Below are 70,806 nucleotides of genomic sequence, written 5' to 3'. Positions count from 1 at the left end.
ACAGTTAGTTATCAGATATGAGCTGGTATTCAGCAAAAACCCAGCATATTACAACATTTCAGCATAATCTAAACACTGTCAATTTGAAATCTTCACCACAAAATTCAGTGTGTAAGAACAATGTTATCTAGGCCTTTCACACATTCTTCAACTGTATGAAGTAAAACTCAATACAAAACATGGAAATTAAAGGCTTTTTGTTTTTTTAACTAAGTACTCACACATGGAGCCACAAACATTAATGAATGACAAACTGCACACTGAAATGAAATCGCATCAACCTACCGACTGAGAAGACAGTGCTTTCTGTGTGAATGCAGGCCTCATTAGTGCTGTTCACAGTGGCAAAATGGAGATAGGATTTGCTCAAACAAGATTATTACTGGTGTTACCAAACTGGCCCTGTATGCTTTAAACAAACTCCAGTTAAGTCTCGAATGGCTGACAGTTGTCATATTCCATACAAATGCAGCTTAGCCCATATGGCAATAAGCAACAGCAGAAAGAAAGATATACTAGTCAACACAAATGCCGTAGACATGTTGAACAATAAAGACCTGGACTTGCAGGATGCTTTCATTAAGCAATTAAGACAATAACCTTAGGAATTTTTATCAGTTCCTTAATGAAAATGTTTTTCAGTGAAATAAAATAATAAATGAAGGAAAAGTCAAAATGTTAAACAAGCAAATTCTTTTTAATATTTATTTATTATTTTTTATTTATTTATTATGTGTTGAGAATCTACAACTTGAAACAACTTATTTCTTATTTTCTCAGTCCTACACTACTGGTTACACTACACAATTTGTTCTAATTCTACTTTTTTAATAAACAAATCCAGGAAATCCCTCCCATGCTGCAAATGTGTGTCAATTCAGTGCTAATCACAGGTAGGGGTGGTGTTTCTTGGCTCCAATTGTATGTGTAACATTAGCCATGTTAGAGGATACATGAAAAAAAGAGGGGGAGCAGGATACGGAAGGCACCATTGCGGTCTTGGGAATGATCCTGAATACAGAATGTCAGTGGAATGTTGTCACAGGAAAAGGGAGTCATGCGGCCATTAACTGTTTAACGGCTCGATTCACTGGCTCTTACCTACTCTACTCCAATCTTACAAATTATTCTTACAGACTACCCCACTCTTCTTAACCCTTACAGGTTACTGTATTCCTCTTATAGACTACCTCACTCTACTCCACCTTTAGATTACTCCAATCTTACAAAGTACCGCACACTTCTCCACCTTCAGAGATTACTTCAGTTTTACACACTACCGCAGCCTTACAGAATACTCCACCCTTCTAGAGGACTCTACTCTTACACACTACAAGGCCTCAGAGATTACCCCACTAACACTGCCACACACTACTTCATCCTTAGATTACCCTATTCACAGACTACTCCACTTTACTTCACCCGTTGATTACTCTCACATACTACCCCATTCTACTGCACCCTTACAAACTCCAGAACTCTGCTGCACTCTTAAAACAAGAGAACTAAGAAATTTCTGGCTCCTTGACAGAGAAACACTTCCTCATTTGGTAAACCAAAGTGGTCTGTGGTGAGGCACTGAGTGAGCTGCATGACTTTGATCACATCACAAACAGTCACAAGGACTGTAAGAGCATACAAAACACAATACAAGTATGAATCTTATCTTTTTCCATCCCAAAACTTACACCTACTTAATTTTTAACCACTTAGGTCCCAAAACGTTTTGCGCTAAAAAAATCTAACTACTGAGCACATTTTGCCAGTGGCAGACAGGATATTGCAATGATATAAATTGTTAGTATACTCCTGATAGTTGATAGACATAAAACATATCCTATACTATTTCACAAGCACTACTGATCAGAAGTAGAGACAGTACAATACCACTTTTTGGTTTTCAGTAACGATACTGAAACATTAAGGATCAGCTGGTGCTGAACAGATATGCATTTCCTTTAAAAATAGCCTACTAATTTCTAAAATTAGTTGTTATCAGATTGGAAAGCTACCTGTCTGTAGTTCACATAAAACAACAATTCCACTAACTACCTGTGTCAGGGAAAGCACCACCTCCATAGAAAAAAAAAGGATGCCAGGATACCTTTAAACAACTGGACACAACTTTTCCTCTGTTAAAAGTTCTCGAGAAAAACAAGGCCATTTTAAAGAATGAAAACAGAGCCCCAAAGACATGATGAAATGAAATGTGTATTAATCATGTTAACTTTAAAGTAAGTCAGTTTGGCTGTGATACCCAGTGCTGAGAGGGATGAAGCAATTGATGCAGCCCTTTTTTGATAAGCAGACCAAGCAAGCCAAACGTCAAATTCATCAACACCCCCCAAGCACATTAACACATCCAGACAGCCGCTGATTTTCTGATCTCAACACTCCTCAGTACACTGTGAACAAAATGAGCAAAATCAAGCAGTCCATGGGCTTCTGGTCTAACAAAAAGACAACAGACACATCTACACAGCAGAGCCATCCCATTAATACATTTGCAGCCACCATGAAGTAAGAATCGCAGTAATGCTACCCTAAAGACAAAGCACAGTCACTCAGAACATATGGCCAATCAGAATTGAACCGCAATTTGTGCCCGTGCAGACTCGTGGCACTGGGATCCAACATAGACAAAGGTGATGAAGGAGCTCGACTGTGGAAACGCACTGATAGACGGTTAACATGTCATGAAAGATATGATGGCCAGGCCACGCAGGCCAGTACACAGCTTGCAGAACCTATGCCGATTCCAGCACGTGTGAGGTGCAGACAGTTAGAAGCGGTGAAGATGAGGCCAGCTCTGCGGCATATGGTGAACACAGCTGCTCGTGTCAAAGCACAGACATCATTAATGAGCACAACTCTTCCAGGAATTCAGCAATTCACAGGCGGCTGCTGAGAAACACATCACTGAAACCACACAGAAAAATAGGAGAGAATCTGAACCACCCAGTGGCCTGACTTAAAGGACTTATTACTAATGAATGTCCAGCTTCTAAATTAAGATGGGAAGGAAAGAAAAATGAATGTCGAATACGTTCAAAGATTAGTCCTTACTCACATTACTCAGGTATAGGAGATGCATCTTGAGCTGTTTACGGTTATTGCTATGGTTAGGGTGAAGGATACAGCCTTAGGGCTCCACTTTGTGTTCCAATGACTAGTATTTTTTGCACAGGGTCAAAGGCCATGGCAGAGGGTTGATAAGGGAAGCCATGTCGCACTGTCTGTGAAACAAAACAGGAGTTGCATGGGGAAATTTTTCATTACCAGTAAGGGACAATTTACATTGTACAAACAAATACTCAATACAGTATTAATGAAATACCCACATCACTCTGACTAAGGAGCAGCCATCCTTATGATGCACCAAAACTTTCACCAAACTAACTGTTGACATAATATCTCTGTTAAGTTAAGAATTGCCTTATGCACAAAGCAAAAAAGGGATACAAACAATAAGTCATACCTAGTTATAAAAAAAAAAAGGTTTAATACATAAAACATAACAGCAAAACAACAACAACCACACAAAAACCAGAAAGGTACTGTTTAATTGTACACGCATTATACAGAAGACCTGCTGTAGTGTTAAAAGGCTAGTTTTAAATAATCAATATTTAGCTAGTGGTCTAAACAAATTCAGGTGCCTTGGGTGTGTTTTGGCAACAAAACCGTGGACACAACTGTCAGTTGTGGCGGACACAACTGGTTAGTTCATAACAGCAGCAAATCTAGCTAGCGTTAGCCAACACAGTACCAGGTCCGTAAAAAGAAACTTCACGAGTTAACCATACTAAGGTTACTTTGACAACTGTAGACAGCCTTTGGCATTTAAGACATTACTAAGATAGAGGGCAATATCTGAAATATTCCAGATATCGTTTAAACTAGCTAGGTAATTTACTAAATAGCACTGAGAAGTCGCAAATAACAACGGCAGTAAGTTAACATAGAAAACTTGTAACAAATAACACAACGGTAGAAAGAAATGTTGATACACAACTGCAGCTACATGTATAGTAAAGAAATCCATGTCTACAAAGGTAACTAGCTAGATAAATAGGGAAATACAACTGAAATTCTATCACATCAACTGAAAGGCATTAAGCAAGCCAACACCATGCACACTTAATTTGGATAGTTAGTTAAGTATAAAGTTAACGTGATCATTTAGAGAATTACCAAAGCCATATCTATCTGGTTATCGATCTACCTCATGGGTCTCATGACAGTAGTCTCTGGGACCTCGGCTTGCTGCATCACCGATTACAACTAATTCGTTCAAAACAAACGAGGGTATCTAGTTCTTAACAAGCCAGCCTAACTAACGCTAGCGTTAGCCAAGTTATCAAGAAATCTGATCGATCACGTTTTGTAGTTGCCAAATGTCTTCTTACACAAAAGATATGTCCAAGATATAACATCCGCACCAAACTGCCTAAGACGCTCCAATAATAATAATAATAATAATAATAATAATAATAATAATAATACCCTGGCTGTCCAGCTAGCTAGATTAACCCACTGAAGCGCTTGTACTACGAAACACTGCTAACAAGCGTATTTTTGTCACAGCTATTCCGAGGTTTACTAAAAAGCATTACTGTTGACAAACATGGATCTGGTTTTCTATATAGAAGCGAATTACAGATTGGATGGCAGCCTGGTGCTGTTATTGCGCTGGCTAAGAGGGCGCTAGCTAGTGTGTGGGATCGAAAGGTGACCAATATTAGCTAGATAATATAACCTAGCTAGGTAGCAACCGTCTGCGACACTCCACAAAGCCTATTTTTTATTGAACCTACCTTACACAGCTGAAAATGTTCTGACTGCAAAGTCTCCTGAATAATGTCATTTTCCCTGTTACTCGGCTGAGGTGATGCGGATGAGGAAGAGGAGGAAACCGCAGTCAAGCCATCAAACACCTTTCTGATATTAAACTTCTTCATGCTTCCTCCCGTAGACGTGGATTTTACCTAATGCATTAACAGAGAAACCGTAAAAACGTATAACCTAATTAAACGTATAACCTAGGGTTAGCTAAGGGAGATACAGCCGCTCTCCTACAGTTTTGTTGGACGTTTCACATGACAGGCAGTGTTACTAAGCTGTCCCTCCTGCTGAAGTTAACAGGTATACTTCGGTACACATTATACAGATCTTAACGCGTTGTCTAACAGTAGCTACTTTTTTCCATTTGTAGCTCTGCACTGGATAAATCAGCCGAAATCAGTCAAACGCTACTATTTCCTTCCCTCGGTGCCCGACACGGAAACGCAGGCAACTGCAACCTAAAAGGAGTCGGCGGGTCGGAGCGACACCCGGATGTGTGGCAGAGACAGTACAGTACAGTTCAGCGTGTCACATTTCAAATTACGGGTTTTTGCATCGTTCAAGCATGAGTCTGTCGAGATTTTCAAAATGTGTTTTCTTGTTATTGTTTAGATTATTTTTTTTTAAATTAGCTTTGTGTTGGAAAGCTAGCAATGACACTTCGATGGTTCCGTTATGTGTTTTGTCAGTAATATAACGTTTTACGTGTTGTTCCTGGTGCATACAAACAAGTGAATAAACATATGTATTTGTTTGTTTATACATCAAACATCAACCATAACACAGTGTACAGTCAAGGTTCTGTTACAGACTGATCTGTTGGAATATAAACTCATTAGTCTTCTTCTACTCTGTGTCACTGGTCACGTTTTTCTACATAGTCTCTGCTGACTGGTCTTCATTTGGGTGGCACTTTGGGTCAGGGAAAACTCTGACCGGTAGTGGTATGGTTCTGGGTGTGAGCTGGTACAAGTTTATCAGGCTCAGCAGTGGTGCTGGGATTTGGCTGTATATCCAAAGTGGCTGATGGGTGTATATCTCTGTCAATAAGCATATTTCATGGAAATGTATATAGAAAAGCCACATGCCTGATTATGTCATATTAATTTCCTACCCAAGTACTGGCACAAAAACAAGTTAGTTGGATGCTCTGAGGAAAATCTGTTCCCACAGGAATGACTGGTTTTTCTGGCTGTTTTGGGGCTTAGTATTACATCAATCCCTAGGGTCACATTTTACGGCATCATTAAGGGCTGGATTCACACTTGCTTTTCTGTTTTGTTGACTGCATTAACATATCTCTTTCTGTGAACTCAGCTGTTTGATTAAGACAATGGCAGAGGTACAATCGAAACCATTAGCATGGGAATAATCACTTTTTTGTGCACGGCACAATGTCTCCTAAGTTATTAGAGACATATATGCATGTTTGACCAAACGCATAATTTTGTGACAAAGAAGAGAAGCTTAAAGCAACTGGCAAAATGTACACGTGTACTATTGTTATACTGTGCTTTGGTAGCTTCTGCTTTGAGTTACGTATGACAGATTTAAATAATGCACGCGTTTGGTTTAACCACTAGATGGTGCCATATTCCTTGTTAGAGTTTAAATATATGGTGGGAAAACTGGTGTAAAACCTAAGGAATGTTACTAAAGCTAGTAAAGTTTTCATTTTTTTAACACCTCGGCATATATGATAAAGTAAAATTAACACACACTCAACATCCACATTATTAGAAATACTGCTTCACCAAAAACACCTTGTAGAAATACAGTTGGAGTCTATAGCCCATCTGTTTCAATGCATCCTGTTAGGCACATCATCCAGTCAGTTTCTGAACAAAGGAACAATGCTGGCTGTATATTTTTGAGTTACTCTAAACCTCTTAGCAACACTGCTGTGCTTATTGAACGTGGACCAGCTCAGCATCCAATAACATGTCACAGTGGTCCTCTGGTCAGAAACTGACCAGTGATGTTTGGTAAACAGGATGGCTAGTGAACTGGGCCAAAAGGTGGGCTATAGTCTATATCTATACACCTATAAAAATGTTCCTACAGTATAAGATAAATGTATCATTAGATTGATCAATGACAGCAGGTACAATGTAGGTCATCCTAATGAAGTGGATATTAAGTACAGCATACCAGTTATTCAGGCTCATGTTACAAATTTGGATATCAATCACTGTGTTAATTTGGAATTTAGAGCTGTTTTTGTCTCAAATATTAATAATTTTAATTTCTCTTTGATTATATAAATGTGCCAGAGCATATACATTTTTACCCATTTGTTAGTCTTATTGTTTCACACAGCTTTTTTTCCATTTAGAACAGCATAAAAGGGTTTAAGTAAATAAGACAATCACGTAATAGTTACAAGAAAAAGCATGATTGTCTTCTGTCAAATACAGAATCACTGCCATCAATCACTGTCTTTGTGTACTTCCAGAATGGGCAAATACTCAAATAAAATACATCAGAACTAAATGTCCTCAGTCCTTGCCTGTTTTCCTCAGGCTCCCCATGCCTACAGAATCATGATCCACTTCTCCACGAGAGCCATCTGCTCTCAAGCATGGGACTGCTGCCATGTCTCACTGGATGAGCTCTGACCACTCAGGATCATCCTCAGCCCTCTCTCCTCAGCTACCTCTCATACTGACTCCCACAGCCCTAGAGCTTCTGCCCACTGACACTGACACCTCAGCTTTAGGCTAATATAGTGATCAGGGCAATGGCATTTTCATCAGATTTCATATTTAAAAGCCAGTTACAGGTTTAAATTTGGCAAAGAAGGCAGTGTCACACACTGATTTTGAATATTAAGAACAAGACTATTTTTTTAAAAATGTGAACAAAAACATTGCACTAAAGCTCTATAAGATAACATTTTTGCTTTAAAGCAATTAGTCAATACAATTATAATGAAATCGTTAAAGATATATACCTACTAATTCAGTGAGAATGCATATCTGGAGTAATTGGAGTATACCACCAGGCAATTGTTCTGTTCATCTAAAAAACAGCATCTTTTTTTATTCAGTACCATCTTTCACTGGTATGAGTCTTCAAACCAGGTGGCAGTGCTGCACTTCACACTGTAAAGACAATCCCAATTAGACCGCTTACCTACAGCCAATACCACATCTAAATCAAACCAAACCAAGATTACACATTTTACACATTTGATTACCTCTGTATTTTAATGATGACACTGTTGCACATGATTTTATTAGCATTATTAGAATGATTTAACTGTTGCATCTTATCACTCAAGACATATATGCAAACATCCTTTCAAGTGGCCTCTGAAACTGGGTCTGATGTATCTAGGGCATGAGCTCTTATTTAGAAATGATGCCTCTCTAATACATCTTTTTTCCCAGTACAAGATGCACTTAATTTAACAGTCACTCTACTTGAACTGCACTGCTGCATTACTAATGCCAGTAAGATTAGGCATATGGGACTCTGGGAATATGGGAATGCCCTTAAGTTATCTTAATTTATAGTAAATGTGACTGATCAAAATCGTCAACATATTTTCCAAGGATATTCACCAAGAGAACCTGTTAATTGAGTGTAAATGTTTGTAAATGGGATAAAGACACTGGAATAAGTGGTATGTAGAACAGATCCCCAGACACAGAGCAAGGACACTGGAAAGTAAAATTGCCGGACAATGCAGAACAGATGGGTTGAGTAAAAATATCTTCCTTCCAAATACACTCCATGTCAGCAAAACCCAGACCTAAGGTATGGCTTTTACAGACAAACATAAGTCTGGCACGAGACCACCTCAGTGCTCTGTAATCGAGAAAACAGTCGGAAGAGCGTCAGCTAAAATTCACTAACAGGTGAGATTTGGTTGGCATGTTTCTGTAGATGTGAGGATTTGTCCTAATAAGTATCAGTTAAAAACATAACTAAAGTTATTTTAGCAGTTGCTGCTAGCTAGTGCTAAGAACTAGAACACTTCTCCATGTGCATTAATTACATTTCCTTAAAATAATTGTATCATTTACTGTCTCCAGCAATTAATTACCTTAATTAATTCACCCTATTTGATTTACTTAATAATGAGTCATGAAAATGATGTTGTTGTTCATCTGATGACTCTATGAATGCACAGATTCCATTTTTGATTAGTATAATTTTGCTATTAAAGGTATAATTTCCATCATAACCTCCTCATAAAGGCTCAAGAGTGAAGCAGTAATATAGACATATTCATTTATTCACTATATTTGTTTCCAGCATTTTCATCTTCTCACCATGATTCTGAATTTCTCTGAACACAGAACAAGTGCAGAAAAAAACAAGTGCAGAACAAAATTATACTTTGTCGGAGACTCCACTGAGCAAAATAATGTGAAATGTGAATTTATCACCTGCAAACATGTTTAGGCAGGTGCAGTATGTGCCAAGCAAATCAGAGCAAACATAATTTTGGAAAAGGCTGTGATAACTTTAGATGTGTGATTTTAATTTTATCTCAGAGAAGTCTTGTTTTTTTTTTGTCTATTTACATACCAAACAGATGGTAGGTATTTCTTTGGGCCTCTAGGGAAACACTATAAAAGGTATGCATGGTAAAACATAATCATCACACACTTGCGACACTGTTTTCACTATGCCTGAGAAAATCCCATATAAAACGCATAATATCCTAAAACTAACCTACAGATCTCATCACAGTACAGTACAGTGCTGGTCAAGACCAATTGAAATCATTAATCCAATGTAGTTCACTGAATATAGCACAGGTCTCTAGGGACTACAACAGTATGTTGCAATTCCAAACACTTCCTCAAGCAAACATCGGAGAACTGGGTCAAGATGGTAGTTACCACCTGTACCTGCATAATCCAGTAGTGTGTCTGAAATCTCATCACTTCTAGTGGCTTCTCATGTCCTGGATACTTTTGCTTGTTGTTAATGCTTGAGGAATAGCTTGCTCTCTGTTTCTGTCTTCTCTGAATTTTTGAGAGTATTTGACTAAGAAATTACAAAGCACCCTGTACCACCCTGTATTACATAAGGGAACTATATGATAAAAAAAAAAGGTTCCCTGCAGCAGCAAACTATTAGAACAGTGCCAAAGAACTCCAGCCATGCTGATCTGTTAATTAGCCTGTGAGCTGCTGCCAGATTAACAAAGGAAATAAAATGAGACACCAGGGAGGTGTTTATTAGACACTCTGCATGTGCACCACACTCCAGGTATCATCGCTACCTCAGCTGAATATTACTCTCATCGTTTATGAAGGAACTTAAGTGCACACAAAACTTTGATCAGACCAAACAACTGGTTGATGCACACTGAATTTTCATTGCTTTTGTCTGTTATTGTTGCAGTGCAAAATCTTTGTTTGGTAAATCTTTTTTGTTTGCATTTTTTGGGATTTTTATATTTTATTGTTTACTTAATTTTAAGGCAAGTATTTGATAAGTACCATAAATTGTTAATTACAATGAAACGTTTGCAATTTTTGAGAGCGGGGGGTGTAACTCATAAAATGGCAGTCATTTATATGAATAAGTTTTTATCAAAATGCTTATATTTCTAATTTGCTCCAATCCTAATTTTTGTTTTAAAAACATGTTATCTCTCTTATTGTTTGCAATAAACATGTCCTTATATTCCATAAATACAGCAGGAGACTGTCTTAGGCAGGCTGCTCTTCTCTGTGGTCTTTGACTGCATTTGCAACTGAATCCTGGCTCCTAGATGGTGGAATGAACTTCCACTTGCTGCCCGGACAGCATTTGCAGTCTTCAAACGCAGACTGAAGATACAGCTATTTGTGGAATATTTAAATGACCACTGACCCTGCTCTTATGTTGACTAACTTAAACTAGTACTTATTGTAGGGTATTGTTTATTACACTGATGTAGACTATCAAACTAGTTCTTATTGTTTATTGCACTTATCATTCTCTAAGATAGAGCTTATATATTTTATACTAATGGGCATTAGCACTAACCCCTGTATTTGTACAGTATTCTAGTTCATTGGTATACTGGATTCTAACCTACTCTGCTGGCAAGGATATATTCTATGAGCAAATGACAAAGCACTTTTGTAAGTCGCTCTGGATAAGAGCGTAAATGTAAATGAATCCTCTCCCAGGAGAATGTTTCTCAAGAGCGTCACCAGCTCCATACACATTATCACTCTCCCAAAGTCAAATCCTCGGTTTCCACTTAAAAAAAGGAAAAGAAAATAACAGGTTGCTGCATTTTTTACAAAAAGGGACTACATCAAAACTATCGCCAAGTATATCATTACTTTTTTACCTCCCATATTTACTTCAGTATTTCAACAGCTTCTAGATGTGGGTGTTTTATGCATGTGTCATTTGATGTCTATTTAATGTATTGTTTATGTAGCAAATCTTTACACACTATACTAAATGCGTAGATAAAAATGGTGTTTGCACGCCTTTTCACCTTGTATTTGTCACGCAGCCCTCCTCAACTCACTCGTCCAGGTGACGGACTTTCCTCCTGGCGTTTGTTTTGTTTATAAGTGCGTCCGTGAGTCTTCATGTTAATGTTTCGTTATTTTTGACTTAGTGTTTTCGTTGTCTAGTCTTTGCGTGTTGAGCGTCTCTTTTTACTTTCGTTTTCATTAAACGGTTTTTAAAATCACATAAAACAACCCATGAGTTGAGTTAACTCACCTTTGCAGAGTTCTCATACCATTGTTTTCCTGCAGAGTTTAATCATTAGGCAGCAACCATACCTGTATTTATGTAAATTACTTAAGCAGGATAGAAGACTTTGCAATCAAGGTCAAGTTTCCAGTTCCAGCCCCCTTCATCAATAACTCCTCTGCCATGCCATATGACTTAAAACATTTTTTTCCTAAGGTCAGGAGAATTAACATTAATAGTAAACAGTTACTAGTATCTGGAGTAGGAAGGTTTTGGATTAAGGTTAAAATTCTGACTAAAGGTATAAATTGAAAAAAATTAATGTGACATCTTCAAGGAAGGATTAAAATGTGATTGTGAAGAGAGAGCAACTTTACTGAGATTTGGTCAAACAAATAAAAAGAAGAGGAAATGTCAAGCAAAAGGCACTGAGAACTCCTCTCAGTAGCATGAGCCACACTCCTTCTGGGTGTACAGCAACAGGCAAAGTGCAGGAGGAACCTTGCTGTGAGCCTACAGTCGTGGCCAAACGTTTTGAGAGTGACGCAAATTTTGGTTTTCACAAAGTTTACTGCCTCAGTTTTTTTTTTAGATCCTTTTGTCAGATATTTATATAATATAGTGAAGTAGAATTATAAGCATTTCATAAGTTTTTTAACTTTTTATTGACAAATGCATCCAGTTTAAGCAAAGACTTAATATTTACAGTGTGGACTCTTCTTTTTTAAGACTTCTGCAATTCGCCTTGGCATGCTGGATATCAGCTTCTGGGCAAAATCTTGACTGATGGCAGCCTATTCTTGTCTAATCAGTCCTTGGAGTTGATCACAGTTTCTGTGTTTTTGTTTGTCCACGCTCTTTTTGAGTATTGACCACAGGTTCTCAATAGAATTGAGATCTGGGGAGTTTCCTGGCCATGGACCCAAAATTTCAATGTTTTGGTCACCAAGCCACTTGGTTATCACTTTTACCTTGTGACATCATGCTCCATCATGCTGGAAAAATCATTGTTCATCACCAAATTGCTAGTGGATTGTTGGGAGAAGTTGCTCTTGGAGGATGTTTTGATAGCATTCCTTATTCATCGCAGTGTTCTTAGGCAAAATTTTGAGCAAACCCACTCCCTTGGATGAGAAGCAACCCTACACATGAATGGTCACAGGATTCCTCACTGTTGACATGGCACAGGACTCATAGTAGTGCTCACCTTTTCTTCTCTGGACAATAATTTGTCCAGATGTCCCAAACAGTCTGAAGGGGGCGTCATCAGAGAATATAACTTTACCCCAGTCCTCTGCAGTCCAATCCCTATACTTCCTGCAGAATGTCAGTCTGTCCTTGATGTTTTTTCTTGGAGAGAAGTGGCTTCTTTGCTGCCCTTCTTGACACTAAGCCATCCTCCATCCTTCACCTCACTGTGTGTGCAGATGCATTCGCACCTGCCTTCTGCCATTCCTGAGCAAGCTCTCATCCAAAGGAGTGGGTAGGCAGTTAACCGTGTGAAAAACAAAATTTGTGTCAGTCTGAAATCTTTTGATTAATACTGTAAATAGAGCACAGTGCCGATGACAGATGTGTGCAGTATAGGTTAATAAGATTGTGATTGGGGTCAGGGGAGGCGTGGTGAAGTGGGAGTGAGGGGTGTCTATGTCTGTGTGTGTGTGGGCATGTTGCTCTGTCTGGATGCCAACTGAACTGTGACCGGCACTAGAACAACTGTGTAAGGCTGACCATTAACCAAATGAGGCCTTGCCTGAACAGCCAGGCTGAAGTACATAAATCACTAAACCTCTACCTAGCAGGGTCAGTGCGCAGAGCAGTATGGCTGGTTTATAATATATGGAAGGCTTAAAATACACAGACACTCCACCTTCCATCTTTATTATTTGATCTTTAAAAAATGTAGTTAAGTTGAAATTAATACTTCTAGAGCTGATGGCTATAAAACATCAGTCAGCTTTCCTTTTCACTCATTGAAGGAATTCAATTACATTACAATACAATGACTGTTTATACAAAAAATCCACTTCCATATAAAGCTGATGTTCAAGATGAGGATTAAGTCACTTTAAATTATAATGATCCAAATAATATCAGGCTGAACACAGTGATTCTAAAACAGGTGGAGCTGAAAGCAGCCACTCAAGCTTGTGTGCTATCTTCATGACTAATCTATGAAAGCAACAAGAAATTCTGGTATGAATTACTAAGCAAAGAGGAGACTAATCAGTCTTAATGAGCTGCAGGCATGAGTGACTGATCACAGTGAGCATTGGAAAGTACCACCAAACCCTGGTCATTGTGTCAAGTTGGAAAATAAAGTCAAGAAGGGGGAAGGGGGAACATTTAGAGGGGGAGGGGGGGAACATTTAGAACATTCTATGCTTCTTTAAAGGTTTGTTTTAATTTAGTGTGGGTCATGGGTTAAATATTCCTGGGAATTAACATATTGCTGGTTCATTAGGTTATTAACTTATTATTATAACTTATTACTGGAGATATATCTTTCAATTAAAGCTATTGTAATCTGATATATGGAAATTGGATGTAAGTTAAGACAATGTATTTAAGGCTTAATAATAAAAATATTTTAGAAATGGCATAAGCATATGTATTAAGAGCCTTGTAGCTAATGATGCTGCCTAGCTCATTACAGCTCATTACTCACTAGCACATTACAAAGAAATTTTAGACAGTGAAAACACTCAACTATTTTCAGCAAAAACAGTTTATTTCCTGTTATGAATAAACAATACTGCTATACCAAGAAGAAATTGTAGAGAACTTAGGTGATATGATTATATAATAACTGTCTGAAAAAATGTAATGAAATGTAATCGTATGTCATAATTTGCCAAATAGAATAAATCAATTATTTTCCAGGGGAAGGCAGGTCCAAAGAGTAAAATCGTGTCCAATTGCTATGTTAGAGATCATTTCTCAGGCCAATTCAACTTTATAACTATGGTAAATTTCCCTATGGTCACTGACTGAGAGATTAAGTTCACTGTTCCAGAATATATCTATGAAATTTAGCGGGTATCGAGATATAGCAACACTTTACCTACATTTACATTTACATTTACAGCATTTAATCGTTCCACTGTTGTGTACACCTACTTACTAGAAGTGGTGTTTCTTTAATCCTGACTAATGTACCTTTAAATACTGCAGCACTAATAAAAATAGAATATGCTGGTTGACACTAACCCAATGACATTCAGTACTTGTGTTGTTTCATATTGTTTACCTAGTCTATTACACTGTTACTAATGGTATATTAACACTGTAACACAAGTTATTTAATGTAACGTTTTTGTATGCAATACCTGTAGCCCAAGGATACTCTTATATAATAAGCACTGTGTTAGTTTGCTTTTTATAAAACACTGCTGCATATCAGTCAGGAAGCGTCTATGGGCCAACTTTACCTACATTTACATTTAGATTTATACGCTCTTATCCAGAGTGACTTACAAAATTGAGTCGCTCTGGATAAGAATGTCTGCTAAATGCCATAAATGCAAATGTAAACGTAGGTAAAGTGCTGCTATATCTCGATACCTGCTATATCTCATAGCTATATTCTGTAACAGTGATCTTAGTCTCAGTCAGTGGCCATATGAATGATCATTTGTAAACATATTGTCCTGTGTCCTGTTTCTTTTGATAGCAATGTGATTTCCGTAATACATACTTTTCAGTATGTAGGCTATGCTTTCTATTAATTACAAGTGAGAAAATAAAGAAAGTATGAGAATGATATAGGTGCTTTATATATCTAGAGTCCATTATTAGTGCAAATGAATTTTTATCATTTCAATTGTTTCCATTATTGGCAATCTGCTACAGGTATGGCTCTTGCACCAGTAAAACAGAGCAAATGTGATCAAATGTACTCAAATTAAATCAAATGTAATCAAATGATCTTTCTGCACACAGGTTCTGTGCTATATTGCTGTAATCAATCAGTAACATTTATCACCTTTTTTGTGAAAACATTGTAAATTTTATACAATAACAACCCTGAGAACACATTTACAAAAACATATAGTATTTAATTTAACATGACTAAGAAAACATAATTGTATGTTTTAAACTAATTAGTGGTCAAACATACAGTGCATATTTTATCTATCTGAAGAAACACAAAGCTTATCATAGGCTTAATATACATCTACATACAGACTATTAGGAAGCAAGGATTTTAAGACAACAGGGATATGCTATGCTACAAAGATGTATTTATGGGTTAGAGAGCTAACTTAGGGTTACATTTAAGTAGATCTAAGATCAGTCAGAATTACCTTAAATGCAAGCTTAAGTTAGCTTGCTATCTTTTGACTCCTGCGTAATAGTACAGTATGCGCAGAGTATTATAACAGCATCACACTGATCTTACTACTGCTGTGCTAATCAAGCCTATTTGATGCTGCTAAGTCTAGCAGGGAACAGTATTGCAGTGAACCAGAAAAAAAAAAAACTTTATACTATACAACAATAATAATAATAAATAATTATCTAAAATTTTGCAAAATACAAGACAATATTCTATGTTCACTTAACACTTTAGAACAATTTTTAATAAATATGGATGTGACTTAAATGGTCATAACTCGAAAGATGATGCTGTCTATGCTCTGAAACCATCAGCATGCAGAGAACGTCTGCCACACAATTGATTAAAGCTACATTCTGGAGAAACTGCCGTCGGTGGCCCTGTAGAGCAAAAGTGCTTCTCTAAATATTATAACACACTGACTGTATGAAGATCTCATGGCATAGAAAATGGAGAGAACATGTTTCATTTGGAAATTATATAGTAGACAGAACAGTCTACACAACATTGTATGTAAAAGGACAAAAAGAAAAAATCAGGTAAAAGCTTTAAAGTGCAAAGGAACATTTGATATTACGGTGTATTCTACTGGGGTTATGACCATTTAAATTGCGCAGTCTATAATTTGCTACATATAGAGTTTAGACTAAATTTATTGATCAATTTTTTTTAAATAAATTTTATAAATAAACGGCAACATCCAAGTTATTATTCTGTACAGGATAGTAATGTTATAAACACTCACAGATCTCACAAAAAATATATATAAAAAACAAACTACAAAAATGCTTTGACAAATAAAAGCATCATAACATTGACATGGCATTTAACACACATCTGCTACATTTTAACACGCATCTGATATTTATCTATCTATCTATATATGTATTTTTATTAATTTATGCCTAGATTACTGCATATGTTTATGATAAAGTATTCTTACAAGAGTGCTTGTGCTGTTTTAAGAGTATGATGATGTTTAATACTGGTATGTTACCTAACTAAAGATTTAAACTTCAATTTAGAAAAGTTGCATTGACTGTAGAAATCAGATTCAGATGACATATTCTACTTGCTACAGTTTTGGCATTTAATGAATAATACTTAAATCATCATTTATCACTACATACACACTCATACATATTTATGAGAGTCCATTTGAACATTTGATAAAATCCGACATAAACTGTGTAGCCTGGTAGGAAGTGATAATGTATTTGTTGTCAGCATGTCCAAGAATACGCTGAAAAAAAAGACTTAATTCACAAGCACTTATTCCAAATGCATTCAATGTACTTATTCAAATGCTGAAGTTATTTTTTTCTTTGAACATACTTGAAAAAAACAAAAATAAAAAACTATCCCTTAAAGGATGGCTTGGATTTTGCATATTTGATTATTACATTACAATCCAGAGACACACCAGATAATCTGGTACTTTGATGAGGCTAGTATTTTTGTGTTTCCTTGTTTGTTTGTTTTTTAATGTATTTTTTGTCAAGCTCACTCACAGGGTAGAGGAGCTCTGTTTGTAGTCTCTGAGGATGACGGAAGCGTATGTGACACTCGGCGGGGTGCACAGGATGGACTCAGACACAGGGGAGTTGGGAATGGGGCTGCCTGCACCCACAGAGTCCCGAAAAGGGGAGGGAGGCATGAGGGCCACAGAGTCCCCCATCACATGCTTAATCTGCGCCAGGTCCTCCTCGTCATGAATTTGAGCATTGTCATACATGTAGCCGTGGAGGAGACCAAACTGCTCACCTTCAACCTCCTCCTCTTCCTCCTCCTCCTCCAGTGGGGAGACAAGCTCCTTCGAGTAAGGGCCATGCTGGTTTGGGAGGATGAGGGGCGGGTACGCAGGCCTCATCCCTGTGTCTGGCTCAGGCATGTTAATAATGTCATCCAGATCGGACATGCTGGAGCCGAGCTCGCCCACCACCTCCTGAAGGTGGTCTACAGTAGCATGCTGGGGGAGGATGCATTTGTGTGGCAGGTGCTGCTCAGGGGTGTAAAACTGCTGCTCCACAGCCCCTTCGTTCATGGGCTTGCTGTCAGGCGCCTGCCTGTGAGCGATCATCGCAGTGCTGACTGGGGGCTTGTATCTGACTGGGTCACCCTCATCCTCCTCAGCTACATTGTACAGAGTCTTGGTGCTTAGGTCTGAGAACTCCAGGCCTGTGTTATGGTAGGTATTAGTTAGAGGTTTGATGACAGCCATCTGATTGGAGCCGGCCTCCTGTCTCTTCACATGCACAGACAGTCTGTGCCACATGTGATCTCCTTTCGGAGGATGTCTTGAACCTGGTTCAGACCATGACACAGACTTTCCATTAGAACTATGAACAAAATAAAGATGGCAGTTATTTCACAGGAACCAAGAAAGGTGGACACAAGAACAACATTTCTGGTTCATGTAAAAATTGCTGTCAATTTGTTTGATCACGCATTATAATTTGAATATATAAACAAATATTTACTAAATATTTGTTTTCTGTTATTTTATATTGCATTGAATAATTTAATTTCAATCATTTCTTTGTACAAAGTTCTAGTTTAGCAATGATTCATGTAATGGTGATTAAACGGTTCTATAGAAGCTTATATGGAGCAGAGCCTCTCTCGGCCCTGTTGCTGAGACCCCCTTGGGTGTTCCTGTTTTAATTGCAGTAGACCTGCAAGTTGGAGATGTCTACAGAAACTGTTAATTGAAGGTTGCCCCCAAAATGGCATGACCCGCAGGTCTCGGGCGACACGTGAATTAAGAGACTGGGCCCGTGGGTACTGGTACTCATGCAACAGGATGGAGAGAGGCTATCCTACACTGCAGCTGAGTGTCACTTACTTTGCACTTCCGGGACCATTCTTCTTGCGCTTAAACATGTTGATGAGACTGTTGCTCCTGCAGGCGATCTTTCCATCGCCTACGTGCATGCGTACGACGTCTGACGTGGTGAAAGCACTGCGAACATTGCGCTCTGGCTTGGCAATGATGATGTACATCTTGGGTGTGAACATGCAGCCCAGTGCCACGGTGACACTCAGGCTCACCGAGAACGACGTGGTGATGATCTTGTAGTTGGAGCCGAAGTAGATGGGCACGAAAGCTAACCAGATGATGCAGGTGGTGTACATGGTGAAGGCGATGTACTTGGCCTCGTTGAAGTTGGCTGGAACATTGCGTGTCTTGAAGGCATAGTAGGTGCAGCTGAGGATCAGCAGGCCATTGTAGCCCAGCGGCGCCACCATGCCCATGTTGCTGGTATTGCAGATGAGATAGACCTCCCGGATGCTGGGGTAAGACTTTATTGGCTCCGGGGGCTCTAGTATGATGAGTGTCACCTCCAGTGTGAGCTGCACACTGATGAGGATGAAGGCAATGATCACCTGGGCCCAGGCACTCATGAATCGTGGCTTCCGCGTGCAGATCTTCTTCTTGCTGCCGGCCAGGATGCGTGCGATGCGGTTGGTCTTGGTGACCAGTGCTGAGTAGCACATGGAGGCCGATAAGCCCACCAGAAGGCGCTGCAGGTAACAGGAAGCCACAGAAGGCCGGGCTATGAGAGTAAAGGGGCATATGTAGCCCAGGAAGATCCCAGCCAAGATGATGTAGCAGAGCTCACGGCTGGAGGACTTTACCACAGGCGTGTCTCTGTACAGGATGAAGACGAAGGTAACGAAACTGGTCACCAGGATGCCCAGGCACGAGAAGACCACTGCTACAATGGACTCAGCATGGCTCCACTCCAGATAGCGCAGGGGAATGGGCTCACAGCCTGTGAAGACAAGGAAAAAACAAAAATCTGTTTTTAAACTGTAAAATCTACTGATTTGAATATGTTAATAAATAAATGTGATGTGTTTGGCCCAGCACTGAAGGAACGGCCAAAACTGAAGCAAGCAAGCTGCTGGATATTTTTCTGATACTAAAAATCGCTCACAAGGGTTCAAGAAGCAGGTCATTTCCTTATGTATGTCTGTATGAGCAAACAGTTTTAATGGCAAATTTGAAAATGCATTAAAATAATATGGGAGAGCTCACAATCTGTACTTGGTCAGTCACATAAACCATCCAAATGTCACCATCCAGAAACATTTGGAAATCATGGCACAAATGGACCAACTAATAATTTATAACAATTTATAAACATATAAACATACTTGATGGTCCCATTAGAGGGCAGAGGGCAGAGATTTAGAGTCAGGCACATAAATGCATATAAAAGGATGTAAATGAAAAATAGCAAAGGCATTTGCTGTAATATTGGCCATCTGCGTGTGACCAGTTCTCCAATGTACCAAGTGCTAAAGTAGGTTTCCAGTTCAACTAAAAATAAACAGACTCTCCACTAAGGGAGTGGCCATAAGACAAAGCCAGGCCAGGGGAGGGAAGAAGGACTGCGGCAAGAGAGAGGCTACAGCATGCACCCGCTGCTCCAGAGGTGTGGACATTCATCATTCTAATGGCACTTAGTGTATGCTTAACTAATTTATTATGAGTTATTGAATTAATTATCTAATGATCTAATCAGCTAATTATGGAAACAGCTATGACATAAAAGAGACAACAAATGTATACATATATAACATATAATGCATCTGACCCTTATTAGCATGTCCTCACACATATTATATATAGCATGTCCTCACACATATTATAAATATATATATATATGTCACAATGTTTTATATATATATATATCTGGAATATCTGGAAAGAGCTATAAGCTATTATATATATATATATATATATATATATATATATATATATATATATATATATATATATATATATATATATATATATATATATAAAACATTGTGACAGTGACAATACAAAATATCTTTTTTCAGTGTTAGTGCATTATGTACCCAGATCTAAAGGAGCAGCCTTGAAAATATGTATCATGCATTAAATTAACATATACGGTACATAGATAGGTAGGGCAATCTATAAGAGGGTAGATTTGACATTGAACATCACTGAAGACCTTTGAAAACAGGCCAGAAAAGCAAGAAGTAGGTCTGTTATAAGTGCACCGAGAGAGCAATCTGTAAAATGATAAATGGCCTTCAAGTGTCAGGAGAAACCTTTTGAAAATAGGATAAAGCAGAATTCTTAAACAACAAAATCACAATATGAATCTTTGGTATGGATCTTTGGATGAATAATCATTAATGTTATTTTTAGGTCCAAAGACCAAAAAGGTTCACATAATACCCTGCACCCTGAACATCAGCGTGCTAAACCTGACTGGACTCTGCAACTCATCCAGTAAATCTTAAGGAGCAATTGGCCCTATTGCCATAAATTTCATTATGTGAAATAAATACAATGTCTCCAACTACCCATGCAAGTTTACTTGTTACAGAGCACTGGCTATTGCTATGCAACAGTTCATGCAGTAATACATTCAGAGATATACTGTATTGCTCATTTATTCAAGCTAATACAGTATGCAGTAAGTTGCTATGGGCCTCCAGTGTGAGAGCCGTGTTGAGTGAGACTGAAATGTTGGTCTACCTTGCAGCTCTTCATCAGGCCACCAGCCCAGCTCACACGCCTTGCAGGTAAATTCATCCTGGACATACTCGTTATCCTTGCAGGCTGTGCAGATCCAGCAGCAGCTCACCTCTCCTTTCCTGATCACCTGGAGGGGGAACATAAGAGGAGCAACACACACCTGCTAATTACACTGCTCCACTGCATCAAAACCATTTTACTGTTGTTGTGCTGAAGCATATCAAATGACAAAGACACAGTTCTTCAAACCTGACAATGCATTTTCATCTACATCGAATGCATTCCTATTGATTCCTGACAGTTTTAGGAACTTCATTTTTAAACCTCAATTGTTCTATGTCTTTGTATATCAAAATAAAGAGCTTTTTAAATTCAGTGTGGTTTCCCTCTCCATCAGTTTTAGAAAACAGGTCTACAGGTCTGTATTTTCATTCAGTATTTAGAAAGTCCAGGGCTACATCTGTCACTGCTGACTGGTTCTCGCTGTAAAGGTCCAATTAGGAAACAATAATAACCAAGCACATTTTACTTATGTTCTTACACCTTAAAAACTTTCTGGACTACTGGACATAGAGCCTTGTATGTATGCATTAGTCATCCTCTTAGAATGGTACTTGTTACTTATTATTCACACTAGTCATGTTTCACCAAATAACTTCTTGTGACATCAGAACAGAAAGGAATTCTGATGTCTGAGCCTCTGTAGGAAGCAAATCCATTTTCTTTTTTTACACACCACCCAGTGCCCTCACCTACAGTTACCACAGTTTACTCCATTCACTTTCTATGACCATTTTCCTACTTCCTCAAGTTTCAGCAGATAAAATGCATACTTATTAACTTCAAGTCCATAATAATCAAAACCAGTCTCACCTTGATCTCTCCTTTGGAGCAGGGCTCACTGCAGACTGAGCGCACCATCTCACTCCGGTTCATCTGGATCATGAAGTCATCAATACTCAGGATGCCCTCGTGCCAGGAACCCACGTTGATGTAGTCATACACACCAGGAGCCACATGCTGCAGGTTCATTATGTCATACCTGAGAGGGAAGGATAGGATGCTGCACTTCTTTCTAAAGAAAATGTACAGTATGCACTTCTTCCTAAAAACTAAAATTGTACAACTTTTTCCCAAGTCACCATAGTCATGAATCTCAAAAAAAAAAAAAGAAAATTATTTTAAAAGATTAAATGTGTGATATAAAAGTAACACATTGGATAAATTTGATCTACATTTATTTCAAATTTATATATTTTTGATTAAATACCTGCCAGGTGAATCTCCATTCTCATCGAACCACACGTCCTCCCCGGACACTCCAGTAAAGGAAGTCTTAAGCAGGAATTCCAGCAGTTTGCTGCCGTCGATAGTCTCCATGGCGTCACACAGGCCCATGTAGCCAGGACACAGATACTCGTGCATGTCATGGAGACCATGAGCCATAGCGTTGATCGCATTGATGACAAAACCCATCTTACTGTCCTGCACATAGTTCTCTTCAAGGTTCTCATAACCTGCCAATACAATCAAATGAGACCGACACAAAATTACCTTTTCTGACATGTATTCAGACTTTGGCTTTTGATTCATGTGTAAATCATATAATTGTTCATTGAACTATCATGTTTTATTAAAGGCTTTTACTTTATTAACAGGTGCTTAAAAGCATCCACATGGCCACACAATTCAGCAATGGTAAATCACACTAGAGTTTCAGACACAGTGTAGTGGAGAGAAAACAGAATGATAGGGTGTCCAGAGACCCATGATTCTCCCAAAGCTAAGGGGGCAGGACACATTGTTTGCTCTTTCAAATCAAAGGATCAGCAGCATTAAACCAGACTATAGAAAGCATGCTTGTTTCCATGAAGACACAATTCTTTTCTGCACAAATCTTTTCTGCAATGTTATTACTATTAACTGGGTGAAGAAATTAATAATTTACTCATGTTGTTATAATGTTCTCATTCTGCCCGTTTGCCATCACAAATCAGAATAGAGATGCCACACTACTATTCTAAAAATTGTTATGGGTTGGGAACCATCATGAAATTAAAAGAAACAGAGAATGTCAAAGGACACCCTATCAGTGCACAGTGCCTTGTGATCTGGACCAAGCTGGCAGGAAAAGCAGCATCAGGCATTACAGTTGATGATTTAATAGAAAAACCGAGTAAAATGAAGTAGGATACATCTCATTATGAGGGGGCTTTCATTTCAACTTATCCATTTAAGTGGGATGCAGCAAGCTGGATGTATCAGACTAAACCAAGACATGCTTATGAGAACTGCTGCCTCCATGAGATAAAATATGTTCAAACTGCCTTCAAGATATTATGCAGAAGGTTCAGACTACTGCAAAAAATAGCAGAGAGTAAATTACATATATTGTGAAGTATGATGTTTATTGCAATTATCAGGACTCTATGGACAATAATATATTTCATCCATAGCCATAATACAGGACAACATATTTCATCCATTCTTCATAGCTAAAGGGAAAGGAAAGCAGGCTTGTTGCTTCTTCTGTCATCTTATGAATTGCAGGCCAATCAGAGTTAGTCAATCTCAAAACCTCGTCCTGCGACTATTTTGTGTCTTTGAGCCAATTAAAAGTGCAATGTAATTGGCTATATAAGCATTAACAGGGGCATGTGCTAGTCCCCATCTTTCCAGCCTGTGAGCTACCAGTGACACTTTTTATGAGAACGTGAACTGTCCTTTGGCTCTAACTAAACTAGGACAAAAAATGCTATAGCGGAAACCGGCTACTGAGGAAGAAAAGAAAAAAGAAAAAAAAAATGTCATTAAAGTTTTAAAAACGACATGCAGAGTAGAAGAGCAGGTATTGTGGTCCTACTGTGATTCTGTAAACATATGATACTGTGTCTGATTTATCCCATTGTCTGCCAAAGTGCATTAAAAGTAACATATCTGTGATTCTAAGATGCAAAGCCATGATATTTGTATATCCTCACAGTATCACAAATTGGGTTTTAGGGAGAGCATTATCTGTAGATATTAGAAAAGCATTCACAGCTGCTGTCTTTATTCTAAAATTTATGATTCAGATCTCATTGTGTGCATAAGCAACCAAAGGGTGCATGGTGGCCCATAAAGTTCCCACTCTGGAACATGCAGCAAAGCCAGTTGGCACGTGATAGCTAAAATCAATGTTATTGGGATCTAAAGTCACATACAACGAAGTGTCCACTGTTGTTACTGCAGTTCACAAAATATCCCAATAACTTCGTATATATTAGAGGTCTACCGATACACAATGTTTGTTCTGTATTGTGTTGTAGTATTATTACTATGATGATCAGCATCAACAATCAACAATTATGACAAGCACATAGTTGCACACTTTAATGACCATGATGATATAATGATTTGAAGATACAGTACATGATTGTGTGATATCAGTTGACCTCTATCTATATTGCTGAAGTAAAGAGCCTCCAAGATATCCATTCAGAAATATTTACTTACCGTCTCGTAACTCTAGATAGAAAAATAATAGAGGTAACAAAACAGCAAACTATGACTATTTCTTGGTGTCAGCATTTATAAAAGGTATTTGTTACTGTGCCTTAGGTTAGAAGGCTTTAGAAGGCTTAAAACCACAAGTGTATGGCATATATTACTTCAGTCTGATGAAAAAGTAAGTGAAATGTAAACAAGATGACATGAAATGTGTGCTTACACAACAGGATGGAAAATAAACACATAAAAAGTGCATGTAAAAAAGACACAAACAAAAAAAATTAAATCAGATCAGACAGTAATAGTTGCATGTTTCTCTATATTTACGTTTGTCTTCAAAATAACTTAAAAAATAATTTGTTTTATTTAGCAACATTTAGCAAAGTTCAAATGGAAACGTAAATATATTACACAATTTATGAAGGTGGAACAAAGTATTTGTGACTTTGAAAACATGCTTGTTGAGCATTGTTTTACACAGTCTAATGCTTATGTCTATGGGACATATTAATAATCTAATTGCTTATGCTAAGCAAAAAACAAAACAAAAATTTACCTAGGTCACCTTCTTAGTCAGCAGAGAAAATTATTAAAAATACAAAAAGAGCAAAGAAGGAAAAAAGTTTGTAATACAAACATCAAATCAAGAGGACAGCGCTTCATTGATTTTCTCTCCATCAGCCCACTATTCTGTTAATAATGCATTTTACGTGCTGTCTTCGATTCACAACTCTCCCCTTTCCCTGGCTACCTGCAGCAGAACCTCTCTGTGAGCTCACTGCACTCACCTGAGCAGTTTTTCATGTAGTTCCTGTTCTCCTGGGGGTGTCCAGGGATGCGACATTGGAAGCGATGTTGCCAGAACTCAGCGAACCATGGGTTCCTGGTGTTCGTATTAAGGCGCAGCTTCAGGTAGTAGTCATTAAAGGATGTGACCTCCTCAGACTGAAGCTTCATGGTGATGCCACCTGCTGCTTCCTGCTCATAGCCTTCCACCACCTCGTCTCGATCCGCCCAGCCATCACTAATAGAAGTAGGTCATACAGTTGAATTAATCTACTAATTATGGCTAGCTTCCTTTACAGACTCACACCTACAGTGCCTGAACAACAGGACTGAAAAACACTGATACACGTGAGTGAACTGACCTAGTTAAGCACAAGCTTCTGAAACTTGGCACATCCTCCTGTCCCTTCCTTTGAAGCCATGGTATGTTACTTAAGAAATGCTTGTGTTTTGTCTCAGGCTCTTCATTCGGCTGAGACCATAGAAATAAGACCTTATGAAATTTTCAATCTGACTTTATAACATTTTTAAATGTGGGAATAGAAGTGAACTGAATAATGTTTTAACATCATTTTCAATGCATGGATGTTCTTGCATATAAACATTATGGTCAGATTGCTGTAGAAAGGTTTCAGTGAAGAGGAGGTGATGGCTAAAAAGGTTATGCATATAGCCATTTTACAAAACCTTTAAAGCCCATCTACTCTAGTATATCATAGACAACATTAGACAGATTGTGCATTTTACACTTTAAACTATGCATAAATTCTCAGACAGGATTTATTTTACGTATTGAATTTTCGCAAGACTTTGATAATAACAAAAGTTCTCATGAGCCTGATAACATTATTAAAAACAGCTCATTACAATGCCATTGGGGTGCTTTTCTGAGCATGCGTTCAGTGGTCTTTCTCTCTCAGGCATCAGCAGGACTCAACTATGGTGGTACATTTCATTAATCCAGATGAAAAAAGTCACAAAGTGAGTTGATGGGAAGCAGGTACCTTTGCAGGTATTTGTGTACAGTACTGAGACACTTTCAGAGGTGACATCAGAATTCTCCAGTGATCATACATCAGACACTAATAAGTCAGTATAACATAGTAGTATTTTGTTTTTCCTCTTGAAAAAGGTGTATTTTCTATCACTGCACAGTGCTAACACAGCCATCTGTCTCCCAGCACCCTCTCTATAATGTGTGCCAAGAATGGTCTATTCTTAGGGTGCATGATCATAATATGCAGGCAAATCACCTCTTGCAGCTAAAGGATACTAGTGTTTCCTGAATTACATTTATAGCATTTAGCTGACACTTTTATCTAAAGCAACTTAGAATTATGACTTAATACAACTTGAGCAACTGAGGATTAAGGGCCTTGTTCAGAAGCCCAACAGTGGCAACTTTATGGTGGTGGGGTTTGAACTGGAAAACTTCTGATTACTAGTCAAGTACCTTAACAACAAAGCTACCACCAGGGATATATATATACTCTTGTAGAAGAAATTTCCCAGTCATGAATGAGACTCTGTGAATCTCAACAGTCATTTTGGGAACGTCTGACTACCTGACTATCTCAGGGTCTCTGGCACTGTTTTCCTAAGTTACTGCAAAGCTTTGAATAAGCCCCTTTTGAAACTCTCCTTGACCCAGAATAGAACAGCCTTGGCCAATTCATGTTCTCTTTTTCAGTCCTCTGAGACTTCCCTGGTGGCAGGAGAGAAGAAAAAAATATTACATCTTAACAAAAAGGAGTATCCAACTGCTCAGGGAGAGCACAGAGTCTGTCAAAGAACAACATCTCACAGTCAATCACTTTGATATCTTTTACAGTACTGTTTCAAAATGAGCTATTTCATGATCATTTTATTTCTGTCTCTACTAGTCCATAATTATAATATCAGGGTTTTAAATTGATGTCCTTTGAAGAGCGTTTATCTGTATCCCTAAACAGTGATACTAAACAAAGGAGGAGGCTCCATACAGAGCATTTCCATGTCTAGCGCACAGGCTGTTGACCTCCACAAGCATCTTTCAGTCTGATCTGACACAGTAGGACAGGCCAGTGTGGATGAATTATGCATGAGGCAACATTTGAAAGGGGATGCAGATGTAGGGATGTCCTCCCTGACCTGAGGAGATATAATACCTTCTAGGCTTCTGCATGGTCACGTTAGAATCAAACAAACACTAACTCCAGTTTCCAGAACATATGAACTCGCAAACATTCCAAAGTATTTTCAAAGTAAAGCATGATTCTTAATGGAGAAAAGAAAGTGAGGTCTATAATTGATTGGTGACTTGTGCTGTGCCTGTTAGTAGAATGTAAATCACCTTCCAATGAGGAGAAACTCTCCAGCTACACCAAGGCGTCTCATGGCCATGAGGAGGCCGCGGACAGTCATGCCTTCACAAAAACACACCACCACTCGTGCCTTGGGCAGCCGCTCTCGAAGTTTCCGCAGCAGGCGGTCGAAGTGCTTCTCCCCAGCATTGCTGTAGATCTTGTCAGAGTGAGCAATGCACAAGCCCTCCTGGGAAGCCAGCTCCTTAAAAGCCTCCATCCCGCTCTCACCATAGTTCCCTAGGAGAAATAGATGGACACAGTAAGCTCTGCTTCACAGAATCTGTTAGGTCTGTGCTCTTATTGGATTCATCACCACTGGCCTGAAACGCTTGGATTGGGGAAACAGGGCCCCCTCTTTGGACCCTTCTTTGGGCCCTTCATCTTAGTCCTGCAAACTAGTTATTCTCTCTAACTGCTTGACAACAGCCATGCACCATTAGCTCCATTTATGATTGTGATGAACCTGGAGCAAAGCTGCTATGACCCACATCACTCTGCAATCCATCAGTAAATCCACAGGCTGATGATGTGGTTAGTATTGCTGATGGTCATAACTAGAAAAGCATCACAAGCCTCACAAATATCAGCCACTATAAACTGAAAGAGTTTGTATCCTTAAAATTGTTTTCCCTGCACCGGTTTTCTCATAAACTAAAACAACTGAATTCAAGACATTGTTTAGCTTCTACAATCAGAATATACGAAGCTCAGAATTTAATATATAAATAAAAGTGATTTCAGCTTTGAATTTCAGGAAGAATTTTCAGACAGAAGACATGAATATATTTTGCATAGCACTGGAATTGTGTGAAGAAGAGAGAGTAGGTTTTTTTTATCTGACCCCCTAAATGCAGTAATTTACATAAAGAGCCTCTCTTGGCAAGTTTGACAAGCCGAAGCATCACCTGCCAAGCTGCCTTCACTGCCATGTAGGACACTTTTGGAATGACTAGAACAAATCGGTTTGTTCACCACTCTGAGAAAGTAATCTCGTGAAATTAGACATGGTAAACCTATGACTAATGAATAAAAACAACTACCCAGGTCTTTACAATCATTCCGTCTTCCAATGTTTAGCACAGCAGCTACCAGGTGCTTTCAAAATATTTTTGATGTACAGACACTGCAACTAAGCTACACAGTATTCTAAGCAAATTGATAAAGTCACGATGCACAGTTACTGTGCAAATATTTTTTAAACATGCAAATTGTTCTACTGATCAGAATGATTATATGTTCTAGCGGTGAACGATCAGCAAGAGGACTACAGAAATATGAATTATGCAGTTGCTCGCTCACCTTCAGTGTGCACAGCCGATACATAAGTCCAGTTATAGCGTTTAACAATGTCCAGAAGGGCCCTGGCCTGTAGTGTGTCAGAGGGTACCACTCTGAGGAAATACTTATAGAGGGTTTTATCACTCAGATCAATGCTAGTGGCAGAGTAGGCAATCTGGGGGATGTTGAACAGTTGCAATAGATTTTGAACCTGAATGGCCACTGAGCTGGAGCCTGGTCCGATCACACCAGCTATGGGCTTCTTAGTGGCAGGTGGTTGACTGGATGGAGGCCCGTCAAAGCACCACTTTGTTCCCTCCCTGTCATCACGGATTGAAATTAGAGAGTCCCTTATAAATTCAATACTTTGTTCCAAAGCCACTGACGAGTGCCAGCAAGAGTCCCTGATTTCACAGCCCAGAGTAATGTTCGGTAGAAGATCCGGATCAGCGTTGATTCTGTCCAGTGTGTGGAACATCGCCTCGACCCGTTGAATTCCATACTGCTCCCTGACTTCTCCGCACGTCCTCTCAGCGACGTTTTCCGCCGACGGTTGGTGATGTACAGAAAAAAGAGCTCCAATTATTATATCACCGTCCATTCGGGCCACGGAGCGGGTTGCAGCTCTGGGTACCAATGACCTCTCATAGATGTTACTTGCCAGTGCGCAAAACAACAAAAGTGACAGAAATAAAATGGTAATGAAATTCATTCTCTTTATTCTCCACATGGTCTTAAAGACTTCGGTTGCTGATTGATATATGTATGTAAGCTTGGTGGTGCGAAGAAGCGACGTAGGCATCCGTTTTCTCCATGTTTACCGTATCAACCATTGTCCAATTGCAACTAACTCAAGGAAATCATCATCAAATATCCTGCGAACAAAAGTGAAATCTCCATCATGCAACAGTACTAGAAACTTTTAATTAATGTCTTAACTTATTACAATTAGTCACGAGGGTATGTGCTTGGCGTAAATCAGCACCATGGACAGAAACATTAATGCAATAGAAATCTCTAACTTTATCCTAACGTGTAGTCATGTAAATTAGTAGATTTTCATAACCTTAAAAAAAACACCGCTGAAACCTTTTCGTTGTAAAAATTTCCAGAAGACCAAACACCAAAAATCCGAATAGGCTACAAGTTGCAAAAAATCTACGCCAGTATCATATCAATCAAAATCGTCAGACAGCGAAGGTGTTTGGTAGAACATGCACCGAATCCTCTAACTATTAAAACAATGCATGCTTACCCGAAATCCGATAACAAGTCATCCCGTATCCTCTACTGGACCATTCAATCTTATACTGCAGTTCACTTTCTACTGCACGTGTAGTTTTTTTCTTCATCCCCGAAAACGAGCGCGGATGCCCCCTCCTTTTCATGCTATCACTGCGCCTAAAATCGGGTCACATCAACCGCAGTGTAGGTACGATGCAGTGAAAAGACTAATTATAAAGATTTAAAGTATTTTAAAACTACTGTATTCACCAATTATAATTTAAGTGTGTTTAATGTTTCATTGGCGTTTTTAGGAACCTAATTTCCACTAAGATATTAACCCATTTTTCCATCCCGTCTTTTTTTCGGAGACAAACAAGTGTTCAAAATGTGAGGGAGGATGCGCAATTATTTTCCTTGACGATCAGTAACATGACTCGGGGGCGGGGGGGGGTTCCTGAGAAAATATAAAAACAGGCTCATATCTATATATAGAATTTAAACTAACAAATAATACACTTTCTAACAACTACGATATTGAGGTGACCGAAAAAGTAATCGCGGCACTTTAAAGACTGGGAGTTACTATAAAAACGGATCTATAGTGCCATCTACTGATTCGGATGTGAATATCATTGCGCTTTGTTTGGGTCGAAAATACGTCACATCCTGTATTTTAAACATGGCGGATTGTTGTAGGGTATTAGACAACAATACTGGACGTGAAGTTAAAATAAAGTAATTTTCTGACAGTTATTTTGTTTCTGCAAGGAGGACAGTTGTTCCACAATTGAGTAAATATTGCACGAGGCTTATTTAACATTTCATTGTAATACGTAGGTTAACTAACACGGTGATGGCGATTCGCTTCTCGGATTCCTTGCACAATTACACTGATCTTACGCTTAGAATTAGGCTCATTATGCTTTTCTTGTTTATGCAAAATGTGTCTCCAGAAAAGTCATGTGCATTGCACATCACCTGCGATGTATTACATTGTACGTGCTAGAACGTTAGATCGTGTTGATTCTTGTATAAATCGGACTACTGATTTTGCAAAAGTCTCAGTGTAGATAGAATGGAGAGCTTCTTTCACAGATGGGGGCATTGACATTGGATGTAATGCTTAGACAGGTATAGCAATCTTTGGATGTTAAAGTATAAAAATAATTTTAACTCAACTCTGTAAGCTAACAAAATGAGCAGCAGAAGAAAACGCGCGCCACCCGTCCGCATGGATGAGGAGTCTAAGAAGAAACTGAACTGGAATATGCTCGAGGACCGGAAGAACGAGGGTGATTTGGAAGTCGGTGAGACCATTTCTCCGGCTTCTGTGAGCTGTCAGCTGGTTCTTGAGGACAATGGGAAAAATGTAACCTGCAATTTTTTTCAACCACTTGCTGAGAAAGAAGAAGAACCAGAGTGCTCTTTCCAGGACTCCTCTTCTGAAACCACTGAGCTTTATGTGGTGCCCTTGTCTTCTGTGGACCTTGGGTGGAACGCACTCATTGGAGAGTTAAACCTCTGTCTGAAAGGTCCAAATGTTCCCATTGAGGTTTCAGACATTACTTTATGTCTGCAGCAAATTGGTGATGCTTTGTTGCTGAATTATGCCAGCTCAGCGCTGGATGAACCCAGGAATTTTCCTGTTGAGTTCTCCCTTGGTGGACTTTCACTGGAGGATTTGGACTGGCTGCAGAAGAGGAAGGTGATCCAGTTGGGCCACTTGTCTGTAGAGGGAGTACTGAAGGTATGTGCTTATCTGTTGAGTGTCTTGTGCACAGTCCAGACACACAGCTCGGCGCTATATATCAGTGTATAATGTGTTCATGAGTTTATGCTTCACAGATCTTTCAGGGTTTGGTAGGTTATGAATCTGTTTCTTAATTTAATGTGGTCTTCGGAGAAACCTACTTAATTTAATATTGCTTCTATTTTAGGATGAGTCTATATGGAAAGATCTGTATGGAAAGAATTGCATGTTTTGGACTGCATGAAAATTTCAAATTTAATTTTATGTTAAAATAATAAAACAAGAAAATATATTTTTTTTTAAATTTCTTTTACAGCTGAAAATGTTTCTTTTGGAGGCAGGATTGGGGCGACCAGAATTTCTCAGTGAAGGAAATGGACGTATAAGAAGAACCAGTCAGCTGCTGCAGAAGCTGATGGAGTTGTTTTATGGCTTCATCATCCCTGGTAGCCCTTCTGTTTATGCTCAACTGGATTCTCATTTACAGAGTGTACTTTATTTTGAAAATACAGTGTCCGTTTGTGCTCCAGCATTGTGAGGTCACATAAAACCTTAATGTGTAACATTTTCTTGTGGCAGAGATCATGGAGAATGAGGAAGAAGAGTGTGACACGGACCTGGAGCGGCAGAATGTGGAGGAGCTGTATGACTATGTTAGGCACCTCCACCAACGGGAGGAGCAGGAGGAGAGCTTTGATGTGCAGCATTCTGCCCTTGTCCCAGTGCTGCGACTGTACCAGAGCCAGGCTGTCAACTGGATGCTGAGGAGGGAAAGGTATAAGAGAGAAAGTCCTCAAGGTACCATTATCACACTTCTACACTTGTTCTCTCACAGCACTAAGTCTTATTAGGAAGAGACGACTTTATGTTTTCATTACACATAAATATATTAAAATTTAATCAGATATGATTTTACATACTGACATTTTTCATCAACAGAACAAACACTACATTTCCTTTGGAGGGAAGTGGTTACAATGTGTGGAAAGAAGCTGTTTTATAACCCCTACACTGGCTGGTAAGACAGTTGTGTCAGTGATCCAGCAAGTGTTTGGCTTGCTGATATATGTGCATTTCTTGCAAGAAACTGTGCAGAAATCAATGAGTGTAGCAATTATCTGAAAGGGAGGCTAAAAGCATTTTTATATCCTGCCTGATCCTTTTCAACTTGTGTAGTCTGATCCAGGAGTTTCCTCTGGCTGGTCTGGACTGGCCTGGTGGGATCCTTGCTGATGAGATGGGTCTGGGGAAGACTGTGGAGGTGCTGGCCCTTATCCTGTGCAACACCCGGCAAGGTGTGAAGCAGGGTGCTCTCACTTTGCCTGTGGTGAGTGGGGCCAAAAGTCAAAAGTTAATATCCACATTTCTCAGTACACGTTTTACTAAGATTTAAAGAGCTACAAACCGAGCCGCTTATTTGCCTTCACAGTATGGTTTCCTGAGATTTTGTAGGAGAGTAACATAATGCATGGGTCATGATGTGTGCACTGGTGTGAAAGGGTATGGTTGAGTAGTCCTTGTGTTCTCAGGGGAAGTCAGTGAACTATTACGTCCCTCCACCACCGTTAGAGCGACAGAGGAAGCGGACTGAGGTGAAGCCCAGAGAGAAAATTACCTATCCTGGTACGATGGCCAAACATAAAATATCCTACCATGGCAAGGGTTCATGTTTGTAATGCAGGAGTGCATTTATTGTAGTGTGTACACATATTTAAAAATGTAATTATCTGTATTCTTGTTATAGCTGTACGTGTGATGCTTCTAACTGCTATTAAGGAAGTGAAGGTTGGAAAAGGATCTTCGGTCAATGCTGTTTTCACATACCTCCGGGATATGTACAAATATGACCCACTGAAGAACCGCAGCCACATTAAGAAGGCATTGACCAAACTCCTAACTGAAAGATTAGTGGAGCAGATCAAAGGTCGAGGTCTAGCCGGGTCGTTCAAACTGGGAAAGAACTACAAAGAAAAGAAGATGAAACCTGTGGTACCTGTGTGTATTTTTGGCATTGTTGAGTACAGGTGGTGGAAGAAACAATGGAAATACCTTTTGTTTTTATGTACATTAGTAATATAGCACGCAACTGCATTTTGTCTTGAGATCAACTTCAGGGTTTCTTGGAACACTGTTATACAGTTTTGATCCTGGTTTTTCTGTTTTTCTTTTTTCTCTTTCTTTTGGTAGATCCAGTGGAAGTTTTCATGTTTCTGTCACTGCTTGTCTTTTGGGCATGTGCTGTTCCATTGTTTTGTCCACCTCCAGTGTATTTGCAAATATTTATTTACATAATGTATGTGGTTTAGAATGAAGGTTTTAGTTAATTGCATTTAATGTTCTACCATTTATTTTTCTGTTCTTTTAGAAGAAGTCACCTAGAGAGGTTGTCCCCAGAAGAATCTCTCATCGATGTGCAGGACAGGAGCGAGAGGCAATAACGACCTTATGCAGCACAGCCTCTGACTCCATGGACACTCTAATCAGCACGGCTCCTTCTACCCTTACAGAAGAACCAGAGGAAGGGTGTGGATCTCTGTCAGAGTCAGAAGCACTTGGTGACAAACCCAGTAGCCATTCTCAGCCAGATAACTGCACCACATCCCAGGCACCTTTACATGACCACGAGAAACAGAGAGCAGACACTCCTGCAGTTAAATCAGAGCCAGTGGACATGGGTGAAAGTGTGCAGCAGGAATCACATGGTAGTCCAGGTTTTCAGTCAGTTCCTCCAACTCCCACTCGAGCATCTGTGGTCCCCTTCAATACACCCGATTATCGCTTTGAGTGCATCTGTGGCGAGCTGGGTCTGGTGGACTACAAGGCTCGGGTACAGTGTATAAACTGCTTGCTGTGGCAGCATGCAGAGTGTGTGAACTATAAGGAAGAAGATCTGGAGACAACACCATTCTACTGCCCACACTGCCTGGTGGCCATGACTCCTGTTCCCACTGGGGCCACACTCATCATCTCCCCCAGCTCCATCTGCCAGCAGTGGGTGGAGGAGATCAACCGACACATCCGCTCCTCCTCTCTCCGAGTATTGGTAAACATCCAAGATGACAAAAGAATTTGACAGAGATGACACATTCACTCTGGGATAGATGGATGGAAGGATGAAAGGATGGAGGAATGGATGATTGGAGGGAGGGAGGGAAAAAGTTCTTTATTAATCCTTGAGGGAAATTGTTGTCACAGCAATACACAAAGTACGTTAAGCACTATTAACACAAAATTCATAAACAACACAGTTTCCAGACAATGGTAATGAGGTAATTTGAAAGTTGTATGATGATAAAGTATCAAGTTATTATACTAAAGTGTCATTGTTTAGAGTATTATAAAGTACTAATCAATAGTGGCCAGAAGAAAGTTGAAACAAATAAATAATAAATACAGTGCATGTAAGGAATGCAGAAATGTCTGGTGGCTATACACTGTCCTGAGTGTTGTTCAAGAAGCTCAGCTGACTCCTGATATGTTATCCAGCATGGTTGCACCAACCAAGCAGGAACAAAATTCCAGTTTGGATGCAAATTTGGACACTGTCAAAGCAAGTGATTAATTCTCATTTTTATGGAGAACGCTTCATGTGCATTAGGTTTCTGTATTTGCATTATTGGTAAATTATTATATATTTGGACATTTACCATATAGTAGCACTTTTGGGCTTTCAGAGAAAGTAGAGCCTAGCTGGGTTTGTCTTGTAGGTGTACCAGGGTGTGAAGAGGCACGGTTTCCTTCAGCCTCATATCCTAGCTGAGCAGGATGTGGTCATCACCACCTATGATGTCTTGCGCAGTGAGCTTAACTACGTAGACCTCCCTCACAGTAACAGCAAAGATGGGCGACGCTTCCGCAACCAGAAGCGTTACATGGCTGTGCCGAGTCCCCTGGTGGCCGTGGAGTGGTGGCGCATTTGTCTAGACGAGGCTCAAATGGTTGAGTGCACCACAGCTAAGGTGAGCTCATATTATGACGTTCCCAGCCACAGAATGGGGGCTGTTTATGGGACATATCTGGGTACAAATGGAGGAGATTTGGTTGAATGGAAAACTTGTTTTATGCACTCTCTACTCTGCAGGCTGCAGAAATGGCTCTGAGACTCACATCCATAAATCGCTGGTGTGTAAGTGGAACACCTGTACAGAGAGGTCTAGAAGGTGAGTTGGAATTGGACAAGTCTTTTAAGTTTCTGTACAGAATTAAGCTCAGTGGTGCACTTTCTTTTCATTTACCAATTTGTAACTGATGTGATAATGCTCTGCAGATTTGTATGGTCTTGTTCTGTTTCTGGGAGTTGACCCATACTGGGTGAAATACTGGTGGGAACAGCTGCTCTATAGACCATACCGGCGTGGCAACCCAGGCCCACTCTACAACATCATTGGCCAGTTGTTATGGCGATCTGCCAAAAAAGATGTCATTGATCAGGTTGTTCATCAACAAATTTTCAAGCTCCCTGACGAACAGGAGCTTTAAAAAGCACTTTGCTCACTGATACACATTATCATTAATGCACACTGTGGATTTATTTGCCTGATGATGCACATTATTGTTACCCCCAAAAATTCAGGTGATGCTGTCCAATTAGAAAATAAGTGTTTTGAATTTTGGTGTGAATTTCAGATCCAAATTCCCCCTCAGACAGAGGAGATCCATTGGCTGAACTTCTCACCGGTGGAGAGCCACTTCTACCACCGGCAGCATGAGGTGTGCTCACAGGATGCATTGGTCAAGCTGCGCAGGATCTCAGACTGGTCCCTGAGGCTGGGCACCCTGGACCGCCGCACAGTCACCACCATTCTGTACCCGCTCCTGCGTCTGCGCCAGGCATGCTGCCACCCCCAGGCCGTCAGGGGAGAGTTCCTACCCTTCCAGAAGAGGTCAGTGACATGCTGCTTGCCAGCAGTCTCCTCTAATTGTCAGTAATACCCTTCAGTGTGGGCCTCAATTAGCTGAGATATCTGGAAACAATGAGAGTTGAGCAAGGATTAAAACCACAACTGTGCTAACATGGTCAAAAGGAGCAATCCGTGCATAGAGCTTCAACCTTTTCCACCATTTAATCATTTTTGATATCACCACCGATTCCCACTCTACTTGCTGCTTGACTCAGTACAATGACGATGGAGGAGTTGCTGAAGTCCCTGCAGAAGAAGTGTCGCGTGGAGTGTGAGGAGGCACACAGGCAGCTTGTGTGTGCACTCAATGGCCTGGCAGGAATCCACATCATCAGAGGTACTCTGGTCTAAAACACCACCATACCTCTCTCTGCTCACGTGGACAAAAGTGCAACAGAGGCCTGGTTAAAACTCTTTTTTTTTGTGCATGTGTGTCTGGTAGGTGAGTTTGTTGAGGCAGCGGAGATGTACAGAGAAGTTCTTCGTTCGTCGGAGGAACACAAAGACCGGCTTAAGACAGATTCACTGCAGGTGCAGCTCTCCTCACCTTCTCTACAGGGATAATCCAGTTCCACAGGGATTTGAGGGAAGGTTATGACTTTAAATGAATGTTCATGTTAACTTCAGAGAATCTTTTATCCTAAATATAGAGACTTCATGCTACACACAATCTGATGGAGCTGTTAAGTGCAAAGCATCCTGGGATACCTCCTACTCTTCGAGATGACCGTTTGAAAGAGGAGGTTAGTAGTTTATACTTCCAATGGAGGTTTAATGAAAGGGGCTTATTTTTCATGCCTTCAGAAAAAAGGCTTCTCCCCTGCACCACCTGGAACAAGTGGAAGCACTGACGTAGTAGTACACAGCTTTAAAGAAGACTGTAACTGTCACATAACGATGCCCCCCCCCCCCCTTATTCCTAAACCTGCTCACTCCACTCTATCCTCCCCCTCTTCAATCCTAAACCTGCTCACTCCACTCTATCCTCCCCCTTTTCAATCCTAAACCTGCTCACTCCACTCTGTCCTCCTCCCCCAGGTTGCCGGCATTTTTTTTTCTGTGCTCTGTGAGTGGAAGTTGGAGGGAAAATAAAGAAATAAGAAGCGTGAAAGGAAGAAATGTAACAAAGTCCTTCTATTAGCTTCAGCATTTAGTGAAGGTGTTGTGGATAGCCTGTGGGAGACCAAGCAGGCTTAGTTGGAGTGGCTGTCCTTAAGTGTGCCCTATTCCCTGATCTAGATTGCTAACTTCGTTCCAAACAGAGACATTGTCTTGCTGGGGACTCCTCTTGAAAGGAACACCATACAGGCGAAGGAAAGAATGAATTCAAACCCCTTGTGCTGTCATTTTCTTGAGCATGTTCAGTTATTCAGACTGTGCTGTTGCTAGGCGGAGCAGCTGAAACAACACTACATGACCAAGGTTAGCTCTGAGGTGTCAGAAGCCCAGCAGAACCTGCTGCCTGTTCTGCAGAATATTAGAGAGCTCAAACGCAAGGTAGGACCCTCCCAGGAACCTCACACTGTTCCTCTACACCATGTGTGCAGAAATCAACCAGGTTTCTCTCTGACCTGTTTTAGGTGAACCTACGCTCCCCTTGGTGGTTGGATGTCATCCAGCAGGCTATTCAATACTCCATGGATGATGACTTGGTTAGCCGCATCCAAAATGAGCTCACTTGCAGTTACAAACAGCAAGACAACAAACTCTCGATGGCAGAAAAGTAATATAGCTGAAGTTTTAGTACAGTTGAACTGTTAAGTTTGTGTGATACTTTATTCATCCTGATCTTTCTTCTCAGGTTCCGGGATGCCCGAGGTCTCCAGTTTTTGCTCAGTACTCAGATGGACGAGCTGATGAAATCCCAGAAAACTGTTCAGGATGCTGTCAAAAAGCTTGAGGCTCCACCATCTCAGGAAGTCATTGAAGAGGCAACTGCTTGTCACTTGAGACCAGTGCGTCTTCCACTCAACAAGTAAGAACCCATCAGTTGAGATGATTTCATTTTGTAGCTGTACCTAAGAGCTTACAAATCAGAGTATTTCAAAGTTAGACTTGGGTAAAGACTTTGGTCTAGTAAAACTATTGTATTCCTCAAAATTTGGCACATTTAATAGGCTTGGATAATTTGTTTCCAGCTGTGTGTTTTGCAAAGCTGATGAACTCTTCACAGATTATGAGTCAAAACTGTTCTCTCACACGTAAGTAAAAAACAAAACCTTTTTGAATATTTTAAAGTGAAACTTACACTTCAGATTTCTTAATAAGTCATTAATTTATAAAAGGGACCTTTTGAAAGAATTTTGCCTGTATCATCTGCATCAGAGTTAAAGGCCAGACAGCCATTTTTGAAGAGATGATCGAAGATGAGGATGGCCTGGTGGATGACAGGCTCCCCACTACAAGCCGCGGTCTGTGGGCTGCTAGTGAGACAGAGCGTACCCTCAAAGCCATCCTGTCCTTTGCTAAGATCCGCCGCATTGAGCCTGAGCTCATCGAGGAGGGCGGTGCTTTCATGGAGCTCTTCGAGGCCTGGAAAAAGGAGTATAAGGTGCTGCATGAGTACTGGATGACTCTGCGGGATCGCGTGTCTGCCATAGATGAGCTGGGCATGGCGACTGAGCGCCTGCGGGTCCGCCTCCCTGACGAGCCCCGTCCCAAAGTCCTGCACATCATTGAGCCACACGAGGTGGGTGTCAACGTGCCAATCCGCGCTATCCTAAGACGGAACCAGCCGACTGCTAACACTGCCTGGGCCTGTGTGTGTGGTGTTTGTCCACCTGTTTCCGTGGGTCCAGGTGGAGCAGAATAGAGTGAAGCTGTTGAACGACAAGGCTGTGGCTAAATCGCAGGTGCAGAAGAAACTCGGGCAGTTTCTTTATCTCACTAATTTAGAGAAGGTAAGAGCTGAATGTGCATTGTATGTTCTATACATTTTTTATATATATATATATATATATATATATATATAAGTGGAATTTGGAATTTGCAGTACTTGTTAATGGTCTGCTGTGTTGGATTTCTACATTTGCTGAAATATTAAGGGAAAGATTATATCGTTTAATGATAGGAGTTATTGGACTGGACTATTGTAAAGAGACATGCAGCCTAACAGCATTCCCTGAGTTGGCAAAGTGCCACAAAAGTTCACGTTCCACCATTGTGCCAAGCCATGTGACCAACCAAGTTAGCATGAGTTAATATGCAGTCAGATATATCCACCTGTTCCAGTAGTTGGACATTTAGAGTTGTGTTTGGATTATTTCTGAAGTTAAATATTCAAATTCCTATTTATTGAACAATAATACTCTTATCTTCACTGCTCCATTGTTCCAGTCTCAGGATAAATCCACAGGAGGTTTGAATCCAGAGCCATGCCCCATTTGTGCCCGCCCTCTGGGCCAGGAGGTGAGAAGAAATAAAAAATGTACACAGCACACAGCAGGATCGTACATTTGACCTAACACATGCATGAAGGTGTGACATCAGATTACACTCTATAATAGCACTTTGTGTGTAAAGCAGTGTTGGAAAGCTTGTTGTGTCTGCCAGTTTGGCTGAGAGTGTTTATTTTGTGTTTTGCAGTGGGCAGTGCTCACCTGTGGACACTGTTTCTGCAATGAGTGCATTTCCATCATCGTGGAGCAGTACAGCATCGGCAATCGAAAGCGAGCGATAAAGTGCGCTATCTGCAGGCAGACCACCTCCCACAGTGAAATATCCTACGTCTTTACCACGCAGGCGGCCGACCAGGGCCAGGAAATCCCTGTCAAAGTCAGTGCATTTCTGAGTGTTTCTGCCATGACAGGGATAAGCCTAATCTGTTATTACTGAAGAGTGTGATCACTTTACTGTCTACTTTGTTTGGTGTTTTGTTTTGTTTTTTTGGGGGGGGGGGGGGGGGGTGATAGAAACATAAATTCCACTATTGAGGTGTCATTTTAAGAGGAAGTTTGCAGAATCAGTTTTATTTACCAGGTGCATTACACATAATGAAGAATTTGTTGGGTGAGTAAACACTAAGGTTATTGATACACCTACCTACAGTAAAAAGCACAAAATAGAGAATATCCTTAAATAAACTAAGCTAAAGCAAAAAAAATCTTTGAAATTATAACAGATTTTAAAAGGAGTTTAGAATATGTTTATATGGGCATAGTCTGGGGAGACATATGATACAAAGACATATACAGTATAAACAGTTAAATCTGGTAGATGGAGCATTTGTGTATATTTGTGTCTGACTAGAGGTGAAAAGATGACTCTGGGGAGAGGGGTCAGGGGTTGTCGGGTTGGTAGGGCTGGGGGCTGTCCTTTGCTCTTTTAAATCTACAGAAGTTATTCAGGTGGTTAGTGAGCTGGTGATTGTTGAGTTCGGGGGGCTTCTTTCAGTCTGAACTCCTGGAGGCCTTTTCAGACTTGTGGTGTTAGCAGAAAACTAACTTCTTTTTTTCGCTTTTCTGAATATTCTCTCATTGCTGCTTTAATCTCCTGTATTTGGCCTCTTTGTAACCTTCTTTGTTATCCCCATTCCTGAGTGCTACCTTCTTTTCTTAGCTCAGAGGCATGGGTTGCCATTATTGTTCCTCACCCATCTTGTAGAATACAGCTTTCTTCACAGAAACTAATGTTTGACATCACAGTGTCTGTGTACTCTAGCAGCCCCTTTGTCATATCTTTGTGGATGCTGCAGTTTGTCTTGCAGCTTTACAGTGGCTTCAGTGTTCCACCCCTTCGCTGAGGTAATAGGCTTATCGGTTTGGATGAAGTGAATTAGATTGTGTTCAGAATGCCTAAGAGCTGCTGCATTATGCAAGATTAAGCTCGATATGCATCTTTAATAGTGGTGTAGCAGTGGTCCTGATTTTTTTTCTTCCCTTGTGGCACAAGTGACATGTTGTCGATACTTGGACATGTCCTTCATTAGGTTAGCACTGTTCAAGTATTTTTCTACTTTTGGTCTATTAGCTGTTTTAGTACCCCACAGGTTTGGGGTAGGATGTACACACCAATGAAAATGAAAGAGGTGAACTCTCTAGGAGAGTAAAATAGTTTAAATTTTATGAAATAGATTCTAGAACATGAACTGCGATCAGGTCAGAAAACCAGGTTTCGGTAAACGAAAGAGCACATGTTGAAAATATTCATGGTTTTGTTGAGAAGAATATTTTTCATGTTGTTATGCAGGGAACATAATTTGTTGGAATGTAAAGAGGTACTCATACTTTGCCCAAGACATGAGGGCATCGGTGTGCTTACCTATCAGTTTCTCATAAAGTTAAGATGTGTGAGGGCTCACTGATTCACTCATGATTCAGTCTTGATGACATTAACAAACAGAAACACGCACAGCCAGCAGGAGTCATCCTGCATCTAGCACTTTGTTTTGAAGCATGTTCAATTGGAATTCTGGAACCTTGTGCCCCATAGGGAAGTCACTCCACTAAAGTAGAGGCTGTGGTTCGAGCTCTCAAGAAAATCCAGATGACTGACCCAGGAGCGAAATCCCTTGTTTTCTCCACGGTAATATTTTCTTGCAAAATTTTCAGAGCATCTTTATAAGATTGCAACAATGTATATTGAACTTTACCATCCATGTTGCAAATTAAAAGTATGTGTCATGCTGAATCCAGAAATATATTCTTTACCAATAAATAATAAGCAATTATATGAGTGCTGTCCATATTTTTCATGTAATGCATCTTTATAAGATTGCAAGGAGGAAAATTACCATGCCAGGCTAGACAAAATGACATCATCTTATATATCTCCCAGTGGCAAGGAGTGCTGGACATCATTGCCAAAGCACTTTTTGACAACAACATGGAGTTCTCACAGATCAATGGAATTCATAAGTTTCAGGTTTGTGCTTCTATTTATTTCTGTGTGGTCTATGTGACTTCTCTGTTTGGCTGTGGATTTGACTTTGATTGTGTTTTCATGCACATATTGAAACTTCATTTCTTAAACTAAGCCAGCGATAACAGTAGAACAGTTGCCACTTGATAATACATGTGCAATTTCCTTTTCAGGAGAACTTGAGTTCTTTCAAATACGAGGAGAAGATCAACATCCTGCTGTTGCCCCTACACACTGGCTCAAACGGTCTGAACATCATTGAGGCTACACACGTGCTGTTGGTGGAGCCCATCCTGAATCCTGCCCATGAGCTGCAGGCCATTGGCAGAGTGCACCGCATCGGCCAGACCAAGTACACCGCTATCCAGTCACCTCATAGGACACAGGAGGATGCTGGATATTCTACAGGGAATATTTTGCCCATTCATGCCTCATCCACTGTTTTTCTCCTTCTTAGACCCACTTTTGTGCACCGGTTCCTGATTAAGTCAACTATTGAGGAGCGCATGCAGGCCATGCTAAAAACAGCAGAGAAAAGGTGAGAGAATGCGCTACTGCTGTGAGGCAAGAGGAGGATAGTTTTCACATTGTTCCTCTCCGTAAGTGTGTACAAACCCCCTATCCCCTGGTCCTTTCTGTTCATTTCCAGTCATGGAGCCACGGCCATGAAGCATTCGGAAGCCTCTGTGTTCACCGTGGCTGACCTTGCTGAACTGTTCACTGAGGATAGTGACACACTGGAGTGATTCTCTGATCCCAGCCACACAGTTTGGCTGGTGAGCATCAGTGTCAACAAGGGAGAGTGAAGAGGACCAATCTGCACCAACCAGCACATAGGCCCACCATGACTCCCAAATATTATGGTTTGCACTTTGTGCATTTCATACGGCAATTCCAGTGGTGTGGTTGATTTTTAAATATTTTATTTTCTTGGTGTCGTGCTCATATCATACTGATTATGTTGAAAAACATGACATGCCGCAGAAAAACAGAAGAACAGTAAGCCTATTTGCAAAGCAGCAACAGTAGGACATGTTTTTGAAAAGTAGCAGGGAGGAAGTACCCAGGGGGAACAAATAGCATATAGAGAAAATAAAATTTAGTCCTAAAACGTAGACAAAAGGTAATGGTTGCTGAGTAGAAAAAAATCCAGAGTGTGTTGTGGCAACTAGGCAAGAGGCAAACCACCCAAAACCATAATTTCTTGAAATTATTAAGATACTGGAAAACATTTTAAATATGTGAATCACACGGTTTATTGCAACAGCTGATGCCACTTGAAAATTCAGGCTGAATCACCCTTGCTAATATTTGAGAATATAAATAAACACTGCCTGGTAGGTCGTTGTTGATTGTAGATTCCATGCACAGTCACATTCCATTCCATTACTTTTTCAAACTGGTAAGATTTATCCACACTCCGCCATCATTGCAGAACCCAAGCATGGTTAATTAATTTTGGATCAGTTTTCTTCTGGTTAATGCTACAGTCCACATTTTGATTTGCACTTTTTTGCATTATATTAAAAAGATTCCATGCTTGACACTTCTCAGCAGCTTCTAAGGATGACCAAATTTTTCCTTGTAAGTTTCTAAATTCTCATTATAATGGTGATCAGAAGGACTGCAAGACCAAAATCTAAGAAAAAAAAAAAATTGTTCCTTTTTTTAATGTAATTTTTATTTGTAGCAAATTTCTCATTTGTTCATAAATTGTCTTTCTGCTAAATAAAAAGTAATGTATTTTGATGTAAAGGTGTTACATGTTTAATAAGAAAACCACTGGTCTTACCCATCTTGACCTTTCCAGAGTCTCCTTCTGTTGTTTGCAATGGGTCATCCAAAATAATGTGAAGAACCCATGAAAATGTTTTACCTATTTGCAAGACAAGACACATTATTCAATGTATATAAAACTTTATCCATTTATCACTGGCTAAAGATAAAAGTTAAATAAATGTTTTCTTTCTTTTGGGCTGTATTGTACACAGTTATGTTATTATTTATAATATTAGAATTGTTTTTAATCTGTAACTCATTTATAAATGATGATGTGAAAATGCTGCTATTTTTACATGGTCTATTCCCATTACATCTTATACTGGGATAAACTTGGCTAGGTCCCAGATTTCTGCCAATTTTCTGTTCTAAAATTCTCCATATTTTAAATTTCAGAAATGCCTAAAAGAAATACAATCTACCAAGTACTACCATCAGTTTAAGCAAGACGAAAGTGATTAATATTATGTACAACACTAAAATCCTTGCTCTAAGGTACATGTGTACAGATTTGTTACACAATGTAATGAAATGATGTCATGTACATGACAAGTTTGATGTAGTTTCTAGTAGGGCTCTGTTTGTTTTGACTTTAACTAGATTACTGGCATCTCCACACTCTCCGTCCACAAAAATTTATGGTCAGCTTCTCACCCACTGTCAGTGAACTGCCCTTGACTCAATGGTAAACCTTCTTTATATGCAAGTGACTTGGGGTTTCCGCAACAGTAAAGCTAACGCAAGTTCCTTTTAAAAAAATGTACAGACAAAAGAGTCTCACAAAACAGGATACCACCCTGTAATTCTCCACACCCTTTACACGATGAACAGACTCCTTATTGGCTAGTACATTCGAATATCGTTGTAAGGCGTCTGTTAAGTGGACTGTCAGCAGTATTTTTAGTCTTATTACTCCAAATCTACTTGGTCTGTGTTACCTCGGACTCCCCCGAGTTTGCTCTATTCATGTGTGGAATCTCATTGTTGGTGCAGGCATCATTCAAGCCGGTGTTTTAAGGCCAGAGGGAGGCTCCTACTTCAATACAGCCAGGTTTGAAGAGCTAGGGCAACTGCTACTACGACTTCCAGGGCTGGCGGCCAGTCGACGTGAATGGTAGGAAGGATTGAAAGATTTTAGACTGAAAAATGGCCAAAATGGTACTGAGGAGCAAAACTTCAGCTGTGGGGAAGCCAGAGCAAGCGAAACCCTCAAAGATGACACCTGCCGCACTGCCAATGGCTTGGTGCCTTCTCACGTTATGGACACTTACCTCAGCTGCACATTTTGAGGAGCAGGGTGAGTCCGCTTTCTGGGAGCTAAAATCACTTAAGGGCTCATAATAGCCTACATCCCTATTATATACGAATAGTTCTCTAAGATTATAAAAGTAAGGATTATTTCACACATTGATCCTCAAGGTTTTCCATTGACAATACTTTTTTAATCCCAAAATAGGCTTTATTTGTGCAGAAATCTGGTAATTTGGATTTTATTTATTCTTACATCATTGTTTTTACCTCTAAAACAATTACATAAATATTTAACACTAGGATTCTCTTAGTGTTAAGGTGTTATTTTTATAATGATACAAATGTGTGGAACATCTGGAAATGTATTACTTAATTAAACTTTTTTTTTTTTTTGCCCTAGAGCACTGGTTCTGACTAATAATGACAAATGCCAAGAAATCTTTAAATATATATTTTGAGAGCAATGCATTTAGTTACAATTGTACAACATGCAAGCAGATAATGTAACACCAAAGGGTAAGATTTTCCAGTATGGTAGAATAGCCAGACTGTACTGAAATGTCTTTCAATAACATTATTCCTGCTTTAAAACTTTGAAAAAAAAAACCATCCAAAAACATGCATTTTTCCACTCCTTTTTTCCTACAGAGCTCAATGAAACTGTTATTTGTAATAATGACCAGATACAAGTTCTCATTCCCAGTGTCTTCTTTCTCAGCAAGGACCCTCCTGTTTACGTACGTTTGTGTTGACTCATATAAGATGTTTTTGTAATTAATGCATGACTCGGGTATACATAGTCATTCTCTATTCCCTCTATCCACTTTTTCAGGGGGTAGTGGATATTTGATGAACCACTAATCTTTTTTCCTCAGATTTGGGACCTGCATCTGAATGACCCAGAGTGTCGTGGGGCTGAGGTTGAGGATAACTTTGTCTTCACCATCAAGACTAATCTTACAGACTGTGGCACCATCATGGTAAGCATAGGAATAGTCATTTTATGAAAAAAATATACACTTAATTCAAATTAAACATGTTGTTTAGAATCAAAGGAAACCACCATTCATAAGATGTTAGGAACCTGACACTGCATATAAGATCTTTTTAATTCAGAAGATTATCAACATCAGTATTAATTCAAATTAAGCCTCATCACGTTTGTTTAACTTCTTTGGGTTTATAAAGTTGGTTATTGTTATTGTTATTGCCTTTGTTGGTTGATATGCTTTTATATGTTCTGTTCATTGCCAAAGATGACCTTGTGACAAACAATACTACAAAATAATAATATGTCATTCCTAAATTCCAGTTTAGCTGATTTCAAAGTTATAAATCCAAATATGAAATAAAGCTGCAGACTCAAGACTTAGCTGAAGAGAATAGCAGTTCCAATTGTTTATTGCAAGTTTATGATTAAGCATTTGAGGCATCCTGTCTGAGGGGTTACACAGAAGTTTAATTTTTATACAATTTTTTATAGATTTTTCTGCCTTTTTTACATATTGATCTTTAAATTTTCCATCATTATGTCCAAATCATGCATTATTACCATTATGCAAATTGATGTTCAATACTTATACCAGTTAGTTTGGTATCATTATATCCAAATGAGGGACGTCTCTTTAAAAAAAAAAAAAAAAGATCTCATATGCCCACCTACTATTGATAACATTGTTTCTTGTACCACCTCGTACCTGTGACTCGGCCAAACCAGAATAATCCGCTTTGCTCCTGCTCAGTGGCTTTGATGCTCTCTGTACTATGACCTAAGATACCCACAGAAACATTATAAATCTTCATGCTTTCAAACACAGTTTGGTACCACCCTGCACCTGTTACAGAGACCTTTAAAGCCCACTATGAGATCACAGATCACCATATAAAAATAATATTTGACTTTTCTTTTACCCCAAAACATTTTGATACTCAATCACAAAATACATTTTGTTACAAAAACTGTATCAAAACATGGATAAAACTCCAACTAATGATTACATATACCACAAACATTGGAGTAATATGCAGAAAGGGAGTGAGCAAGTTTTGCTTCCTTCCCTCCAAACTAGAGGGCTAAGCACTTTCAGAGCTGCAGGGGAGGACCAGTAGCCACACTGCTTTAAATTACCTTGATTTATATGGAAATGATGACTGTGTTTTCACCAGTGGTGAATAGGCTGACCATAATTCAGTGTCACACTTTGTAGTCCCTCTTTTCTTCAGCTCTGCAGCCTATCTCATCCAGTTGTAACACTGCCTAGAGGACGAGTTTCATTCTGGCAGGGTATAAATCTGTACTTGAGACCCTGAGTATCATTGAGAGGGTCACTCAGAATGCACAGGGGCATTTCTTGTAAAGCCAGCAAAAGGTTAACACAGCCTTGTGGGGATGAATACCCTCCTTCTACCCCCTCTAATGGTTTAGAAGGCTTTTTTAATACTGTTTTGTTGATACTGCTATTAATACTTTTACTGAGTGTAATCCATTTCATGCTATGACATGGCAATTTGCATTGAAAAACACATATGAAAATGTATACTGTTGAAGAAAAGATTGCTGTTTTCATTTAGTATAGAGGTTTTTGAAATAAAGACCCATTGTCCAGATGGTAGTGCAGTTACTGCTGGCATTAACCTAAAACAAATAACACTCTAAACATGGCCCTGCTGTGCTGACCACACACGGTCCCTTTAAACATGAGCGTAGAAGAAAGGATCGCCTGTTGTTATGGTGAGGGGATAGTTTACTGACATGCAGTAAAGCTTTCCAGATGGGGCGGAGAGCAGTTTGTCCTTTTCAGTAGCATAAAGGCTATTTCCTTGCAAACAGCCCTATTTCTCTGCAATTCTATTGCTTTTTGTCCTATTGCATTTGTTGCCTGGAGAATCATTCACAATTTTGCAGCAATTAAAAATGGCATCACTTCTTCTTCACAACGTCATTTTTTTCTTCAGGCATCTGATGATACTTACATCATGTTCATCAACACTATCCACAATAATGAAACGGATATCATCACAAGAAGTTATGTAAACATTACATTTGGATGTCGCTATCCTGTAAACTACATGGTACGGCAGCCCAATGGAGAAAATATGATCAGAGTGGATGTCAGGTGAGATTTGGCAGTCTGTTATATCACTAATTCATTAAGGACTCAATCCTACCAATGGATCTTTTCAGTATAAAGCACACTGTGTCCAGACCAGAGCATCTATATAATAATGCGTTTAATTATCCCCATTTGTCCAGGCTTAAATAGCACTGAGCCTCACATTAATTATTTGTTTTCCTGATCAACAAAAGAGGTAACCAGTGGTAACTAAAATGCATTCTGGGCTTTATCTGAAATGTCTATTACATATTCATTTCCCTTCGGTCTCCTTCAGAAGGTCCTTAAACCTTCTCTGCTGCCCTGCAGGACGATCACTCTGAATACAGAGGAAGGCAATTTCTCAGTGGCCATGCTGCTGTATAAAGATGAGGACTTTGAAGACAAATGGACAACTGTTCCCTCATTGATGCTTGAAGACAACATCTATGTAAAAGTTTATATGGTGTGTAAGTAGATGGATTAAATAGCATGCAGGAGATGGCGAGCTGTGTTTTGGGTCTTAAGAAAGGCCTCCGCAGATGTTGCCTGTAGGTGGCACCAGCTGAAACCCACTCTGGACTTCTTTCATTTTGACTGCTCTGTGTCTAATGAGTAGCATGCCCTTTTGTTGCATGGGCTGGCTGTATAGGTAACCAAACACTGAGATTTGGAGAGGAAATTGAGAGCTATCTTTCAGTCTTCTTATAAAAGTTTGCTATCAGTGCTAAATACCTGCCTTCAAAACCTGAGCTTTATATACAATACAGCTGCTTTCTCTTTTCCTATATAGAAACCTCTAGCATCTTCATAAAATCTATAGGTTTATTTTTAAAAAATCAGATTGCTGAATGCATATGTACTTTAAAAAAAATGTTTCTTGTAGATTAGATGAATTAATCCATTAAGTGACGGCTTCTCTGATACGTGATCTGGGGTAAATCTGTAATTCAGTTGTTGTTTTATCAGACTGTTGCCACACACCCTTGTTTACTTTCACCCTTGTTTATCTGCTGACTGCTTGGAACAGTGAGAACTCTGTGAGTTGCACCATTGTGTGTATGTGCTGGTCAGTGACTGTCTGGACTCTCTCCATGCAGACACCAGCTAATCTTATGCTCCGAGTGGAGAGATGCTGGGCCACACCCAATAATGATCCATACAGCAACGTCCAATACACTTTCATCGAGGACAGGTTTGTACATATGCATATTCAGCTTTTGTTAATTAATTATGAAGATATTTTATTCATGAATGTAAATGCCACTGAAAACCCTATTTTGGAAACACTACAAGTGGCCACCCTGTTGATGGTAGTAATGGAGACACCATTTCCTTTCCTTCCCTTCCAAATCCATTAGAAAACTCAGAACTAGTCCTAAGGTGTTTGTGGTAATCTGGGAAATTCCTTGTAGTGATTGTAGTGGTAATGGTTATTCTTCCATAGTATCAACACTGTTTTAGGCAATCTTTTTATATATTCTGTTTTAAAATTTTATACACAACATCTGTGTTATAGTTTTATATTTAGCTTTATTTTCTAATGGTTATCACCTGCACTGTGAAAAGGACGTCGTTGAGACACACTAAGACAGTTGCCAAGGGAGCTGAAGGCAAAACAACTTATACAAGCCGTATTCATGTGACCCCAGTCTTAGACAGTATGCATTTCACTATGACAGCTGTGCCTGCCCATTACTGCAAGATTTCTTCATATTTATTTTTGACTCCACATTTGATAGCAAATACACAGCATGTATAAATTAGGGATTTTACCACATTTCAGTCAGAAAAAAACCCATCATTGTTACTGTTGTATATAAAGTTCAGTGTAAGATTTTCTTTAATTGTTGTTTGCCATGATGAATCAGAGGGATGGCTAAATTGAGTCATGAATGAAATACCAGATCCTGTACACTGAGCCCTGTACAGCATACAGCCTTTCACAAGGTTCTGGGGTTCAAAACAGACTCTTATTATTATTCCATCTTATTAGCAATAAACACAATAAACTTTGCAAGTAAACACACAATTCATTCAGTGACACCCCCCCCCCCCCAAAAAAAGCCCAGTAATACATATTTGTAATTCTCAAATCTACTATTTTTGCCACAGAAGAATAAATAATTAGAATAGAAGAATATAAATAATGTATGAGACTTCCCTCCCTTCTTAGTTGCCCAGTGTTGGCGAACGACCAGACGCTGGACGTGATGAAGAATGGGCATGGCCCAGAAGCTCTGTTCAGGATCCAGATGTTTAAGTTTGTGGGCAGCTCCTACACAGACGTATTCCTCCACTGCAATATCCAGATCTGCCACAGCAGTGCAGGAGTGTGCCAGCCTGTGAGATCCCTCTCTCTCTCAATGGCTCACTTACGGATACACATTCTCTTACTGATACACGATCCTCCAACACACTAACAAAATACTGGATCTGGTAGATAAGTGAACAACTCTAAAGTGTACACAACACTTTAAAGTTATATGTAAGTTCTCTATTTTGGTATTTTGATTAAAATTCCTTTGTTTTATTAACAGTTTTATTAACAGTTATTAAGTCATATCAGTTTTATTCATAGATATTTTGGCCACATAACTCTCTTTTTTGGCTCTACTTCTGTTCGGATATCATCCCTTCAAAAATGACAGAACTGCTCCAGTGAAGATGTATCAGGTCGGACACGCAGGGAAGTCACTCTGTCCCACACAGTCTCTTATGGACCAATAAGACGACTCCAGGTTGACTCCAATCTAAGTAAGTTTCATATGTGCTTAAGTCTATGCTTTACATAATTTTTACCATGTATTTAAGCTTGTCAAGCACCAGGTCAGTGACACTGTTTTTATCTGATGTTAAACAATGAAATCATTGATGTCTCAATGCACATCTCCACTCCAGATGCAGGTATGCCACCAGTTGAAACCTTTGTGCTGGGAGGTCTGCTAGTGGTTCTGCTCCTCATCACTGGTGTGCTTGGGAGGCTGTGGCTCCATAGCAGACGGTCCTATCCCACCCAAGAAGCCCAACTCACCCTGTCCAACATCCATCATCTCTCTGAGGTTGCCACCTAGGATGTCTTGCACATAGAAATGCCTCTCTGACATGCACACACACACAGAAATGCATGCATATGCTCACAAGCACACACATACACAAAATAAAATATATATTCTCATTCTGTACAGAGAGCATTTGATAAGGTATAGTGTGCTGTTTTAAACAACTAGAAATAGGATCAAGTCAAACTGATAAAACTCAAATTGTTTTAAATACATGCAGATTGGTTTCTATTTTGATTTTTATGAATTACATGGCTAACAGAAAAGCAGAAACGTTTTTAAAATAAAAAACTTTCATGACTCTATTGTTTGTTTGTTTGTTTAGGTAGTTAGTTTTTAACAGCCTGCAATGAAGATATGTAGTAAAAACTAGAGTAAGCCTACTCTTACTACTCAGTTACTCTAATTTTATGCGGTACGTGTGTCAGATTTTGATGCTGATGTGTATTAGAACTTAGGATAAAAACTATTTTTTGGTGAGGCAATGTTACCAAGGGTTTGTTCTGTACATGGCACTGACGTACGCAAATCTCCGCCCCTAATATGCAAAACTGTTAAAGTAGCGTGCCAGTTCTCAGTCACCATAAACAAACGAGAGGAGTGTAGTAGGTGGCTGATTACATTAGGGTTAATACAGTGTGTTAAACATTGACTAAACAATACTTTTGACTTTTATGTAATATAAACATTTGTATTCAACAGTGTATTATACGGGCGTGGTAAGTGAACTTTTTTATAAACTATCCAGCTAGTGTTGCTAGACCTATGCTGTTATAATTTGTTCTTAACACGGTCAGATAAGCACAGGATTGCTATGCTTACTAGTTAGCTATCACAGCTAACCAGCTAGAACTTATTCTGCAGCAAGTTGGCTAACTAGCTAGCTAGCTTTTGCTTAGAAACTACTAGCTTCTCTGGTAGCTAGCCAAGATAGCTTAGCCATATAGCTATAATAGCTAGCTAATTAGCTAACAAACTAACTGAGTAGTACAAATGCTAGTCTAAACAGACACTTGTGCTAAATTTAGGTCTGCACTCTTTGTTAGTTAGCTAAGATAGCATGATTTAGCTAGCACAGCTAACGCTAGCAATGCGAGCTCTTTTCAATAATATGTAAATAGCAGAAACGTTTCGTACGCAACAGAATTCCTGTAGGTAGCAACGGAATTTAACGTTGGTAGCTAATTTAGCCAGTCAGTTAGCTAGTTAGCTTTAAGAGAAAACTTGTTATCCAGCTACATAGCTAAAATGAGCTGTTCCATTTTATTAAGCTTTGAAGATGTAAACACACTACAAAGTAGCTAGCAGGCTAAATTGCTTAGTCAGCCAGTGGTTTAGCTAGCTAGCTCACAGACATATTCACATTAGCTATGTACTGTGTAAGCGTGTCAAGCAACGCTTAACCACTACAGGTGAGCTGCCGGCGTCCAGCCGACATAGTTGAATTTAGCTAAAAAGGCCTATTCGTAAATGTCATGAAATGCCACTGGGTAGCTAGAAAATCGAGACGACCGTGTTTTGAGCTGCAGGTTTCGCAATGTTTTTGCACTGTTGCAGTCACGTGCGCTCCGGAGTTGAAAGAAGCTGTGGAATTCATAAATAGCCACAACAAAGCCGCCTCAGTACCGTGACCGTGAACTATGAAGCCCTTATCCCCTTATCTGGAAGTTTGAATGGAAACTTGGATAAAAACAAAATGATTGAATATATTTGTTTCTAAGAGACTCAACAGTCTTATTTTGTCGGGAACCGTGATGTTGTGATTGACAATATTTTTTAAGTTCCTTTCTGTGTGTGTGAGAAGGATGGTAGCGGTTGTTTTTATTGATTGTTTATTCATTGATCACTTTCAGTGATGGATTGTTAAGTAATGAAAAGTCATGTTGTGACCATGACCGTGCAACTTAAGAGGTGTTATGAAATGACCTGCAATGGCATGAACATTCAGTAAACAGGCCCCTACTGTGAAATTGTCACATAGACCAAATTACATTAAAATGTTATATCAGATCGTTAAGATATTCAAATTCACTTGCATATTTAAATACTTCCTCAACGATTCTTCTGTATCTTCAGCACAAGATGAGTCTCTGCATTTTTCAATTAATGAACAACCCTTTTCCTCATTTTCCCTTCTTATATAGGAAGCTCTGTGGCATCAGCTCAAATTAAATATTTGGAATGGAGGAACTACATATCCATTGCCAGAACTGTGTGAGCAGAAGATGTATGGCAAGGCCAAGGACTGGTGTTTCTTGCGACCTCATGAGCTGTCCTCTTGTGTGTGGGGCAGTTTTCCACTCATGTAAAGTGCTTGAACATCGTTTGCTGTGTCCATATGAAAGAGTGCCTTGCCTGAATCGTGGATTTGGATGCCCATTTTCGATTGCAAGAAACAAAATGGCACAGCACCTGGGAATATGCCCAGCCAGTGTCGTGTGCTGCACCATGGAGTGGAACCGATGGCCAGTGAGCTATGCTGATCGTAAGTCCTACGAGAACTTGAGCAAGGAAGTACACGATGTAGAACAACTAGATATGGCATTGGCCCTACAAGATCAGCGTATGCTGCTTGAGTCTCTCAAAGTAACAACCACTGTGACAAAAACTGTAGATGAAGAAAATGAAAAGATGAACTGTGGCATGCCAGAAGCAGAAATGACAAATGCACTCATTGAAATGGATGGGGAGTCATACAATGAGCTTTACAAGGCTTCAGTAGAAACCAGCAGAAGCTTAGCAGCTGCTTTGGACATTCTCAGCAGTGCTAACAAAGGTATTGACCTAATCATGCAAAACCTTGGTAGTGTGAAGGTTGATGAAAATGGAACTTGTAACAGTGGTCTAAATGGAGATTGTTGTTCAAAAGAATGTAAGAATGTGGTAATAAATCAAAGTGACACAGACTCAGAATGTGAGCTGGGGGCTGTAGGTGGAGCAGACTGTCCTATTCCAGCATACTTTGAAGAAGATAGTGAGTGGATAGAGCAAAGTAAACTTGATCTTTCTTCAGATGAAGAGGAGGAAATAAACAATGCAATGAAGACTGATGGACAGCTCATTTGTAATGGATTTAAAGATATAGAGGATGATCTCAATAAAGTCAGACTCGAAATGCATGTGGAGAGAGCCAGTGGCTCCTCAGACCTTAAACCAGCGATTCCTTACCATTCCATGCCTATTGTAGCACAGGAGCCAGAAATGGCCCGCCCACCCCAGTTAGCCCTGCCTCTCCCCATCCCTCTACCTGATTTGGTACAGAACAATGTTTTGCAGCAACTTCCTGTCGAAATTGAGGACCGGTGGTTGGAGCGTAAGTTGCAGCACCTTCAGGTGCTCAGGGGTATGAGTGTGTTTACAATTAATGGCCGGAAGACTCTGCTGTCCAATCCTTACTTGTTCCGGGCTAAAATGGAGGACAAGGCAGTGGATACATCTGACCTTGAGGTTACAGATGACCCAATAGGCCTCCACGGCATCGATCTCATCACAGCCGCTTTGCTCTTCTGTCTTGGGGATTCGCCAGGGGGCAGAGGCATTTCAGACAGCCGCTTTGTGGACGGTTATCGCATTGACTTTGGCACGCAGACATTTTCCTTTCCCTCTGCTATACTAGCCACCCGAACCATGGTGGGCGACATCGCCTCTGCTTCTGCCTGTGACCATGCCAGTCCACAGCTGTCCAACCCCAGCCCCTTCCATACCCTCAGACTGGACCTGGTGCTGGAGTGTGTGGCCCGCTACCAGACCAAGCAGCGCTCCATGTTCACATTTGTTTGTGGGCAGCTGTTTCGCAGGGACGAGTTCTCCTCTCATTTTAAGAACGTTCATGGGGACATACATGCCGGGCTTAATGGCTGGATGGAGCAAAGGTGTCCTCTTGCATTCTATGGCTGCACCTACTCACAGAGAAGGTTCTGCCCCTCAGTGCAGGGCTCTAGAATCATCCATGATAGCTACCTGGGCTCATTTGGTGTGCAGTCTGACTTGGCTGCATGTCAAGGTGAGCACCTATATCGGACCATCTGTCAATATGGCTCCCACTGTGATCACCTTAGCAGTTTGCCCTTTGAACTACTGCAGCATGTGGCCAGCTTCTTGGATGGTTTTAGTCTGTGCCAGTTGTCTCGAGTATCTCGCACCATGAGGGATGTTTGTGCTAGTCTGCTGCAATCACGTGGGATGGTGGTCCTGCTCTGGGCTAAGATGAGATGTAGTGATGGATCCTCCTCTTGGCAGATTCAAGACAAGGCAAGATATGTTTATGTGAAAAAATTACCTGATAATATTTTAGACAGGAATTTGCAAATACCCTTAGCTGTAGATTTGTGTCCTAAATTAATAAACTTATGTTCCTCTGTGTTTGGCTTTTAGGTATGGAGATTTAGCACGGCCTTTGGAACAGTGAATGAATGGAAGTTTGCCAACATTTCCAGCATGGCTGACCACCTAAAGGAGTGCAAGTTCAACATGGTGGCTCGTCGTGAAGAGGCCATCCCTCTGCCTTGTATGTGTTATGCAAGAGAGCTTACCAAAGAGGGCCGTTCGCTGCGCTCGCTGCTGCAGCCAGTGTTATAGGCTGAACTCAAGAGCAAAGAAATATGCTGCCCTAACACTTCCAGTCTCACAGACAAGTGTGATGTCAATTAACAAAGATGTCCTGTTTCTCATTTTTGTTTTTATTTTTTTTTTAATACTGTGCAGTTTAGGGTTAAACAAATACATCCTCGACATAACACACTTGACCTATTGGCATGTTTTTAACTAATAAAAACATGCCTAGTTTGTTATAAATATTTCATATTCTTTTGCACAGACACAAATAGTATGTCTTGATGAAGCATCATTGTTTGAAGGCATGTTCCCATAAGTCAGAAACTGCAAAGTCAAGTGGTGATGACCAAACACGAGGAGGCACTTTGCATGTCATTCTTGTATGAATGTCAAATTAAGTCGCCATTTGACTTCAGATTTTTGTCTCTTAATTTTGTGCGACTGCAGTTGGTCATAATGTGCAGTTTTCACTTGCATCAGTTAAACATGCAGTTTTAATTTTTGTAGCACTTTGAACAGTTGAAGTTTACTTTTCACAGCTGATGGGTACTTACTTCATTTAAAGCTGAAATGTCTTGATCTGACTCCACTCTCATTTTTTATTGTTGTTTTAAAATGAGCACTAATTATGCTACTCAGCTCTTTAAAGTTGTTGTTTAGCTTTCTTATATGTACTTCAATGCATTTGAATCCTTTGCTGTTTCAAAACTCCACATCTATACTCCTGTTTTGTCTTGAGCCATTAATGAAAGCCTGCTGGACAGGTCTAGGACTCCAGCTATCAAAAAATGGCTAATTTGTTGGACAATTCATTTCATACAGTTTTCTGCGGCTGTGTCTATCACATTTCCAAGTGTATCTCTTGTGCCTCTCAGGGTTCTAAAGATGAAAGACTGGACACTACTGTCTACAAAATGAAAGTTGATGTGAACTCATTGTACTTAAGTAGTCAATGTCAGTGTCACAGACAAGGAGACAAGAAAGGGGTTACAGCTACTGAAACATTCAGTATTGTTGTTACCATCATTGTTGAATGTTGAAATTGCTGTTCTGAAATGTTTATCTATTTTGATTCTGGGGAAACTTGTTTTATCTGCCTAAGGCATTTGAAAAGCATAACATCATAAAAGACACCCTGAATTAAAGTTCCACATTTATAAACTAATTTATATCTAGTGTGCAGAGTTCATGTGTAATTTCACATGGAATTGCATGTTGCATAAATTTTTATTTCTAGTTTAGAAAAACGATGAATTTTCTTCTCATGCAAATTGTAAAGTTTTGGATATTGAATTTCTTTTTGGTTAAAAACAAATTGGTCTTTTTCAGTTTTATACCAGAGAATGATTTAAGATTTAGCCTTAACATGTTGTGATAAACACCAGCAAATTGGCTGTACTGTTGTGATGCTGGAGACTTTACACAATAGTCTTTTACCCTTAAAGAGTTGTATGTATTGTGGATTGCATCTTGATAACATTTATTTAATAAATGACACTGAAATCCAAATGTTCTAGATTCAGGCTCCTTGCAGTTTTTGAACAGAATATAATTTGAGAGAACAAACACATGCAGTTAGGGAAATTGTCATTAAAATTAATGACAGAATAATTAATGTCAGAAAGATACAGAAACTGCATCTTTAAATATGTCTATATGTAAGTAACAGCTACATTATTCCTGTGGGAAGTTGCTTGAAGTAAGCATGTAATTATGTAATAACCCAACAATGGCAGTGCCATTTTTAAAACATAAGTGCCTTCCTATCCCTGTCTCCTCTTTACTCCACTTGATGTCTGGGGATGCGTTGATCCAGATTCATGTGATTCAAATTAAGGTTTCAGTTCAGATTAAAAGAGAGTCCACAGCTTTTACATGGGTGCACCAGAGGTGCTTACAACTTTTACCACAAGATGTTTGTGATGCATTTATCCTCCAAATCATACTCATTTGATTTTACTTTTCAGCCAGTTAGTAGGCTTAAATAATGCAGGACTGGGTGGGAAAACACTTTTCCCATGAGCCATGGTATTTCAGAACTGGTGTTTGGACTCATGCAATAATCAGAAATGTTCTATATATGCAAAGCAGGGTTCAAGTTGTAGCAGTTTTAGCCACATTTGCCACTTGTGTAAATATCATCCCCACCCCATCGGATAATTTTGAATATAACGTGTCCTTGATTGCAAATTCCTTAAAAGAAAGGAATGTATTTTAAGTCTAAGCCTAATCATGTTGCTAAATAATTGCAAACATAAGTCTGAAAAACGTACCCAAAAATTCCTCAAGGGGCTTAGGGCGATTATATATTAAATGGTGTTAAGACCAAATAGTAAGTGTTGACTCTTAATATTTTAATATTAAGATTTGGAGTCATCTTAACTTGGAGAGTGCCAAAGGGATAAAAGACAAAAAAAGTGAAATGTCCTGATACATCTTCTGGACAGACTTAATGGACAGGGTATTAATTGTGAGCATTACAGGTGAATCTCACTAAAATTATTTCTTGGAGCCTGGTGTCTCAGAAAAGGTTCCAGTCCCTTGAGCAAAAAGCTACACTGAATTAAAGTCTTAAGTTCACCTAGAAGAAGCAAGGAGCCTTCATTTGTTTGGTTTACAAACATTCAGTATGCCTGTTCCACATAGATTCCATTCAAGCATTGGTATGAGGATTGTGATGACTCATTTGCCACATGCCATTCTTTTTTATAGGCTGTCTCTGATAAACTACTGTTTTTCACTTTCACCATCACCCAAATAAAACAAACTTCCTCAAACAGGCTGTGCCAAGCCTTTAATGTGGCACTGCCTAACAGCCTTTACCCAGTAAGTGATGAGGGTTACTTAAATATTGATCTCAATATAGCAAACATTTAAAACTGCATTTTCCTGCTGATCCAGCTGATTCTAGTGAATACTTTGTACACTTTCTAAACATTGTATGGTGATCACAAATTTTTTCTACATGCTTTCACTGTCTTTCTGACTTTCTGTGGAAATCCACAGGTCACAATCATATCTGCTTTTCTAACAAGGGGTCACATCATGTTAGGTTTAGATTTCACATTTCTTCTTTCAGTAGCACCTCACACAGATGCTGCTAAAGCGTAACTCTACCATTAATTACAGTGTAACACACCAAGTAATAATGCCTGACGATACACAGATACTGTGTAGTTACAAAATGGATGATAAAAATATATGCACATAGAGTAATTGCAAAGTGAGTATAGAATATGGAACTGTTACTCATCTGAACATTATATAAGTAATCACTCTCTCCAGAACAAGCATGAAAAGACCAGCAGAAATCAACCCTATGGTAATTCATAAAAGCATACGAATAATTTATGATTGATCTTCAGTTCATAAGTTCACTAACGAAATCTGCCAACCGTAAACAGAAAAGAAAGCTGTGCATTTAAATCAGCTTTAATCACAAAGCAGCATAAAACTCTGGAGTTGTAACCTGTGACCTGTATCAAGTTACATATTTTTGTATAAAATTCAGACACAAGCAAGGACTGGCAACCTCTTTAAGAGAACATAAATGTAATATAAAGAGGCAGTAATTTAACATTTCAGCTGTTTTATGAAAAGGAGGGGGAAAAAAAAACAAATGCAGAGTTGGAGTTTTCTTTAATCTATCACTCTTGCTTCAAAATCAAGTTCAATGTAGTGTTAGAACTCTGGGGTGCATGTTCCAGATCATCTTTGATCTTGATATCATACACTACAAAAAAGCCATGCTAAGGAATTAAATCTTAAGCATCTGGTAAATCACAGAATTAGAATGGTGTATAAAGTGCTGGTTCTCTAAAACAACATTGTCACTCATTTGAATGCATAAAAGCCAGACAGAAGTCACAGCCCCTGAGCATAAAAAATACTTTTCAGTAATATTGAAATCTGTTTACATTTAGGTGCTATGAGGAATCAAACGGTGCGTAAAATTGGTAACCACAAAAGTGATTTCAATTAAATATCATTGAAGTCAGGACAGACTAACCGCAAAACCTATTGATAGTAGGATATATGGTATACCAAAATGGTTTAATGAGAGTCCTTAAAATCGCAAATCTCAAATCCTTGCAAAGCTAGTATTTATCAGCCTGCTGCAGCAATGAATGGTTTCCAAAACTAACATTAAATTATCATGATAATTAAACTGTAAAATATGTACATTTACTCTATTCTATGTAAACGATCTCAGCTATGGCCTCAAAAAAAATAAATAAATAAAAAATCACTGAATAAACCAGCATCCCTGTTTCATTTGGTACTGTTTCCAATTGTGGAAATCAGTAGATTTTGTAACTGGCATATCTTGGAAGAGTCTTGAGCACACCTGCCAGACAACAACTATTTTTAATTACCCAGAGTGATAATCTAATTTATGCCAATGGAAAATAATAATAATAAAAAAATGTATATTAAAAAAATAAGATATGTAGTATGTATGGTCATTTAATTAGTTCAAATGTATTTTAGCAGTAACATTTTTTAATTCTTAATTTAATAATAGGTGTCCCATCACCACAGTGGCTTAGAGTTGAGGGCTGATTGAGGATGTTTGTGCATATGGAGATAGCAGAATTATAGTATGACATGAAAATATATGACAAGATATGACATTTATTCCTGTAAAACAATAATGAAACCATTATTCTTTTCTTGCAAAAACGAAGTCACTTCTTGGCTTTTTTACCAAAATGTATTATTGATCATGTCCTTAAGATGATGAACACAGAAAATAATTGGCCATCCAAAACATCCTTTTTACATTCAAGGTTTGCAAGCAAGTATGAGAAACCTGCATTTATCAGCTACTCAAAACACCTTGTAAGAGCCTATAACCCATTTGTTGACATGCATAATTTGTGCTAGCTATCCTCTAGCCCTTTATCAATGGTACACTTCTGTCCATAGGGCCAATGTTGGATGAATATTTTCGGGTGGTAGACCAAGCCAGAAGTGACACTAACATGCGCAAAAACCAGAGAAACACTGCTGTGCCTAAAAAACTATACCAACTCAACACCCACAGCCATATTACTATTACTATTATGCTTCTATCATACTGTCCATGCCAACAGATGGTCTGTAACTGTATACTTATAGAATACATATATAAAACGGGTATACCCAATACAGAGGATAGAGACATGCAATAGAAGAAACTGCCTTTAGTGTAGGTTTAATGAAAATTCATTATCTGCAAAAACCCCGTGTCATATTTTAAATGTAGCAGGTGGTATATGATTTGTTTGTAGGCTCAGATTGTCACACAAAATCAGACGTTTGATATAGGCCAAAATGATTACCTCTATTTATAGTACATCCGTGGTACCTCCCACACCAGACATAGGTGCAGTTATGTATGCATATCAAAGGCCTACACAGAGCTTCTGGATATCAAAGGTCTAAATATTGATTCTGAATAGTTATGATCACGATTTTGTTACTGTTCTAAACCCAGACCATTTGTTCTACTGCTGGGTGTCTTGCCAAGAGTGTCTCATGTCTCACTGTCTCTCTCTCTCGCTGTCTCTTAGTATTTAAAGAGTATTCTGCATGCTCTGTCATTTATAGCCTATTAAAACTTCATCATGTTATTTAAGTCTCAAAAATCTCACAGCAATCTTATTTGCATATTGTCAGTGTCTCCTCAAAACTGAAGTTTCAATCACTAATGTTAACTACAGCTTAATGTCAATGCCTTCACTTAATGCACTGCCATACTAATAACTGACTGCTTATCACTTGGATGTGTTAAGGGACTCGGAGTAGGTTTTCATAAGGTACAGGTACACGAAGAACCAACCCAACAAGGACAATATCAGATAATATAAAGGGAATAGGAAATTGAATCAGAAAATGAATGAAAGGGCATATATTTTCCTTGAAGTCTGAACAGAAAAAAACTGCATCATGTGATCACACAGAACCAAATCTTTGCTAGTTATATTTAGTCCATATTATACATCAGCATTTGGTAACATCTTGTACGTTTGGGTGTTACAGCTTTCTGTCCAAACACTATCCTGTCATCATTCTTGGGAGCAAATGAGAAGTAGAAGAGAGCTTTGCACAGGGAGTAGTGAGAAGGCAGATCCGTGGTACCTGTCTGTCTGCGTGCTCCTGAAAGGTCAGGCATCTGGGCCATGTCTGCTTCTTCCTGCCAATGGCATCCAGTGGCTGTCGACTGCTGGGCTGCTGGTCTTCTGTGGGGTCCTGGGTGGGGATTCCACACACACTTCACTGGGTGTGTCTTCTTCACTCCTGTAAGTATGACCACATGAGTGAGAATACGGCGACATACATTGGCAGCAATTATGTTCCAATCTTTATGGTCAAAGGAGGTTGTTTTTTCTGAAGTGGGAGAAAGGATGGAAACAAAACAGCAGCTGCCAGTTTGGATTCAGTTTAAATTAAAACATTTAAATTTATATTAAATTGCAAAACATTTTATTAATCCCATATTGTCAACAAAGTTAATATACCTGCCAACTGTAAGTTATGGAATCTATTCAAGTACAAATACATGAAAGCTTCACACAAGCTTGAATTGTCTCTGCATTAGGCAATGGTCTACTGGGATATAGTTATGGTAACATTTGTCTCATTCAAGCTTTTGTTTAAACTTGCTTTTAAAATAAATCAACAATACAAACATTTAAAAATGGTTCCTTATCTACACAGAGTAACTGAAAAGCATACAAAACCAAATTAATAAATCAAAACCCTAACAGAGGTCATATTATAGGTGCTCACATATATGAAATGAAAGGAGGTTATCATCATGTTCATAATTGAGGAGTTTGTGATTGAGTTTGTGCTCAGCAGCAGTAGGTTTAGATGTCTCAGTGGTATGGTGAGCAGCAGACAGGAACGCGGTCATTGATCATGTGTCACACCGATGGGAGTGACTCATGCTCTTCCTGCCGACAGGCCAAGGACAAAAGCAGCATCATACTTACTCTATCTGGGCTAGCTGAAACTAGGCCGTGTGAAAGATGGGACTCTCAGTGTCTTGTGTGAGGAGTACTGGAATATTTGCAATTGCATTGGTTACTCAAAATACAGAAATGCACTGAGAACCTATTGCAGTTATGAACAGATGAAAAGATATTCTAGTAATTTTTTAATTTAAGGAACATTAAAAACAAAAGCAACAAGGAGCTTTTCATCATATGGATCACATTAATGAAAAATTAGTGATAATTTATGGAATAACGTTTTAAAATAACCTTCAGCTGTAGATATACTATATATGAAGGTACAAAGTCATGCAGAAGTAGCTGTGGCTTTCAACTTGATTTTCAGTGGCTGTCATAGCTGACCTAATGGAAATGATTACTCAAAGTTTGAAGAAACCCTGTTTAAACAAAAGTTTTAAAAGTTCCTAAAAATAGTATGAATTTCCTGCATGTGTGTTAGTTAGTTTAGTCAAATTTGTAATACATTTTGTTCAATATTATATGGGTAGAGGAAGCTAGGAGGAAGAGGAGAGAGTGATAAAGAGTCGATGATGTGTACACTCACTCAAAACTGAGAACATGCTCAGCTCCAGGACAAGACAAGTCAGGGGAACATTGTTAAGTAAAAGACAGGCTGGCAGCAATAAAGACTAATCACCACAGGAAGCATCTGTTCATCCAGGTAACACCATTTCCGTTGGCCAGACACGCGCTCATAGTTCTAAAAAATGGGAGCTCCTGGCATAACAATTATTTATAGCAAAAGATAAGGTTAAAAGACAACATGGTGAAAGAAGAGCGCACGGATGAGAGGAGATGTGGGTCGGTGCAGCAGGAGCTGTGGAGGGCAGGTGGTGTGCTCTACTGTTAGAGGCAGCTGAGCATCTGGCAACCTGCCTGTCTTCACATCTCCAAGCTGATGTGCCTAAGCAGAGTTTGCTTCTGTAATTAAAACAACACCATATGAGCAGGGCCACCACTTTGTTTACATGCAAGTGTAAAAACCAAGCTGAAATTAAATGCTCCTCGGGCTGAGATCCATGGTTCCTCGTATTTGCCAGTGCAAGACTGGAGAATAAACAAGTAATTAAATTCAGCAATTCAAAATTCACCTATAGCAAGCAAAACCTCTCAGTGAAAACTCTGTGAACTCAGGCTTCTCAGTGAAACTGTGATGCCATGCATAATTACAACAAAGTGAAAGATACAGATGAATCATCTCACCATAATGTAAAGCATAAATAATATGAAAAAATGACAAAGGTATTCTACATGTGTGATTTGTTTGTATAGAAGTATTGGTCAGCAAATATGTGATACATATCATGAAGTAAGAGAAAAGCATCAGTTCACAAACAGTACAATTATATCATTAATACTCACGTGTCTGGATCACCCTCCATAATGGTGTGTACAGGTAGGTATCCAAGACGTGGGTGTTTGGTGAAGTACTTCTTTGACCGAAATTTGTTTTTCAGCACTTTGGTGAAGTCACGCACATTCTCCCCAGAGGTTGTCTGGAATAGAGTGCTGTCAGAGCCTTGCTCTGTTCTGGAGATTGTAAACAGATGCTACTGTCTGGCATATGTCTGTGCGTGGTGTGCATGATTAGTCAACACCTAGCTATTCAAACTGGTGTTTACACATCACACCTCAGACTTCAAATAATTCAACACAGTTAAAAGACAGAGACTGTATTCTGTACATCTGAGCCTATTCTTGTATTATTCCTTAAAGTAATTTATATTGGTCAGGTAAAAAAAAAAAAGATCCACCTTGTAAGGAAACTTTGATTAAGGAGTTATTAAAGACAATTATGTCACAAAGCCCTTCTGAAACTCCAAGGTTCTCTCTCTTATAGAACTGCTATTTATAAATGCTCTGTATACTGTATATGTTTTGTTTTATATGTATATCAATGTATTTTCTTATTTTCTGACTATTATAAGTGTCTTTGGGTCCTTGAAAATAAACAAATACAATGTATTATTATAGAACTGTTCTTGTTCATTAGCATATGGCAATGAAATGGAAAAAAATATAAAAGATTTGAAGACTTTATAATGAATTATTCCTTCTTGTGATATATACCTTGATAATCCTATGTGATAGATATGTATGGTTCCTTTCCTTTATATACACATGTTTAAAAGATCTGGCAGTCTTAGACACGAGGCATTAGGATATTTATTGCACCAGTCTGGAATTGCTTTGCTTGACTTGTGACAAAGACTTTTGAGCTGAGATGCTGATGTTCAAGTCTGTCATGTTCTACCTAACTGTCCCACTCTCATCCATGCCTTCTACTGTGGTGCCACACTGTGTTGCAGGCCTATTGATCAAAGGCTTATTGATCGGGTGACTATCGATCACCATCCTATTGATCAGTGGTCTACTGATCACCAGCCTATTCATTGCTGGCCTATTGATCACCTGTCCAGCTTGGCCACTGTCATGTTGTGTGTACCTATTCCCCTCTTTGCAAAAGCTCTTGCTACTTAGGAGTTTCTAAGCCGGTGTTTATCACATTCTTCCTTGCTGATTTGTGTTATTTGTCCTTTGTCTGTTTGTGTCATTTTGTGATATCCTGTCCTGTAGTAGTCCACTCGCCTATGCACTGACTCAAGCCAGTGTTTCTGCCTTACCAGTTGACTGCTGTTTGGTGCTCTGAGCATAGACTTCACTACACTGTTTCTAAAAGTTGGAATCCAGAACTTGCTTCCTGATTTCCAGGGCTGTTCATGATGTTAGTTACACTCGTTTAGTTTTTTTTTCTGGATTTTACCGTTATAATGGCTTTCTAACTAATAGAGTACAACTTGTTAAAGTAAATAAGACATAATCCTCACCTATCGTCACCAATGTAGGAGCTTCTCAAGGATGTGTCAGTTCTCCATATCTGTACACCAATGTTTGTAAAACTCAGGAACCAACTCATTTTATGGTGAAGATTTATGTTAATTCTGTACAATGATAAAACTAGTGTAATTAGTTATTAATAGGTTGGTAGACTGGTCATTAACACAAAAAAAAACTGAGGAAAATATTTTTGGTCATGCCCTACGATTTTATCTACCTAAAGTAACAATTTTAACAATGAAATTAAGCAAGTTATGTATGACAAATATCTTTGAGAGCACACAGATGCAACACTCTTGTGGAATATTTATATTGAGTTTATCTAATTTCTCCATAGATTAGGATCTTTTGGGGCAAATAATCAAATTTTGTTTTTGTTTTACACCTCTGTAATTCAAAGCAGTTTTAATAAAACTTGTAACAAAAGTATGGTAAGACTAGCCTATGGAATTTTCTCCAATCTGTTACACGCATTAAACAGTAAATACGATGTTATGCCCTCAAAAAGGCGGTTTAGAGTCCTTCAGCAAGACTCAGTTGGTCCAAAAACTCGTTCATAGTCCTCAGTCATCTTTGTTACTTAACAAGTGAACAAATATATTCTTATAAGAAGACTTACAAAAGTGTGTTTTCTTGTACTGTTTTATATGTTATGAGCTGTTTGGATGCTACATGAATTTTAGAGTAATCTGACAAAGAATATCGTATCATATTGTATTGTATCGTATCATATTACAATAACATGATTACAACTTTTAAATATTTTAAAGACTGTTTTACACAGGATGCAATTTTAACATAGCAAATTTTCAACAAATAGATCCAATCTATTATAAATTAGCACCTGCCTTTTGCTCTCAGAAAGAAAAGACATGTGATATTACATGTGGTCTGGAAAGTGCTCTGTGTCATTTTTGATAAGATGTAGTGTACAATAATTGCAGTTATTTATATATATATATATATATATATATATATATATATATATATATATATATATATATATATATATATATATATAAATTAATAATTTGTGTGAGCGTGCATGGCAGGTGCTGGTGTAAGAGAGTTGTAAAAAGACTGAGATCACTATAAACCACAGTGCAGGATACTCACAGGGCTGCAATACTCCACCATGGGATAGTTTAGCTTGTGACCCTTGGTGTTTCGTCCAGAGAAAAAACACCTCTGGCATACATCATAGTTAAAATGCTTTAGACTGCGATACCTAAAAAATGAAAAGAAAAAAAGAAAAAAAACCAAACACTTATAACCTCTTGTACTTCTATCAGTATCAGCTTGATTTAGCAGAGTCCTGATACCGGTGCCAACCACAAGGTAATTATGAAACATAAAGGAGTGGGTTTCAGGATGCGTGCATGGTACCAGTAGTCCTACAGGTGAAAAAGGGAGCCATCATCCTATAAGAAAGTTTACTTTACCTAAAGCCCACTATGGGGAACCCTTTACAGATGTTGCACTTGGCCTGGTGCCTGGCAGTCTCGGCTGCAGCCACTCGGTGCAGCACTGGTAACCACACCATGGACTGGGGCTCCAGATGCATCCACTCCACAAACTGGTCCAGCTCAATTGTCTCCATACTACCCACCTAGGATACATCAGCACGGACAGATCACGGATTTGTGGGGCACTTTGGAAAATGTTTTCCACATGTCTATACTGTGCAGCTTTAAAAGAAAAAAACCTTCCTGTGATGCACCCAGTAAAAATCAGTGTTAGTGGTATGAAGTGGGCCCAGGACATGGAATCTCACAGGTGCCCCATAACATTGCATGGAAGGCAGGCTTCACAGCTTCAACCACCGGAGGACGTTATTCACTTACGTTGACTGAGATGGTGGGGGGGGGGGGTTCAAAAGGGCATTACAGTAGCACTTCAGAGGCATAATCATTTATTTTAAGAGTCAGTGTCCCAATTTATCAGGGGGCAGTATGATGTAATTTCATTAGAGTGGCTAAATGAAAGCATTATGGCTCATTCCAGCATTAGACCTGTTACTGCATTTATGGATCAATTACAGCAGCCAAATAAAATGCAGAGCTATCAAGTGCAAGTCCATCATATGGAACATTAAATAAAAGAGGCTCTAGTGTTGTAGACATGGAACAGTAAAGAGACAGCAACTCACTGGCTGTACTGTGAGCCAAACTTTTATAAACCTTTTTTGTCCAATATTTTTTATCTGTCCAAAATTTTTATATCATAAGACTTCCATCATAAGCACTCCATTTTATATATGGCCAAATATAAAATGGATTAATTTATAAGAAATTATGACAAAAAAAAACATGTTTTGGCAAGCAGATTCATCAGAAAATACAAATGCTGCACTTCATTTTAATGTCCTTCAGTACAACATGAGTCAATTTGCAGACTCCTTGCAGTGAGATTTTAGTCAGCAAATTAATTTCATTAGCAGAGTTGTAGAGAAGCTCCCAAGGTAGACCTGGAGTGATAATCAGATCATATCTTATTACAAATCCAAAATTAACTACCTCTGTACACAAACAAGCTCAAAACATATTACAAATCCAACATATTACAAATCCAAGATTAATTCCCTCTCTACACAAACAAGCCTAAAAACTCACTTAGGAACCTATACGTCTCCAAGCATTTTCCCAGATACTTTTATGAGAGTGTGATTGTGCAGTGTGATGTGTTTCCTAGCTGAGCCTTTGAGGGTCTGGCAGTTTTCCACTCACATGCTGAAAACAGCTCCAAACACTGGGCTCCACGTTGCTGCCCCCAAAGGCGGCTGCCTCACCCAGCTGGCGGGGGATCTGCATGGTGGTGTGCAGCAGTAGGGTCAGCTGCTGCGGGTCACAACCACCCCCTGAGCAGGCCACCTGGCTGAACAAGTCTGAGAAGGGTACCATCAATCAGGAATATGACTGATTCAGGACTGCGGAAAGAGATTGTTATTCCTGAGGGCATGTGGGTAAGAGCTTTGAGGAAAGAAATTAGGAGAAACAGTGATCTACTGGGTTGAACATCTATGGTGCTAGTGTTAGAGAAATCTTGGAGTACTGAATGGGGCACTGGCATTGGCAAAGACAAACAGAAAAAAGTACTTGCATTTGTACTTGTCATCAAGGTGTCCCTTTGAAAGAGAAAGCAGCCCAATCTTCATGGATAGGACTTGAACTTTCCCATTTCTACCACTATCAAATAGAAACCACAGATCATTAACATAAATTAATTCTTAAAATCACTGATATTTCAACCAAGTGACAACCTCGGATGAGGTCTAGTAAAAAAGATGGCTTCCAAAATCTTCTTCAAGGTTAAATAATTATTTCAGACTGAAAGGAAACAGCATCTAAGCTTGTATAGGAACTACCTGAATATAACTGGGAACATTTTAATCTTTAGGATTTTTGGAAAGTCACAGTCTAATATGTCTTGAGCCCTTGATCAAAACCCATACTCACCTGTCATAGACATTTAGAAGCCAATTAAGACATAGATCAACACAAAGAGGGACATTGATCCGTTCTGGATACACCTGATGAAGTCCAGTGTAGATTGTTAATAGACAGGCTATGACAGCTGGAACCTCCAGAAGATGAGCATTATGAATTAGCTGATGTTGATCAAAGGCACCCTGGGCCATGGACAACTCTAGAAGGTCCACTGGAACAAACACAGAGAACTCACTTACAATTACATCTCTATTCATTGTTTTCCCCACAGAGGCATCTTTAATGAATCCCATTCAATGCATATTAATGGAAAGCAACAAAGCAGAACTTTATTTGCTGTTGCGTAATGAAAGCTCCAAACTCATAAAGCTGTAAAAATAAAAAAAATTAAAAATAAAAAAAAACATTAATTTCCTATTAGGATTAATCAGATTTGCAACCAGTTATACATTCCCAACTACTTCCCAAACCTATAAGAACCATTATAGCAAACATGAGCCGTCCAACCTATGTGACAATACAATTTCAGCACTCTTTGTGTTGTAGTACTGTTGCCAGTAGCTGGATTTTGGCTACAAAGGTCTTTAAACCCCTACTGTGATAGTGAGCTACACTCAATAAAAGCCCCCATTAATGTTGACTAAAAATGGCCTACAGAAGATTACTCAAATTTCTTTTATCTGCCTTCATTAATCATCATACTGGATGACTCTTGCACTGCTAAGTGTTAAACACCTCAATGGGTTTGGCCATCAGATAAATGGAGCGTGATGG

At 39.2% G+C, this 70,806-nt stretch overlaps 6 protein-coding genes across 23 annotated transcripts in view; 3 read left to right on the top strand and 3 right to left on the bottom strand.

Moving 5' to 3' along the window:
• The window catches only part of stxbp5b (syntaxin binding protein 5b (tomosyn)), a 25,479-nt gene extending 20,167 nt beyond the window's left edge, over positions 1-5,312 (bottom strand). For all 9 annotated transcript variants that reach the window (XM_027011201.2, XM_027011204.2, XM_027011205.2 and 6 more), the window contains exons 1-2: positions 4,818-5,312; positions 3,139-3,236 (exon numbers count right to left, since the gene is read on the bottom strand). In XM_027011201.2, the coding sequence (XP_026867002.1) occupies positions 3,139-3,236; positions 4,818-4,961 (242 nt within the window). In that variant the 5' untranslated portion in view covers positions 4,962-5,312. The remainder of the gene's footprint in view (positions 1-3,138; positions 3,237-4,817) is intronic.
• An 8,911-nt stretch (positions 5,313-14,223) lies between these two features.
• On the bottom strand, positions 14,224-30,879 carry grm1b (glutamate receptor, metabotropic 1b). Of its 4 annotated transcripts, none has more exons than XM_027011196.2 (10): positions 30,528-30,879; positions 29,294-30,147; positions 27,982-28,231; positions 25,652-25,887; positions 25,420-25,431; positions 22,645-22,891; positions 22,248-22,416; positions 21,375-21,501; positions 18,696-19,626; positions 14,224-18,189 (listed from the first exon to the last, which is right to left on the bottom strand). In XM_027011196.2, the coding sequence occupies exons 2-10, from the start codon at positions 30,072-30,074 to the stop codon at positions 17,358-17,360; spliced, it is 3,585 nt and encodes a 1,194-aa protein (XP_026866997.2). In that variant the 5' UTR covers positions 30,075-30,147; positions 30,528-30,879; the 3' UTR covers positions 14,224-17,357. The 4 variants fall into 4 exon arrangements, with proteins under 4 accessions (XP_026866997.2, XP_026866999.2, XP_026867000.1 ...); XM_027011199.2 differs by having other exon boundaries at positions 17,960-18,154; XM_027011198.2 differs by lacking the exon at positions 25,420-25,431.
• A 284-nt stretch (positions 30,880-31,163) lies between these two features.
• On the top strand, positions 31,164-45,069 carry shprh (SNF2 histone linker PHD RING helicase). Of its 6 annotated transcripts, none has more exons than XM_027011190.2 (28): positions 31,164-32,246; positions 32,587-32,695; positions 32,829-33,047; positions 33,189-33,267; positions 33,426-33,576; positions 33,779-33,872; positions 33,994-34,244; positions 34,615-35,292; positions 35,957-36,208; positions 36,331-36,409; positions 36,517-36,680; positions 36,876-37,132; positions 37,366-37,487; positions 37,593-37,681; positions 37,801-37,893; positions 38,540-38,647; positions 38,731-38,873; positions 38,952-39,125; positions 39,289-39,351; positions 39,476-39,839; positions 39,949-40,050; positions 40,487-40,558; positions 40,736-40,924; positions 42,581-42,673; positions 42,926-43,012; positions 43,183-43,361; positions 43,467-43,547; positions 43,659-45,069. In XM_027011190.2, the coding sequence occupies exons 1-28, from the start codon at positions 31,695-31,697 to the stop codon at positions 43,753-43,755; spliced, it is 4,941 nt and encodes a 1,646-aa protein (XP_026866991.2). In that variant the 5' UTR covers positions 31,164-31,694; the 3' UTR covers positions 43,756-45,069. The 6 variants fall into 6 exon arrangements, with proteins under 6 accessions (XP_026866991.2, XP_026866990.2, XP_026866989.2 ...); XM_027011189.2 differs by having other exon boundaries at positions 32,566-32,695; positions 33,994-34,238; positions 34,618-35,292; XM_027011188.2 differs by having other exon boundaries at positions 32,566-32,695; positions 33,994-34,238.
• Positions 45,070-45,700: 631 nt separating this feature from the next.
• Positions 45,701-52,493, top strand: si:dkeyp-110a12.4 (pancreatic secretory granule membrane major glycoprotein GP2). Of its 2 annotated transcripts, XM_027011231.2 has the most exons (11): positions 46,011-46,085; positions 46,245-46,266; positions 46,440-46,555; positions 46,688-46,776; positions 46,915-47,019; positions 48,995-49,155; positions 49,462-49,597; positions 50,232-50,326; positions 51,308-51,476; positions 51,783-51,888; positions 52,033-52,493. In XM_027011231.2, the coding sequence occupies exons 3-11, from the start codon at positions 46,528-46,530 to the stop codon at positions 52,203-52,205; spliced, it is 1,062 nt and encodes a 353-aa protein (XP_026867032.2). In that variant the 5' UTR covers positions 46,011-46,085; positions 46,245-46,266; positions 46,440-46,527; the 3' UTR covers positions 52,206-52,493. The 2 variants fall into 2 exon arrangements, with proteins under 2 accessions (XP_026867031.2, XP_026867032.2); XM_027011230.2 differs by lacking the exons at positions 46,245-46,266; positions 46,440-46,555 and having other exon boundaries at positions 45,701-46,085.
• An 83-nt stretch (positions 52,494-52,576) lies between these two features.
• On the top strand, positions 52,577-57,837 carry fbxo30a (F-box protein 30a). The gene is made up of 3 exons (XM_027011210.2): positions 52,577-52,912; positions 54,338-56,444; positions 56,568-57,837. The coding sequence occupies exons 2-3, from the start codon at positions 54,375-54,377 to the stop codon at positions 56,769-56,771; spliced, it is 2,274 nt and encodes a 757-aa protein (XP_026867011.2). The 5' UTR covers positions 52,577-52,912; positions 54,338-54,374; the 3' UTR covers positions 56,772-57,837.
• A 7,180-nt stretch (positions 57,838-65,017) lies between these two features.
• The window catches only part of LOC113578166 (utrophin-like), an 18,093-nt gene continuing 12,304 nt past the window's right edge, over positions 65,018-70,806 (bottom strand). The window contains exons 12-17 of the mRNA XM_027011250.2: positions 70,042-70,243; positions 69,686-69,771; positions 69,313-69,470; positions 68,029-68,195; positions 67,703-67,814; positions 65,018-65,244 (exon numbers count right to left, since the gene is read on the bottom strand). Coding sequence (XP_026867051.2) covers positions 65,107-65,244; positions 67,703-67,814; positions 68,029-68,195; positions 69,313-69,470; positions 69,686-69,771; positions 70,042-70,243 — 863 coding nt within the window. The 3' untranslated portion in view covers positions 65,018-65,106. The remainder of the gene's footprint in view (positions 65,245-67,702; positions 67,815-68,028; positions 68,196-69,312; positions 69,471-69,685; positions 69,772-70,041; positions 70,244-70,806) is intronic.

This window comes from Electrophorus electricus, chromosome 13 (assembly GCF_013358815.1).
Source record: "Electrophorus electricus isolate fEleEle1 chromosome 13, fEleEle1.pri, whole genome shotgun sequence".
Classification (NCBI taxonomy): domain Eukaryota; kingdom Metazoa; phylum Chordata; class Actinopteri; order Gymnotiformes; family Gymnotidae; genus Electrophorus; species Electrophorus electricus.
The sequence above is the reverse complement of the archived record's forward strand: the minus strand, read 5'-3'. Positions and strand labels throughout refer to the sequence as shown.

Excerpts from the sequence above, each read along its gene's own strand:
- grm1b (XM_027011196.2), bottom strand. The coding sequence starts at position 30,074 with ATGCCTACGTCGCTTCTTCGCACCACCAAGCTTACATACATATATCAA. Across the intron at positions 22,417-22,644 it reads AATGGAGATTCACCTGGCAG|GTATGACATAATGAACCTGC; the intron begins GTATTTAATCAA and ends CTTCCCTCTCAG. Across the intron at positions 19,627-21,374 it reads GCCTGATGAAGAGCTGCAAG|GCTGTGAGCCCATTCCCCTG; the intron begins GTAGACCAACAT and ends TTGTCTTCACAG.
- shprh (XM_027011186.2), top strand. The coding sequence starts at position 31,695 with ATGAGCAGCAGAAGAAAACGCGCGCCACCCGTCCGCATGGATGAGGAG. Across the intron at positions 32,696-32,828 it reads TTATGGCTTCATCATCCCTG|AGATCATGGAGAATGAGGAA; the intron begins GTAGCCCTTCTG and ends TTCTTGTGGCAG. Across the intron at positions 38,874-38,951 it reads AAACTCTCGATGGCAGAAAA|GTTCCGGGATGCCCGAGGTC; the intron begins GTAATATAGCTG and ends CTTTCTTCTCAG.
- si:dkeyp-110a12.4 (XM_027011230.2), top strand. The coding sequence starts at position 45,935 with ATGGCCAAAATGGTACTGAGGAGCAAAACTTCAGCTGTGGGGAAGCCA. Across the intron at positions 49,598-50,231 it reads TCTATGTAAAAGTTTATATG|ACACCAGCTAATCTTATGCT; the intron begins GTGTGTAAGTAG and ends CTCTCCATGCAG. Across the intron at positions 50,327-51,307 it reads TACACTTTCATCGAGGACAG|TTGCCCAGTGTTGGCGAACG; the intron begins GTTTGTACATAT and ends CTCCCTTCTTAG.
- fbxo30a (XM_027011210.2), top strand. The coding sequence starts at position 54,375 with ATGGAGGAACTACATATCCATTGCCAGAACTGTGTGAGCAGAAGATGT. Across the intron at positions 56,445-56,567 it reads CTTGGCAGATTCAAGACAAG|GTATGGAGATTTAGCACGGC; the intron begins GCAAGATATGTT and ends TTTGGCTTTTAG.